This window comes from Cnephaeus nilssonii, assembly GCF_951640355.1.
Source record: "Cnephaeus nilssonii genome assembly, chromosome: 7".
NCBI lineage: Eukaryota > Metazoa > Chordata > Mammalia > Chiroptera > Vespertilionidae > Cnephaeus > Cnephaeus nilssonii.
In genome coordinates, this window is record NC_137078.1 from 97,013,285 (window position 1) to 97,083,766 (window position 70,482).

The following is a 70,482-nucleotide window of genomic DNA, read 5'->3' on the forward strand; positions in this document are numbered from 1 at the left end:
ACTCCTTGAGAGCAGGGTATTTATTTGGCTCACCACTCTATTTCCAGTGCTTAGCACAAGGCCTGGCACACAATGGGATTTCCATGACTATTAGCTGAATGGATTAATTGATTGATGGTGCACATCTTTTAAGGGAAAGATTTCTAAGTAACCCCCCTTTTCCTCTCTCAGAGAGGAAAGTATTCTTGCATCTAAGTTTCAAAGGGAAAATAAGTTGGGTCCCAGGGGTTCTGCTTTTCCATTCATGTACTACACTTACAATTCTAAATATGAGAAACTCCATTTACCTGGGCATTCCCTGATGCACAAGTCCCCGGGGAAACACCTGGATTAGAGGCAGAAGGTAGAGGTGGAAAGGAGGTAACTGTTGGGCGGTTTCCAAACCAATCTTCTCATCACACATACATCTTTAATGCTGTCAGAATTTAATTTGTTCTACAAAGTTGGAAGCGGTAACGTTGTGCGTAAATAGCAAACCATGGGAAGATTATTTTCCGCAAATACGTTTTTTGCCAACCCAGTCTATTTCCACACTCTTGTAAAGAACCGGTCGCTGTCCCGGGTGCTGAATAATAGACTGGGCCGTGTGCCGGGCACCTCTGTCCGAGGTGCTGAAACAGCCCTGCCATAGCTGGGTCACACTGAAATGATAGCTGCTGGAAATTACAAGGCTGAACTATAATTCAATTCTCATTTGGTATCTCTCGAAGCTATTTAGGAGCTGCTGCCACCGCCATCCTATTCTGCTCTAGGGAGAGGCGGGGCTCTGGGATGATGAGCCGTTTTGGCAGCTCTGAGGCGCGTGTCCAGCCTCAGGCATTGTGAACCGCATCAATGATGCCATGAGAAAGGACAGAGGTGCCACAGATCATGAGTCACAGTCAGCACTCGCCATGATACCTGTCAGTCCAGCCTTAGCCTAATGGTCTGTAGTGGTGCCCCTGTCTAAAGAGCCTAGCACCTCAGTTTCCTCATTTGCACGGTGGGCAGGCATGTCCCCAGCTCCCTTAAGGTGCAAAGTAAAGCAAAGCTCTGTGAAGGTCATGGCCCTCGAGAAGTGAGTGACAGATGATGATTTAAGTTTCGGAGTGATGGAGGGACCACTTAAAAATATGTGTTAACATTTCTGAGGTATAACTTATATAAATATACAAATCTGAAATGTATAGCTTAAGTGTGTGTGTGTGTGTGTGTGTGTGTGTGTGTGACCACCATCCAGATAAAAATACATAACATTTTCAGCACCACCTCCTTGTGACACCTCCCACCCAGGGTGACTACTTTTCTGACATCTGTCACCATAGATGAGTTCTTTTTGTTCTTCAACCTCATATAAATGAGATAATTGAGCCCTAACTGGTTTGGCTCAGTGGATAGAGCACCGACCTGTGGACTGAAGGGTCCCAGGTTTGATTCTGGTCAAGGGCATGTACCTTGGTTGTGGGCACATCCCTAGTAAGGGGTGTGCAGGAGGCAGCTGATCGATGTTTCTCTCATCAATGTTTCTAGCTCTCTATCCCTCTCCCTTCCTCTCTGTAAAAAGTCAATAAAATACTGTATATTTACAAATAATAATAATAAATAAGATAATTGAGTCTGAACTGCACTGTGTCTGACTTCTTGCATTCAACATTATGTCTTGAGATTCATCCATGTTGCTGCATATCATTGGTTTATTCTTTTTATTTGCTTTATTATACTCTTTCGTGGGAAACACCACCATTTATTGATCCATTCTACTGTTGATAGGCATTTGGGTTGTTTCCAGTTTGAGGCTCATTTGAATAAAGCTGTGAACCTTCTTGTGCAGGCCTTTTTTAATGGACAAAGCACGTCTTTATGCTGAGTATACGCCCAGGAGTGGAATTGCTGGTCATAATGTACATATGCTGCCAAAGTGGCTGTTTTAAGTTACAGTCATTTTTTTGAGAAAATAAATTAAATTCTTCTCCCTGGTTTTGCCTTTTATGTATTCTCTTGCTCAACAGAGAAGATGTTCTGGGGAAGGCTCTGTTTAATAATGTGGATTTAGCCCTAGCTGGTTTGGCTCAATGGATAGAGCGTCAGCCTGTGAACTGAAGGGTCCCAGGTTTGATTCCGGCCAAGGGCACATGCCTGGGTTGTGGGCTCGATCCCCAGTAGGGGGCATGCAGGAGGCAGCCGATCAATGATTCTCTCTCATCATTGATGTTTCTATCTCTCTCTCTCTCTCTCCCCCTTCCTCTCTAAAATCAATAAAATAAATTTTTTAAAAATAATGTGGATTTAGGGTTTTCCGGAACACTTTATTGATCGATATTGATTAGATGACTATTCCCTGCTAATCTCTTCCTAGAAACCAGAGACATTCTCCCCTCGGACCTTCCCTCTCTTTGGCTATCACCAGGACTGACTCCTGTAATGGAATCTGAATGCAACGATGATCCAGAGTTTAGCATGGATAGCCTCCCCCTCTTTCTCCATACCCTAGGCTGCAACGTGTCTGAGAGAAGAATCCAGCCAAGAAGAGCGAGGAGCATGGTGTTCACCCTAGTGCCATGGAGGAATCTTGGAAGCTGCACACACACGGAGTATTTTTCAGATAGTCCTAAACTGCTACATTTATTTGGAGACCCAGTACCCCCAGTCTGGCTATTCTCTCTGACCTTGGAATCATGAGATTTCCCATTACACCTTTAATCCTCGGTGAAATGTCTCTCTCTCTTTCTTTTCCCCTCCCTCCCACTCTTCTTTTTCAACACAAGGTGTCTGTCACTCTCTTCCCTCCTTTCCTGTGGACCCCTCTTTCTCCCTCTCTCTTTCTCCTCCCACTTTTACTTATCTGGAATACTTTTTGGAGAAAAGACCCCTGGATTCAGAACAGCCATAATGGCCGGTGTAGAATAAGAGGAGGCTCCAATGTTCTCTTGAGATGAAGCGAAAGGTTCTTATAGCCCCTTTAGAGATAGTAATAGAGAGGGTAATGCCTTGTAACTCATGAAATGAAAGCAATCAGACCTATGCCAACAAGAACCAAAGGCCACCTGGCCTGTGTGGCTCAGTGGTTGAGTGTCGACCTATGAACCAGAAGGTCGCAGTTCTATTCCTGGTCAGGGCATGTGCCTGGGTTGCGGGCTCGATTCCCTAGTAGGAAATAGTCAGGAGGTAGTCGATCAATTATTCTCTCTCATCACTAATGTTTGTTTTTTTAAAATATATTTTATTGATTTTCCACAGAGAGGAAAGGAGAGGGATAGAAAGCCAGAAACATCGATGAGAGAGAAACATCGACCAGCTGCCTCTTGCACAGCCCCCACCGGGGATGTGCCCGCAACCAATGCACATGCCCTTGACCGGAATCGAACCCGGGACCCCCCAGTCCACAGACCGAAGCTCTATCCACTGAGCCAAACCAGTTTCGGCTCATCACTAATGTTTTTTTTTTATCTTGCTCTTCCTCTTCCCTCCTCTCTGAAATCAATAAAAATATTTTTTTAAAGAAAGAACCAAAGACCTTCCACCTGCCCCTCTGAGATGGAGTTGGGAAGCTCTGGGCTGAGCTGAGGGTTAAAGGACTCAAAACTTAGGGTGAGGAGGGAGGGAGAGTAGAACACATCTCTGATGTACCTTGGCTTGGATCCCCTTGGCCTGGAGAGTTGGGGAGCAGGTAGGCATGGTGAGATGAGAGAAGGTGAGGGGTTCACCCTGGGGCTCTGGGAATCTTGGAGGGTCACATAGACCCTTCCCATCCCTTCAGGGAGTTCCTGCAGGACTGGGATGGAGACCTCGGCTGCCTCAAGGTGACTGACCTTCCCCATCAGCCATCAGTTCCTGCAGGTCATACAGGAGGTGATCTCCAAATCCGCCCCTGCAGGATTCTCCCCGGCCCGCCCCGCCCCTCCCCTAAGGCCGAAAGATGGTCGCTGTCAGCACTTTCGCTCTCGGTGTAGATCAATAGGGCCCTTGGATACGACCTCAAGTTCAATTATGGCTTCAATTATGGAATAAAGAGACTGTTATTGCACACCTATCTCCTATTAAACACGCTGTGCTGGGGGCTGGCAGAGACTGGACCTGGGGGAAATCATTAGGACACTAATTTGAAATCAATTTAAAGCACATTTGCTTAATGATATGAGCATTGTGAATTATCTATAAATTGCTAATTTAGTTGAATGTCACACCAGATTTTCGTTTTATAAATTGCATTTTTGGGTTGGCAACTGTCTCCCCCCCACCACCCTCGCTTTCCCTCTTTTTCTACAACAAAGCTCGATAATCCCATCTTCTGGGATTCAACCCATAGCAGGAGGTCATGTGCACGCCCACGCATGTCCCAGGAACCCTGACACTGCTTTGTGAAGACGCCTGGTGAGTGACACGTGGCCCTGTGACCTCTGTTCCCCAGCCTGACAGCTTGAAACCCTCGGTTACTCAAACGTTTTCGGTGTTCAGAACAATTAGGGCAGGCAAGATATGCTGCCAGGAGCTTACACCTCTTTGTGTCAGTGACAATTTGGGGAGGAGGATGGTGCAGAGTCGTGCACCTGGGAGAGCTGGCCCGCCTCTGAGCTCACTCTGCCCGGCTCCGTGGAGGTGGCCATACCCTCTTCTCTGCGGTCATTGCCTTGTCTGGACTGGGAGACAGGAGCCTGTGCTCAGGAAGCAGCTGCCAGGAAGAGGGAGCCTGGCCTTCGAGTGGCCTTCCTGTTCTCCACAGCAGCTGCCATAGCAATGAGGCTGTTGGCTCACGTGGCTTCTTCATTGTGGACCGGGGACCGCCCTGACGTGGCACTGGGTGAGCCCTTGCAGGCAGGCGGGGACTCCACACCCAACCAGCTGGAATTCATGAGACTCTCCCTGAACTTCTATTCCATGCCAGGCCCTGGGGCTCAGTGGACGAGGACCGTGCCCTCAGAAATGCCCACTGGGTAGACCATCACTTGCATTTATGGAGCCCTTACTTGTGTCCCGCTCTGTGTAGAGTGCTTTATCTGCACTGCCTGTTGATTCCTTGCCAGAATACTGAGTTGGACATGATCACTGGCCCCTTTCAACAGATGGAGTCACTAAGTGTGGTTGATTGTTTGCGAAAAATGGCCACAATTATTCTCCCTGTATCCCCACAATTTTGCAATATGACTTGGCAGCCCCTGCCTTCCAGGGGTGTGTATATATGCTGGAGGCCCGATGCACGAAATTCACGTAAGGGGCTTGGCCCTCGCAGCCCCGGCTTCGTCCAGAAGGTTGTCCTGATGGTCGTTCTGCTGTTCGGTCTAATTAGCATATTAGCTCTTTATTATATAGGATAGCCTGTTTCCTACCATTTGGGTCTGGGCTGACCCAGACTGACTTTGACAGTAGAATGCAAGGGCGGGGATGCTGAGGTTTTGATGGAGGCCCTAGGAGGCGTCGTCATTTCCTAGGGCTGGCAGAACGAAACACCACAACTGGGGGCTTAGACAACAGACATCCATCATCTCACAGTTCTGGGGGCCAGACACCCAAGATCAAGGTGCCAGCTGGCCCACGCCCCCTCTGAAACCCGTAGGGGCGGGTCCTTCCTGCCGCTCCTGGATCGGCACCGTGCCGACAGCCTGTGGCATGCCGTGGCTTGGGGATGCCGTGTTCCAACCCTCCGTCTTCACGCAGTGCTTTCTTTGTGTGTCTTCACGCCGTCTGCCCTCTGTGCGTGTCCATGTCCAAATGTCCCCTTTCTATAAGAAACCTAAGCTGCCATAAGAAGGAACCACAGAGTGGCCTAAACAGCACAAATTCATTTTCTCAGTTCGGGAGGCTGAAGTCCAAGGTGAAGGTGCCGGCAGGTTGGTTTCTTCTGAGGACTCTCTCCCTGGCTTGTAGATGGCCGCCCTCTTGCTGCCTCGTCACGTGGTCGTCCCTCTGTGTGTCTCTCTGTGCGTCCTCTTCTCACAAGGAAACCACTCAGGTTAGATTAGGACCCACCCTAACAGCCTCATTTTAACGTAATCACCCCGTTCAAGGTCCTATTTCCAAATAAGGCCACATTCTGAGGTACTGAGTTAGGGCTTCAACCTATGACTTTGGGGGAGACACGATTTAACCTATAAAAGGAGGCCTCACGCACGGCCTTCAGAAGCCTTGATTCTGCCTCGTGAACAAGCCTGGCCCGTGACATGTGGCCCTGTTCCCCTTCTCCCCACAGCCTGACAGCCGGCCAAGCCCCCAAAGCAAAACCACTCGGCTAACCTGCCGCTGGGTGCAGACACAAGAGGGAGTCCTCTGGGATCAGAAGATCCATCCAGATGAGCCCAGCTTAGTTTAATTAACTCACAGAATCATGAGCTAAATAAATGGTTGTTTTGAGAAGGGTTGAGAGGCAACAATAAATGATTGATATACTGAGGCTCAGTGTGGCTTGCACAAGGTCACGGAGCTAACGGTGGAACCCAGGCAGCCTGCTGGTCCGATTGCCACACTGTGGGGAAAGGAGGTGTCCCGACAGATCAGACTTGTCAAAGTCTCCTGGTGACAAGGGCCCCAGAGCCTCTGAGTGGGACTCTGGAATTCGGTGATCCAGGCACGACTAGGAGGGGCCTTGCCTCAGCTTCACCATTTGCTGAGAGACCCTGGGAGAAGTCACTTCACCTTACTGAGCCTCAGTTTTCTCCTCTGTAAAATGGGCTGGCAATAAGCCCGACTTACAAAGCTGTGAGGAATCGGCGAGATTCTGAATGTGACAGCCTCTGGTGAATTGCATAGTGCTGTGTGCATCCCAGGGAGTCTTTCTTTTCATGGTATTAACTAGTGGCCCGGTGCACGAATTTGTGCATATTGAAAGGAAATTAACTAGAAGAAATATTTTAATATCATTATTCGCCCTTTCTCTATAATAGAGGTGTCAACGAAATTCACGATCCACAATAACAGATGGAAACACACGCGTGCAGTTGGCACCAGCGAGAGCTTTCTATGTATCAGATGTGTGAGTCAACTTAGCCTCTTATAGATATAGAATAAACTTGCTTAATTAGACCTGTACGGGCGGGTGGGGTGCTGGGTGGGGGGCAGACAGCCGTGGGAGGAAGGCTTTCGTTACAGATCTTTGCACACTTGAGTGTTTGACTGCAGGACTTTTCTAAGCCGGAGAGAGAGGTGGCTTTCAGCGGCTCCTGAGACAGCTCACGGGCTGTGGGAGGACCGTGGAGGCAGGAGAGCCGTGAGGAAGGAGGGAGGGGGCGCACCTCCACCCCAACAAGCCATCAGCAAGCGTCAGCTGAAGTCCTCTGACCCGGCACTGCCAGGAGCTGGTGTGGCCCGTGGCAGTCTCCCTGCAGGCCCGCCTGTGCCTTCTCTGAGCCGAGCCGGGGGACCCTCACCCACCCTCTCCCCACGAGGGCCAATCAGAGCCCTCGGAGTGATCAGGAGCGTGGTGTGGCCCCATGCTGCTCGCTCCCTCCCTCCTTGTGGCAGAGCGGCAGAGGGGACGCTTGGGAGGGGCAGCCAGGGCCACAGGAAGAGCCTGGCGTGGGCTCTGTGGCTGTGCTGATACCACGTCAGAGAAGTCGGGGTTTGCATCCTCATTCTGCTCCCACTAACCGCGACTTTGGGCGGATCGTTGGCTCCATCTTAACCTGTTTGCTCACCCATTCAGTAGAACAATAATACTCATCATGCTTAGTTGTACTTTAAATGAGGTGATACATGTCAAGGGCTTGGCCATGGAGATCCCTGCTAAGTCGTCATCACCGCCATCGTCATTGCTCTAAACCAGACTTCTCCCCGCTCTGGGTCGCGCTTACGTGCTTGGAGCTGCAAAGCGCTTGAGTACACAGGGACTATTCTCTCCTTGACTAGTTTCTCCCCAACGGGGTGGAATGCGCTTTCTTTACCCATTAGGATGGGGGCTAGAGTGAAGCCAGCAGAGTCCTGGGCGGAACTTGCCCTTGGCCTCTGCTTCTCCATGGGAAGAACGTGCCCTGGGGCCCACTGGTTCCAGGAGGCTGAGACCCTGGCCTTGACCCAAGCCCAGCAGGCCCTGCAAGGCACAGGTCACCTGACTCGAGCGCTGCGTTTGGGGGATTGGTTATGTGGCGTTACTGCAGCAATCGATCGCTGGTGGAAGCCTCCTTTGTTGCCCCCAGAATGAAGGTGAAGAGCCTTCTTCCCCAGCCCTCAGAGCCCTGGGGGATCCCACTGACACGTCCCTGCTTTTATCTCAGGCCACTGACTCCTTCACTTCGCACCCCAGGCCTCAGCCAAACCGAACTTCTCTCCGTTCCTGCTCCGAGCAGGGCTGTGTGGCTCCCTGCTGCACCTTCACGGCTCCTCCTTCTCCGTCAGCACTCAGCTTCCTCCAGGAGGCCTTCATGGTGCCCAAGTCCGGTCAGCTGTCTGGGGATGGGGTTCCACAGGGCTTGGTACTTCCTGTGCCCGTATTAGTAATGACCTCCTACCCGTCTGGGTCTCCCCGCGAGGACGTGCCCCGGGAAGACAAAGACCGAGTATCCCAGTTCCCAGCATATAGTCTGTTCACTGTAAGTATCTACTGACTGGATGAACTTCCTGTCCCATCTGCCTCCCTGTAAATGGGAGGTGTCTCATCAGAGCTGGGGCACAGTGGTGCCCTTGCCTTGCTTCACGGGGAAGGAGGGAGGCCTAGCAGGTACCTTTCACTCTCAGGCATCCCTCCGTGCCTTCAGCCTCCTCCCTGCTGCTTCCCAGGGCTGGAGGGGAAGGAGGGGGGTTATCAGCAGAAGATCAAGGGAGCCTTTGTTCTGCACAAGCCCACCCCCTGGGAGGTGCTGCCCGTGTTTATCTGGCTTGGTGGGGGGAAGGGCTTCTGACCAGGCTGTCTGTCACTCGCTCTGCCTGCTGGAGCACCTCAGTGGATACAGCGTTGGCCTGCGGACTGAAGGGTCCCAGGTTCAATTCCAGTCCAGAGCACATGCCCGGTTGCGGGCTCGATCCCCAGTAGGGGGCGGGCAGGAGGCAGCCGATCAACGATTCTCTCTCATTGATGTTTCTACCTCTGCCTCTCCCTTCCTCTTTGAAAGCAATAAAAATATATTTTTTAAAAAGTGAAAGAGAACCTTCCTCAAAGCGGCTCGAGGAAGAAAGGAATGGATCGGCTCGTTTATGAAAAAACCCAGGGGTACATCAGCTTCAGGCATGGCTAGATCCAGGGGCTTAAGAGATGTCACCAGAAATTTGTCTTCCATCCTTGGCTCTGCTTTCCTCTGTGGGCCTCATTCCGGGGCAGGCTCCACGCTTTCCTCCCACAGCCCGGAAATATCGGTCAAAAGAGAGTCACCTTTCCCCGTAACTGCAGCACGCCCCCAGGAGGACACTCATTGGACGACTTGGGTCAGGTGCCCGTCCCTCAACCCATTACCAAGGCCAGGAAGATGGAGTGCACGGATTGGTCAGCACTAGGTCACATGGTTACTCACCTGGGTCGAGGTAGAGTGGCCGCAGCTTCAATGGCACCACAAAATCTGGGTTGGGGTAGGATCCTCAAAATCAAGGTGCAATGACCAGAGAGGGAAGAACAGGCATCTCTGGGGAACGGATTAAAGGCGGGGAGACTAAGAAGGACGCAGTTCAGGAAGAGGAGGAGGGAACTGGAAGAGGCTCCCTCCGGGCTCCTCCCCTGAAGGCCTGGGGTGGGAGCCTGAGCGCCTCCTTGTGGCCAGGAGGCGCACTCCACCAGCTGCTGCGTCCTGGTTCTACAGCCAAGACTGCAGACCCAGTCCGTAAGGCAAATGCAGACAGCCTTAAAGGGCAGGGGCTGGGCCAAGACCAGGCCCCAGGCCAGCCTGAGACCACCAGGTGGTGTGTGGGCAGTGGTGTTTGGAGCCCCCTCCCCCCGCTGCTGGGCCCATTTTTTAAAAAATATATTTTTATTAATTTCAGAGAGGAAGGGGAAGGAGAGAGAGAGAGAGATAGAAACATCAGTGATGAGAGAGAATCATTGCTGGGCCCATATTTTAAGTCCGTCTGGAGCGACGGGCATTTCACAGGACGGCGCTGAGCCCTGAGAGCCAAAGGCAGCGGTGTTTAGCTGGGGAGCGGGTGGGAAGGCCGCTCCGAACCCCTCTGGAGGCCCCGGGAGGAAAAGGAGGCTCGGTTGATCCTGGCAACTCTCTCTGCAGCGACAGTGACGAGGCCCGCCTGAGAATCTCGAGCAGAGGCCACGTCACAAGCCTTCCTTGCCGCTCTCCATTTACTTTGTGGGGTGGGTGTGTGGCTCTGAGTCGGGTAGGCATGCGTGCCAAGCTCCTGAGGCGGCCAGATGCTCTCTCCTGGCTCGTGAGTTGTCCCTTTCCCTGTCCACTGCCCCAAAGGTTCCAGCCTCGCCCCCTCTAACATACGAGTCCCTTCTTTTATGCCTGATGGGGTTCATTCCCCAGAGGCCACAAACTTGTCCTCCTCCTTTAAATCTCAGCACAGAAGCCACTTCCCCAGGGACCCCTCCGCCAGCCAGTCCACATGGTTCTGTGCCCTCACCCCTCGCGTTTCTCCCTCCAAGTCCTCTGGTTTGTGGATATATATTTGAGGAATCCTTTTATTCACGTTCTTTTCCCCGCCTGGACTATAAGGCCTCTGAGGTCAGGGTCTTGTTCCCTCGTATCACTGAGGAAGGAAACAGTGCCTGGCACCAGTCGATGCTCAATAAATAGTGGATGAACAAACAAATGAGTGGACAACCGCTCCAGTGAGCACTCTCCTGCTCCTCGGATGTGAACAATGATGGGAACAAGAGAGACTCAGGAGGGTGGCCCCTGGTGGTGGGCACTGGGGATGGCTTAATTTTAGAATCAAATCCAGCAGCACAGCAGTGGACGGAGTCCGACCCGTGCCCCACTTTCCAGGGGATTTAATCAGTGTCGGTGGCTTAAGGTCACCCAGGCGGGGCTGGAGCTAAGACTCCCAACTCTAGGGCTGGGTCCCTTCCTCTCAGAGGAGCAGGGGGGTGGGGGGGTGACTGTGGTGCGGGGAGGACCCCGGCTGGCCTGCCGCTGGCTGCTTCTGCCAGTCAGATCTCGCCGTGTGCTGGGAGGCTGTAGCGGGGAGAGCACACATTCTCTGAGCTTCAGTTTCCTTAGCGGTGGAATCGGATAAACCCCTCCCTTCTGAGGAATGCTGGCAGGATCCTGAGAGTGCACGCATGGGGCCTGGGCCTGGGCCAGGGGAAGCACTCCAGGACAGCTGGCCCTCGAGATCACTGAAGGGCAGAGGGAAGCAGGGGGCCCAGGGAACCTTTGCCCGGGGGGTGTGGCGGGCAGGGGTCGCTCGGCCCCCTGAATGCCCGCACATTCCAGCAGACCCCGCTGGCTGCTATGCCGAGGTAACCAAGAGCATCTCATTAATGCTCAGTGAAAGCTCATTACGACCATGAGCTGAGCATCCGCAGCAAAGCAAGGCCAAGGTTCTCTTCATGGGAGTGACTGCCCCTGGGACCTGTGGTGCGATATTCACACACACAAAAAAGGGGCGTTTATTTGTAGGCAAGTAGGCAGCCAGCTGTGTGCCCAAAGTTCTCTGGAGTTCCCAAAGCGTCACCCACACCCCAGCCTTGCCGGGACCCTGCCCCTGGGAGGGAGCATTCTCTGCCGGGAGCTGGGCAGAGCCATCACCGCTCAGGGCCTGAGGGCCCAGGACAGGCAGTGTCGATGAGGAGTGAGAATGCCAGTGCAGAGGGTGAGGCTGGCAGGCGGGCGGAGGGGGCGGGGCCCTGCCAGAGGCTGCCTGGTGGTGTGCTGCTTGCACTTGCTGTCCCCTCTTGGGGCCCCGGGAGGCTCCACTGTAAGATGGGCACCCAGCTCCCAGGAAGGTTATGACCTGGGGGTGAGGTGACAGTGACCCCAGGCCTGGCTTCCTCTGCCCTTGACCTGCCGACCTAACAACCCCACAACGCTCTGGGCGAACAGAGACCAAGGGGAAGGAAGAGGACATGGGCTAAGAGAGTTTCCTTACAAATGGGCATTATTAGGAAGGCATGCGAGTGATATGCAAATGGCTCTGCCTCCACATTACAACTAGGTTATTGGGAAGGTCTCCGGACAGGGACTTTACTGGCCAGCCCCTCCTTCACCCCTCCCCTCCCACCTGGCCTCCTCCCACAAGCTTCCTGTTCCTCCCACAGTGGTCACTGGAAGGAGTGGGAAAAGTGTGGGGGGGGGAGCTGTCAATCCCACAGCTGTGCCCCCCCACACATGAGGGGGCTGCCGGAGCCCTGAGTAGGATCAACCCCTCGGGGCTGTGTGGTCCCCAGCACAACCTTGACCCTCAGCCACAGCGCTCTTTGCTGGGCCTCCAAGGGCCGGGTTTATACAAGGTTGGCGGGGAAATGCGTAAGTGTGAAACAGTGCACAAATCCAAGGGTTTCATTCCAAATGTTCTAAGAACGGGCCTCCTGAGGTGAGCACCAACCTGGAACATTCCTGCGGCTGTCACCAGCCTTAATGACTTTCCGGGAGGCTGTCCGCCGAACAGTGAGTGCACCCTCGGCAGGCGGGCTGGGCTCGGTCTGGCCCCACCATCACTCCCCGAGTGACCCAGCCGAGTCCGTGTCTTGGAGCCTTGGTCTCCCGCGTGTGACCTGGGTATGACAGCACCCACTCCTTACGGCTAACTAACGAGCTGACCCATACTCAACCCCCACAGATCTGTCGAACCCTGGTGCCTGTGACTGTGAGCTTACTTGGAAATAGGTCTTTGCTGATGATGGAGTTAAGATGAGGTCACCAGGGGGGCCCCTAATCCAAGCGGACCGGTGTCCTTGTGAGCGGGGTGGTAATGGGAACGGGACAGAAAAGATGGGCCTGAGAAGGCGGAGGCAGAGATGTCTGCACGCCAAGGATGCCTGCAACACCGGAAGCCAGGAGCCGGGCTCGGAACACATCCTCCTCAGAACCTCCAAAGGAACCAGCCCTGCCGACACCTTCCCGTTGGACGGCCAGCCTCCAGGACTGTGCGAGAGTGAGTGTCTGTTGCTATAAGCCACCCAGTTTGTGGCATTTCGTTATGGCAGCTCCAGCCGACTCAGACAAACGCCGGCACAATTCCATCTGTGTGTCACCTTGCACCATTAATTGCTGGTTTGGCGTGTCTCACCGCGGATGGTGGGTCTATAGGTCTGACATTGCCTCCACAGATACCAAGCAGCTCCTCGATGCCAGGTGTGCGCTCGGCAGGGCACATGGCGTTGCCCACGTCCTGTGTCCTCAGCCCCCTTCACGCTCACAGACGGCCAGGTGAGCCGGCCTGGAGGCCTCCCTGACATCTCCCCCACTCTCAGGGCTCAGGCCCAGCTCAGTCTGTCCAGCTTCCCAAAGCCCAGGGGCAATGTCTGCCCCAACGAGAAAGGTCAGTGCCCAGCACAATGCCAGGCACACCCACGGCAGGCAAAGATGTCCAACTGGGGAGCCAGGTGGGCCCCTTGAAGAAAGGGGCACCGAGTGAGCCCCAGAGGCCCCAGCCTTGCCCTGGGCCAGCAGAGCACTCCCTGGCCCTGGGCCCCAGCGGCCCGCACCCTCCTCCCACCTCCTCCTCCTTCCAGGTCAGCCCACCCCTCATGCCAGGTTCTGGGCCGCATGCGGACACTTAGTCATTTCAACTTCAAGAACATGATAGAGCCAGTGGTGCTTAAAATCCTCGTGTTAATGGTGGCGGTCTGCGGTTTCATTTCACTTTAATAGGAACCATCTGCTGTGAGCAGGCAGCGGGCACGGCCAGCTGGCCTCCCAGGGGCTGCCCCTCCCCCAGGTCCCACCCCCAGAGTCAGGTCGGGGAGACGGCGGCTCCGTGAGGAAGGTTGTGCTGGGGCCACAAAGCCCTCGGGGAGGGCCTTAAAAGGGCCCCTTAAGGCCGGGGGCAAGGGTAGGACATGCAGAACCCCAGGCTGGTCCCTACGTCCTCTCTGGCCAGGACCAAAAGGCCTGGGGAGGACCACGGGAGCACCCAGCACTGGCCTAGTAAAGCTGAAGTGGGGGAGCAGGGACAGGGGGATACGAGGCCCCTGCCCTTGAAATCACTGTGCTTGCTCTTCCTGCAGAGTCCCCAAGGGAGGCATGGGGCTCAGGAACTAGCGCTGGCTCTGCCACGGACCCAGCTACAGGTCAGTCACTGCCTCCTGCTGCCTCAGTTTTCACATCTGTAGAATGGGAGCCCTGTAGCACCCACCTCAGAAAGTGGTGAGCACCGAGGCAGCGTGAGAGGGAGACCTCCGTGGTGACCGGGCATGGGAGGAGGGCTGGTTTCTCCTGCTGTCAGGGGGGAACCCAGTGTGGCTGCCAGCAGCCTGGCAGGGCAGGGTGGCAGCCGGCTTCACCACCCAGCTCCGGCTGGCCACTGGGATGAAGGCAGTGTGGGCCTCGCAGGTGGGAACAAAACTAGCTGGAGCCGAGCTGGGGAACAAAGTCCCTCTGGGGTCACAGCACCAGGGTCTCGTCCCCATCCGCTGGACCCAAGTGAGCAAGTCAGGGCCCAGGGCCAGGGCTATAGGGAGGTCCCGTTGGGCAGAGGGATCTTATAGCCGCTCCACAGGAGCAGGAGGCAGGCGCCCAGCCCCAGCGCCCCCGCCAGGAGCACGGCGCCCAGGGCCTTGAGGAAGGAAGTCCTGGTCCGGGTGAAGGAGCCGGGTGCCATGATGCCCAGCAGGGCCGTGCTGACCGTGAGCGTGTAGAGGATGGAGACGCCTGTGTTGAGAGCGACGATCTTGCCGAATTTGGCAAACGGGGCGATGATGCAGAAGAAGAGGGGCACCGTGGCGATGACCGTGGTGAGGGCACTGGACACGATGGCCACGCCCACGTGCCGCACGGCCTCCAGCGTCCGCCACTGGCGCTGCGAGTGGGCGTCCTGGGTGCGGGCGAGAGCAGAAGCTGGGGGCAGGGACCTGACGTGACATGGCGTCCCTCCCTGCCCGGGGCCAGGGTTGGGGGCTTGGATGCTGGGTAAACATGCACCCCTGCCCCAGGCCAGCCCTGCCCCGGGGAGCCCCCGATTCTGCCTCCGTAAGCGGGATAATTGTAGCGGCTACTCCACAGGGTTGGGGTGAAGATGACATGGTTCTCCCACAGCAGCTCCGTGCACAGTGGGGATGCAGTGAGTGCTGCTATGGCAACCAAGATGCTGATGATCTGCATAGTAGGTCCTCATAAATGGGAACCCCAACTGGAACTGATTTCCTTCTTTTGACCCAAAGCAGCTAAATGTATAAGTAATTTACTTATGAATGTTTTCACATCAATACAGTTCCGAACAAGGATAAAACAAAAAGTGTATGACCCAGAGCTGTTTCTGGCACCGAGTCAAGGGCATGTTCTCACGAAGCCACGCAGGGCCAGCTGGTGGCCTCGGGTCATGAACGAGGGCCCAGCCCTGCCCCCAGGCTGCAGGATGAGATGTGGACTCAGGAGCCGAGAAGCAGGAAAGGCCCCTGAATGCTGCCTGGTCCAACCCGTCACGCTCACTTAGGGGGCGGAGGGATGGACCCATCCGGGGCCCACAGCGCTCTCTGGGGGAGCTGCCTGGGAGCTTACGTCCCCTGGGAGATGGGCCCTGGGAGCCACAGCTTCTAGAACACACCTGTTGGGGCTCAGGCACGAGGGTGTCCCTCCGCTGCACTGAGGTGGGAAGGCTTATGGGAAGCCGTAAGGCAGGCGGGCTGCTCACCTCGGCCTGGTGGGGGGGCAGGTTCTCTCCGGCCAGCAGGTAGCCCTCAACCAGGTGGACGCAGTAGTCCACGGAGGAGCCGACGAGGATGGACAGCGAGATGGCTTCCACGGCGCCCATCTCCCAGCCGCTCCAGTACATGATGGTCACCACGAGGCAGACGATGCCTGCGGGGCAGGGACAGCAGGCGGCAGCTCGGACCTGCCCCACCACACAGCCCTGGAGGGCTCGGGGGGGATTCAGAAGGCCCCCGGGGGATGGGGTGAAGTCTCGAGTGGAGCCCCCACCTCTGGTGGCAGGAGGGCCAGGGCCAGAGAGAGCTGGGGGACCCAGGTGACTGGGTGTCTCTGGGCCCAAAGCTATGAACCACCGTCGCCGAGACAGCGCCGAGCAGAGGGGCACTTTGCTGGGGGTCGGGGTGGGCTTGGTCAGGAAGCCATCTCTGGGGAATGTGACAGTTAAGGGCTGAGAGAAAGCTGCCGGTGGGCGGCCACCAGCGGGACCCCGGCCACATACCCAGGATGCTCAGGAGCACCGGCAGCAGGAGCAGCACGTGGGTGGTGAACACGGCCACCGCGGCCACGCAGATGAGCAAGGAGAGGGCCAGGCCGTACAGGGCGCTCTGCACCCCTGCGAGGAGACAGAGGGGGTCCTCAGCCAGGCTGCGTGGTGGGGCACCCACAACCCTCCCTCACCCTCAGGGTTCAGAGGTCACAGGGGTTAAACCGAGGGCACAGTCACAGCTGGCTGTGTCACTCTGGGAAAGTCACTTGACCCCTCGGAGCCTCCATTTCTTCATCTGTAAAATGGGGTAATAACAGTATTTAACCCACAGGCCTCATTTGGAGTTTAAAGAGATAGCACAGCCTGGCTGGTGTAGCTCAGTTGGTTGAGCATCGACCTGTGAACCAGGAGGTCACAGTTCGATTCCTGGTCAGGGCACATGCCCGGGTTGCAGGCTCAATCCCCAGCGTGGGGCATGTAGGAGGCAGCTGATCAATGATTCTCTCATCAATGATGTTTCTATCTCTCTCTCCCTCTCCCTTCCTCTCTGAAATCAATAAAAACATATATATTTTAAAAAGAGATAGCACAGGCCAGGAGCACAGGGCCTGGCACCGAAATGATACCGGGCCGCCGTAATGGCCGCTGCTCTTCCCTTCGAGGTGGCCCAATTCAGGGCCAGAGAATGCGGCCAGATGCCCTGAGCAGGGGGACCAAACTCTGGCTGCTGATCGGTGTTCCTGGCACTGGGTCCTTCCGGTTTTTCTCCAGGGCTCTAGGCCAGGATGGAGGATGACAAGCGTGGCTCAGAACGGCCACGGCCTGCCCTCCCTGCCCGGACACCTCCCTGTCCGCTGCCACCACCCACCCCACCGGGAGCCGGGAGCCGAGAGGCGGGGTGGGGGTGGGGGGGGAGGGCGGCTGCTCGCCTATGATCTCCATGAAGATCTGCTTCCAGTGCTCGCAGGTCTGGAAGCCGCGGCGCAGGGCCGAGCCCTCGGGGAAGGTCTGCAGCTGCTGCTGCAGGAAGCTCTCCCAGCGCAGGTAGTCCGAGTAGGTCTGGAAGGAGGACTTGCCCTTGTACGTGGTCTGTGGGGGACACGAGCCAGTGAGACGGGCGGGTGGCTGTGGCCCCCTCCCCCTTCCCAGGCCACGGCTGGTCTCTTCCGGGGCAGATGCAGCCAGTTCTTGGCCACCTGTGAACAGAGTGTGTTGTCTGTGGGGAGTGAAGGGCAAGCCAATCCAGGATGACCGCCCGCCGGCGTCTGGGGACACGTGTGATTCTTACAGCCGCGGCCGGTTCCAGGGCACCAGAGTCGCTGCCCCGTTCCCACAGCCACCTCAGCGCCCCATGTGTTCTGTGTCCCCCCCTCGGCCTGTAAGCCAACTCCACTCAACCTTCAAGGCTCTCTACATCCTGTCTCCTCCAGGAAGCCTTCCTTGATACCCCAAGATAGGCAACCTCTGCCCTCTCAAGAAACCTATTGAGAGAAACCTAGTATTACTTTGTCAGTGGCCCAATTCAGGGTCGGAGAACGGCCTGATGCCCCCGAGCAGGAGGGGACCCAAACTCTGGTCCGTGAATCATAGTTCTTGTCACTGCCCGGCAACCTGCCCGTCTCCTGGCTGGACTGAGTCCAGGGAGGCAGAGCGTGGCCTGTCTGGCTCACACGGCCCGGCTCTGGGAGCTGCTGGGGGGAGGGGAAGACACGGCACACCCTCTCTGGACCTTTCCCCTGTGTGATCTCACCGGCCAATTCTGCTCCCTGAGAACAGACACATCCAGTGTGTCTGTGCACGTATGTATCTGTGCACACACGTGTGTGTGTGTGTGTGTGTGTGTGTGTGTGTGTGTGTTGGGGGTAGGGTGGGCTTGGACGTGACATCTGTCATGCAGAGAAGCCTGAGCAGGGATCCTCTCCTCTCTGAAACTGTCTGTGGTTTCAGCCTTAAAAAGGAAGGACATACTGCCGGGCCGGCGTGGCTCAGTGGTTGAACGTTGACCTATGAACCAGAAGGTCACGGGTTGATTCTGGTCAAGGGCACATGCCTGGGTTGCAGGCTCGGTCCCCAGTAGGCGGTGTGCAGGAGGCAGCTGATCGACGATTCTCTCTCATCATTGATGTTTCTATCTCTCTCTCTCTCCCTCTTCCTTCCGCTCAATAAAAACATATATTTTTTTTAAAAGAAGGACATTATGACTCGTGCTACAGCATGGACCAACCTGGAGGACATCATGCCAAGTGAGATGAGCCAGACACAAAAAGACCAAGACTGTGCGATCCCACCTATAGGCACCCAGAGGAGTCAGATTCACAGAGGCAGGGAGGAGAGTGGTAGGCGCCAGGGCTGGGGGAGGGGAACGGGAAATTAGTGTTTAATGGGGACAGAGCTTCAGTTTTGTAAGATGGACAGTGAAGAGATAGATGGTGGTGATGGTTGTACAACAAGTGAATATACTTAATATTACTGAACTATACATTCAGGATGGTCAGTTTTCTTATGCATATTTTACCACAGTTAAAACAACTTCCTGGGCTTTGAACCTGCGTCTGCATTAGCCTGGGGCTCACTGAGAGCTGGGAGGGTCCCGGGGCCCCCCTCGCTGGTGGCGGGGGCTTGGTCACCTGTGCAGTGAGTGGCACACGGGGCGGGAAGGAAAGCAGAGGTGGGGACGGAGAACAAGAATCGGCTTCCACTTGTACCCATGTCACTGTCATTCTCAGTCCCCAACGCCCTCACGTGGTGGCCCGGCTGCTTCTCAGGGGCCATCGGAGGGCAGGGATCTGTAACCCTGTTCTCTAGACGAACTTGAGGCCACAGGGGAAGAATTATTTGCTCAGGGACACAGAGCCCACCGGGGTCAGAGCAGGATTGGGCCCAGGTCTCAGCATGGAGGCAGCAGGGCAACTGGGCAAGGCCCGCAGATGCCCAGGGCACGTGTGTGCATGTCTGTACATGTGTGTGCGCGCGCCCATGTGTGCCTCCTGGGGCAGAGCCCAGGAGTGTCGGGGTGAGAGAGGAAGCAGTGAGCTATGGGATGGCCAGTCCCCGGGCTTCCCAGCCCCCGGAGGGGGAGCCCCCCACATGGCAGAGGGGACCATCCTGCTCTTTCCCCAGCCCCCACCCCACCTGCCCCTGCAGCCCAGAGGCTGCCAAACAGCTAGACCCAGGCAGGTGGGGAGGGAGGGTGCAGGGAGCTGCTGGCCGCCTGCATGTAGAAAGGCTGAGCTCTGCCCTGGCTGGTGTGGCTCAGTGGGTAGAGCACCGGCCTGCGGACCAAAGGGTCCTGGGTTCGATTCCAGTCAAGGGCACATGCCTCAGTTGCAGGCTCCTCCCCGGCCTGGGACCTGGTCAGGGCTCACGCAGGAGGCAACCAATCCATGTGTTTCTCTCACATTGATGTTTCTCTCTGTCTTTCCCTCTCTCTCTCACTCTCTCTAAAAACCAATGGGAAAATATCCTTGGGTGAGGATTAAAAAGAAGAAGAAGAAAAAAGAAAGACCGAGCTCTGAGGCTCTGTGGTTTGGCCTCCCCCTGAGCTCACTCCCAGGTGACCTGGACGAGCAGTCTCACCCCCTGGGCCTGTATCCCCTTCTGAAGAGCAACGTCTCTGCTCTGGGACAAGGGCCAGAGGTGACGCACGGGAGGCCACCGGGGCTCACCGACTCGAAGGCCATGGAGATCCACTGCACGCGCCCCTCCTTGACGCCCACGGCCCCGTGCGACAGCTGCCCCGGCAGCAGGTTGGGCTCGGGCAGCTCCTTGCACTCGGGGTGCAGCATCTGCAGGAAGGCGGAGATGCTGTAGCCTGTGGGGTGGAGGAGGGAGGGGAGGCGGTTACCTGGGAGGGCGCCCCACCCCAGGCCGCCCCTCCCACCGTGCACTCGTGCTCACCTGTGTGTGTGCGTGTGGGAGGGGCACCTGCCCTCCCTCTAACCTCCAGGTTCCAAGTGTGTGTAACCATTGGCAACGTCACGGGGAACCCACAACACCCATCTGCCCCCAGGGTGGAGAATGACGTCTTGTGTCCTCTCAGGGAGGCCTGGAGGCACCTGTGTGCCAGCCCGTGCCCCACTTTTGGTAAAGCTCCTCCTGCAGGTGTGCCCACACACACCACACACATCATCACACACAGCACCACACACGGCACCTCTGGGCCAATGCACATTCACACGTGAGCCCGTTCTCTTCTGGGAGACACACAGTGCAGACACTCAAGCACACACGCATGTCTGCAGATGCCCCGGCCCCCCAGTCCCTCCTCCCTCTGAGGGCCTGGCTCCCCACACACCTGAGGGCAGGCACTGGGCCCCGCCCGGCTTCACCAGCTCCAAGTTCCCCGCGATGGCCTTGCAGAGGCGACACAGGTGCCCAATTTCTTTGAAGAGGTCAAAGCCGCTGTCATAGATGACGCTGCCCTTTCCCAAGGAGACACAAGCGGCGCAGGCCGCTCAGTGAGTCGGGAACGCCGTCGTGGGGGATCGTGGGTCCCCAGTACCGTGGGCGCCATCCAGCTGGAGCCCTCTGTGGGTCACCCGTGGTCCCCACCCAAGCCCATCCCCTTACTGCCCACCCCCCACGGCCCTTAGTCTCACCTCCTGGCTTCCACTCACAGCACCCTCCCCCGGCTTCCTGCTTTCCCCCCACTCCCCACAGCCAAACCCCTCACGTCCTCCCTGGCAGGCGGCCTCTTCTCCTCCCAGCCTCCTCTGAACACCGCGACTCTCGGGCTGGCCTGAGCAGACAGAGCTCCGGCACCCCCTGGCTCCCAAAGTACTTCCTGTCTGACCCGGACTCGCAGGTGCAGACTGCTCCAGGCAGCGGTCGGATCGTGCCGCGTCCAGTCCTTCCTCCCACACGCCCGCTCCCACTGCGTGCCAGGAACACACCTCGCCACAGCCCACCAGCTTCCGCCCTTCAAATGCCCGAGAGCCCAGCACAGAACACGGACGCGTACAAGGGGAGAGGGGCCCCACAGGGCGGGAACCCCTGCAGCCGAAGGACAGGCAGCTTTGCACGTGTGTTATCTTCACCTCCATCCCCGATGGTGCGGGACAGCCAACTCAGACCCCCATGTATTCAGATTCCTGGCTGATTCTGAGACCTCAACGCTGCTCAGTCCTCAAAAGAAATGATAGCCAGGGGCTGTGGGGGTCCTGTCCGCCTGGGGAGGGCGTGTGGAGGGCTGGGGGGTGGCCTCTGGGCTGCTACTCGTTGGCACCTGGTCCACGTACCGGGTCTCCGATGACATGGTTGTCCACCTGTCGAGTGCGGTTGATGCCAAGGATGCCGAAGACCACGAAGACCATGGCCCCCGTGTCCACCAGCGGCCGCACCGCCGGCTTCCCGCAGCCCGTGTTCACGCAGGGGTTGAAGCCGAAGGTGGCCGAGAGGCGGGCCCTGGGCCCTGAGGGGAGTCACAGTTGTACCGGAGGCGGCCCAGCCCCCTAGGCCCCCGTGGTCTCCCCGCCAGTACCTTTCTCACTGGGCACATAGAAGAAGCCTTTGGTGGGCCCGTCGGGGCTGGAGCTGAGCAGGCAGCCGGGAGGTGTCGCGCACACGCGTCCGTGGAAAGGCGGCCTGTGGTACTGCGCAAAGTACAGCTTCCTGTGGAGGCAAGGAGGCCGGGCTGAGGCCAGGGAGGCTGGGAGGACTTGGGGAGGCCAGACTGAGGCCAGGGAGGCTGGGAGGACTCGGGGAGGCCGGGCTGAGGCCAGGGAGGCTGGGAGGACTTGGGGAGGCCGGGCTGAGGCCAGGGAGGCTGGGAGGACTCGGGGAGGCCGGGTTGAGGCCGGGGAGGCTGGGAGGACTCGGGGAGGCTGGGCTGAGGCCGGGGAGGCTGGGAGGACTCGGGGAGGCCGGACTGAGGCCAGGGAGGCTGGGAGGACTCGGGGAGGCCGGACTGAGGCCAGGGAGGCTGGGAGGACTCGGGGAGGCCGGACTGAGGCCAGAGAGGCTGGGAGGACTCGGGGAGGCCGGACTGAGGCCAGAGAGGCTGGGAGGACTCGGGGAGGCGAGGCAAGTGTGGTCATGTGCGGGCTGGAAGAATGCAGGGGATGGATGGGGGCTCCCCCAGCACAGGGATTTGGTCTCCAGTTGGGGGCTGGGGATTGGAGGCCAGTTCTAGTCCAGCCCCGGCCAAAGCCCACTGTATGGGCCTATTCAAGGCCCTTCCCCAACATGAGTGTCTCCCCACCTGTGGCCTGAGGGGTGGAGGAGACCAACCGTTTCCCAACTGCCCTCTAGGGGGTGCAAGAGTTCACAGAGGGGTCCAGGGCCAGCCTGAGGGTCCCTGCTCAGAAGCTCCCTGTACCTCCTCACCTCAACCTCAACAGTTAAGGGGACTCAAGATTCTGTCTTGAAGAAAGGGTTCTATGGTCAGCTTGCTGGCCACTGGACCTGAGGTAGCTCAAGGTTCTTTCTAGAATGTGCTAAGCTCGTCCAGAAAGCCTGCCCCCAGTCGCTGTTGTGTACATGCAGAGTGAGCCCAGCCCTGGGCTCGGGGGAGGGTGGGCAGAGGGACCCCCATCTCTGAGCCAAGGTGCCCGGAGGAAGGGCCAGCAAGCCCTCCTGGTCATCCCCTGCCTCCCGCCTCACCCCTCTGTCCCAGGAGGACCTCAGCCTTGTGAGGGGGCTGGATGTCCTTGGGCCAGGCCACCAGAGACCACAGCCCCGGGTGTCCCCCGTGCAGGGCCCGCACCGCTCTCTAGACCAGGGCAGCCTGGCTCCTTCTGTCGGGGCTCGTGTCATAATTTGTAATGACATCGAGGTTGACTTGTTAGCGGCTGCCTCCCGCTAGTAGGCCCGAGGGCAGCGGGCAGCTGTCTTGTTCACCACTGCATCCCCTGTACCCCAGCACCTGCACGGTGCTGGCACGGCGGTGCGCAGTGTTTGCTAAATGAATGGACGGAGAAAAGCAGAGACCCTCTGCTGCTACAGCTCAACGGACAAGTGCATGCGGGGCCCTGGCCCAGAACTCGGGAGGGAACCTGGGAAAAGACACCCCCAGCTGGCTCCAGACGCCCCCAGCTGCCTCGGGATGCCCCCAGCTCCCTCAGGATGCCCAAGGCACAGAATGCAGTGAAGCATTTGGGGCACTTAGATCAAGCAGGCATAGGCAGGGCCTGAGCGTACAGCGGCCTGGGGAGGGACATTAAATATTTCCTGAGTTAGTTCTATACTGAGAGTGCTGAAGTGCCTGGGAGAGGAAGTGCAGAGTGGATTCACTCAGCAGCCAGCTACCAAGTGTTTGTGGAGCACCTGCTAGGTGCTGACACGGGGCGCTGGGGGCACAGCCTGGACCAACAGTGCCCACTGCCGGTGCGCCGGGCTCCTGAGGGGAGGCAGGCAACTCGCCAGCAGATCAGTGAGATCCCAGGTGGCGATGGGGCCAGAGAGCGAGGAGAGACCAGGTGTGGGAGGGAGCGGTGGTCTTGGACAGCCGCTCCCAGGGGGCGTCTTGGCAGAGGCCTGATCTTCAGAAGAAGTCGGCCCCACGGGGAGCTGGGGTACGGCACTGTAGGCAGAGGGAACTGCCTGTCCTGCCGAGGAACAGCCAGGAGGCCATCGCGGCCCATCGAGAGGGAGAGAGGCAGATGGGGGGCAGGCCACGCTGCCATCTTTGCCGGTGTCCCCGCACCCCTGTCCTGGGCAGAGACATATCTGAACAGGTGTGTGGAAGGGGACATGGGTTTCTTAAAGGGACAGAGAGAGCGGGGGAGAGAGGGGGAGAGAGGGAGAGAAGGGGGCTAGGCCCGCGGAAGCAGGCTTCTCTGCAAGGCCGTTACCGGGTGTGCTGCTGCTCCTTGGCGGCCACGTAGAAGCTGAAGTCGAACTTCCAGCCCCGCCTGGCGTCGCAGGCCAAGGTCGTCACCATCCACTTGCGGGAGGGGCTCGCCGCCTGGAGCTGCCCTACTGTAGACATACAAGCGGTCAGCTTCCTGGTGAAGTTACCAAAAGGCGCTCTATATACCTAAGCAGTGGATCGACAGAGACAAGACACGTGACTCGGGGAGGCTGCCTCGGCCTGCGCCCAGCCTCAGGCTCCGGCCCTCCCTCCTCTGCTGGTCCCACCCGGTCCCGCCCCCAGAGTGGACGAGAGCGCTCTGGGCAGAAACACAGGAGGCCTGGGTTCGAGTCGGAAGGCCGGGAAAATCCTCCCTTCCCTCTCTGGGCCTCAGTCTTTCCTTCAGCTGGGCATCTATTCCATGCCAGGCCCTGAGCTGGCCCTGAGAATACAGTGAGCAAGATGGGCGTGGTCCCTGCCCTCACGGCCTGCCGATCACCGTAGCTTTAGATTCTCTGAAGGGCCAGGAATTAAACAATCGTGACGATAAGACAGGATAAATGGGCAGGGGAAGAGGAGGGCAAGCCAAGAAGGACGGCCAGCACAGGGCTCCATGGGCAGCTGATGCTTATGCGGAGCCTGAGTGAGGCTGGAAGGAGAGCTTTCTAGCTTCCTAGTGGGAACAGCAATGCAAAGGCTCAGAGTCAGGAAATGCCTCCGTCACCTCGCCTTTCAAATGGACAAACGTGCTGACACGTGCTAAGTGGCGCTTTGGAGGGTGTAACATGTTAAAGAAACACAAATGCTTCCTCGAAGGGAAAACGAGGCCTGGGCTGGCCTTTGGGGGCTCTTTTCAGAGCAGCTGCCCCGAACAGCCATCTAACTAGTGGCTACCATTCACTGAGCACTTACTAGGCTCCAGATGGCACGCAATGCACAGGCCTTACCTCACGCACCTCCAGCAACCCTGGCTGCTACTTTTCATATGCCCATTTCGCAGATGAGAAAACTGAGGCTCAGAGAGACTAAGTCATCAGCCCAAAGACACACAGAGTGTACATGGCAGAGCCAAGACTCGAACCCAGGACTGGCTGACTCGGCAGCCCATGCTCTCGCCACTCTGCGGGTCCCTGGCTACTGGCGGGAGAGAATCCTCATGTGCCTGCAGTAGCTCCGGCCTCACAGACCCGGCCTCCCCGCCCCCTGCGTGGCCAGTGCCCATCCGTGCAGCACTGAGGGCCCCTCCCCTGGTGGTGGTGGCTCAGTTCATGATGGCCCGGGCTTACCTGGAAGGAGGGCACCTCCCCGTCCCCGGGGGACACGATCTGCCAGGGGGCAGGCAGGCTGGCGTTGAGGGAGAACCTGTAGACAGCCGGGCGGCCTTTACTCTTCACCTTGGACACGTACACGGTGCCTGGGGCGTCTAGGGGACAAAGCAGGGTGGAGGGGGTGGAGTTACCGGGACTGGCTCCCCGGTCCCTGGAGCAGTCCTCCCTCTGCTGCCTGAGGAGCCCAGCCCTGACCTTGGTGGTGGCCACCAGGATGAGGTGGCTGCACGGACAGCGGGGGACGAGGTGGCGGTCAGCGGGTTTCGGGTGGAGGCATGGGCGGAGGGAGTGGCAGCGATGGGAAGTTGTTGGTGGAGATGTGTCGGCATGGACTAGTGCCGTGGTCGGCAAACTCATTAGTCAACAGAGCCAAATATCAACAGTACAACGATTGAAATTTCTTCTGAGAGCCAAATTTTTTAAACTTAAACTTCTTCTAACGCCACTTCTTCAAAATAGGCTCGCCCAGGCCGTGGTATTTTGTGGAAGAGCCACACTCAAGGGGCCAAAGAGCCGCATGTGGCTCGCGAGCCGCGGTTTGCCAACCACTGGACTACGGGAGTGAGTGACGCCAGTGATGGAAGCAGTGTGAACGGGGAGCTGGGGCTGATAGGACAATGGTGGGCACAGATGGGGTGACCACGGTCACACAGAACTGCCCTGTGGGGCACTTAATTCCGACGCGTGTCCTAGCACCCCGGCCCTGATGGAGACCCCAGCGTCGGGACGCCCCCGCCCTCCCCCACTCGGGATGGGTTTGGTGCACAGGGCAGGTTCATGGGGCACCCCAGGCTGGGCTGGAGCGGTGGCAGGAGGGGAGCCCACAGTCTGGTGGGACAGCTGGTGGGACAGTGACGGGGGGCCCGGTTCACCTGAGTCCACCTGCCACCCAACCCCTCCACAGCGACCCAAGAACACAGGCTCTTGTCCCACAGCCTTCTCTCCTCACAGGCTCCCACGCCCTCGCACCGGCAGGGTCTCCCGACACCCCCACCCCAGGCAGACCCCACGCCCACTGACCCTGCGGGGTGACCTCCGGCCGGCTGGCCCACAGGACCCCGGAGCCCCGCTTCTTCTTCTCCAGGGACGTCCGGATGTTGTTCTGCAGGCTGTGGGGCTTCTCCTGGAACAGACCTACCCCCACCCCCGAGCTGGGTCAGGGGCAGCAGGGCAGGGCCGCCCTGGCTGGGCCCGGCGGAGGCGGGCAGAGGCGGGGATCGGTGACAACCCCATGGACGTGGAGCCCAGGGCCCTCAGCTTGGGGAGAGGGAGTGTCAGGGGTCTGGAAGAAATTAAGTGGAACTAAAAAAATTAAAAGACATCAAATATTAAATGTACAGGAATCTTAAGGCAAGAGAAAGGACCCGCCAGCCAGAGCCACCGGAAGCTTCCCCCTCCTCCTCGCCGGCCTCACTCCCTTCCTGTCAAATGGGTGACAGGGGACCTCCAGAGGGGGCTGAGGACCACGTGGGACGCCGCTTCTCATGCTCTCGGCCGGTGATAGACGCTCAGTGAGAGCACGTACCAGGAGCAGCTAGAAATGGAACGCTCCCGGCTCGCGGGCATTGTAGATGGGTTTTGTTTTTTAATGAGAGAAACGTCACACCTCCAGAAATGTAATCCTCACAATACTCCTAGGAGGTCGCTGTTGTTAACCCCACTGGACAGGGAAGAAAGCAGAGGGTCAGGGAGGTTGCGGGACCTGCAGAGGAGCTGAGAGGCTGAGGGCCCAGTAAGGTGCGGGCTTGTCTGCCCCTAAAGCCAAAGCTCTTTTTGCTACGATCAGGAGGGGTCCTTTTAAGAGGCAGTCCGGAGAGCGAAGAGACAGAAGAGGCTGGGGGCTGGACTCTGACTGGGGTCCTGGTCCTTCTCCAGATGCTCCCGGGAACGTCGGGGTCACCCTGGGGTTTTTGTCCCTCTGTGACATGGCAGTGGACGCGGCTCGTGGCCTCCTGGCCCTGAGGGGTTGCAGGAGCCCCTGGAGCAGCGGTGATCAGGGAGCTGAGTTTGTGTGCCCAGGCGGCGGGAGAGGAGCCGGGGATAGGGCCCGGGCTGGCTCCAATCTAGGAGGGGCTCTTCGGGCACCTCTCTGAGCTGCAGTCAATTATCATGCGTTTGGCTGATGCCATTACTGAGGGGAGGCCAAGTCAATCCGAGCACCGCCCTAATTAGATGAAGGCAATTACAGCGGCCAGTGATCTCCTCCCAGGAGCCGGGTGCCAGTCGCCCAAGCATCTTCTCATCTGGTTTCCAACGGCCCAGGCAAAGCTGGGTGACCTTGGGTCGACTTCCCCTGCCCTAACCCCGACGTCAGGCCTCCCTCTGTGAAATGAGGGCCTGGCCCAGGTACCTCTGAGGCAAGGAGACATGTTTGTCTCACCACCTTGCTCACCCCGGACATGCACTGTCACGAAGTCCCATGGCTTTCACTCCCTCAATGTCTCCTGACTCCACGGCCACCATCAGCATGCTGGCCACAGCCCCTCACCGGCTCCCCCTTCCAGCCTGGCTAACCCCTTCCCATTCTTCCAGTCTCAGCTTAGAGGCTGCCTCTTCCAGGAAGCCTTCCATGATGCTGAGCTCCACAGTCGCCCTGTTCTTCCTCCATCACAGCTCAGGTCTACTATGACCATGGCTGGCCGCTAGCAGTGGGACGAACTCCCTGAGCTTAGGAAGCCGGTCCTACCTGTTGCGGCCTCCCCAGCGCCAGGCAGCCGACACCCAGCACACATTTGTTTAATGAAATGCGGAAACAGGGAGCGCGGGTCTCACATCTTTCAGGCTAACACTCTTTGAGACCCCGCCGGGGACCCCCAGATGGAAACCCTCACCTGAACAGGTGATGCAGGAGATGCCCTCAGCGCTCAGGTTGTACTTGAGGTCCAGAAGCACCTGGATGTTGGTATCGGGCCGGAAGAGCAGGGGGGCCCGGCTGGCAGGGCGGAGCCGGCTGGCGAACACCAGGGACAGGATGAGGATGGAGACAAAGAGGCCTGCGAGGGAAGGACGCCACACTAGGCGGGGCTGGGGCTCCGGCGAGGCCTCCAGAGCCTTGGCAAAGCGCTGCTCCCTTCATGGGGGTGGGGAGAGCAGGGGACAGAGTCTCCCACGGAGTGGGCAGACCCCAGCATGCCAGCCTGTGGGTGGAGCTTGCTAGGGATCAGTCCTCCAGGGGTGGGGGCTGCTTGTTATGCGTCCCTTGGGAATCAGATATAAGCTGCAAGCTCACACTCCTGGACAAGCAGTCACCACCTCAGAGCATTTAGTTTACAAAGAGCTGGCTCGTCCAGTGCTGGCACATCACCCTAAACACCGTCCCTGGCGATGAGGGTGATAATAATGGCACCTGGCGTTTATGGAGCACTTACTGCACGCCCTGCACTGGGCCTTACATGCACTGTGCCGTTCCTTCCACGTCCCTGAGGAGACAGACCCTATCATCATCTTCAGTCACGGGCCAGGAACCTGAGGCGCAGACGGGTGGACACGGCCAAGGTCGCACAGCTGGCACGTGGTACCATGAGGAGTCCGACTCAGCCAAGTCGGTCTAACTTCAGTGCCCAAGCACTGAGTGCTCTGCTGTACTGCCCAACACGATGGCTGGCGCATAGTAGGTGCTCAGTAAACAAAAGCTGTTGAGGACCAGCTTCATTGGACACAGGAAGGAGGAGAGGCTCAGAGCGAGTGTGGATGCCAACCCAGGTCTCTGACTTCTCGCTCAATTGCAGGATGGGGTGGGATCCCAATGCCTACATGTCCTTTGGGGGAGTCTGCTCCCCACACTCTGATAGAGGGGAAGGAGGGTGGGAGTCCACTTACCCACAATCACCCAGCGGCTCTTGACGGCTGACCACAGGACCCAGTGGTGCAGCAGCTCCTGCAGCTGAGCGATGAGCTGCCCCCGGCTGCCCCTGTCAGGGGCGGGCTGCAGGCCCGTGGGGGGCACAGACACCAAAGACACGTCCCCCAGCTCCAGAGACACTGCCAGGCAGAGCGGTGGCCTGTGAGAGGCCTGGCCCAGACCCGCGTCGAAGCCCGCCCCGTCTCCACCCGCTCCGGGGAAGCCCAAATGCTCGATGGGGAGCCCCCAGACCACTGGTCCAGCCCCCCTGTCTCAGGGGCAGCCCTTCCTCAAACCATCTTGCCCAGAGCCACTCCCCTGGCAGCGGCAGCCCCAGGTCTCACCGGGGTAGGGCCTGCGCCACGTCTTACCTGGCTCCTCCTCCACATTCAGCAAGGGGATGTCATCGTCCAGGTAGGGCAGGGGGCCCTGGGCGGGGCCGCCCCCGGCCCGCTCGGGCGTGGCAAACACGTCCCCGGGGAAGTGCAGGGAGCTCTTGCGGCCACACTTCTGGTGGCAGCTACGGAGAGAGTGGGGAGAGGGGTGAGCCCCGAGGGTCTGGGTGTCCATCCGGGGAGGCTGGGGCAGGGTCCTGGCGACCCCAGGAACCCAGGTCTCACACCGCCGCTGACATCTCACCCAGCATGTTCACCATGGACTCCAGAAACCTGCCCTGACTGCCTTCCATCACCCAGCGATTCCTCTGAGGGACAAAGAGCGACAGCAGCCATTACCCAGGGAGAGGGGATGGCAACATGCAGACCCCACCCTTCCAGGTGACCGAAGCAAGGGTCATGCTGTGCTGGCCATACCCCGGGGCCCTGAGCCCGGGAGGAGAAGGAAGTGGGGAGGGCTGAGCGTGTGGCCACGGCCTTGATGGAGAGAATGTGGGGGGGACGAGGCTCACCCTAGGAACACGACTAATGCGCCCGGCAAACATAAAGAGTGCTCCGTGCCAGGCAGCGGCTATAAGCCCCAGGTGAATTCTCTCACTGAATCCTCACAGGAATCCTACCCAGGATTTACACTCGTTTTACCAAAACAAACAAGCAAACTGAGACACAGGGAGGTTGAGTACTACGCCCAAGGTCCCAGCTGCTGAGCAAAGAGGCTGAGGCTGGAGCCCAGGGCTGGGAGACTGCCCACTGCGTCCACTGTGTCCCCGGCCCCAACCTGGGGGTTGGGGGTGAAGATGGAGATGGGGGCGGGCATATTTGGTATCTCTGTAGAGATTAGAAAAACGCATCCTTCCCCAAGACATTTTCCTCTGTCCTAAACTGTCATAGAAATAGTCAAATGAGGCCCAGCTGGTGTGGCTCAGTGGTTAAACGTGGACCATGAACCAAGAGGTTACTGGTTCGATTCCCAGTCAGGGCACATGCCCAGGTTGTGGGCTTGATCCCCAGTAGGGGGCGTGCAGGAGGCAGCCAATCGATGTTTCTCTCTCATCGGATGTTTCTATCTATCCTTCTCCATTCCATTCCTCTCTCTCTAAAATCAATAAAAACATTAAAAAAAAGAAATAGTCAAATGTGAATGCCCACAGTGCACGGCAGTGCCTCAGCTGGAGTGGCGTTGGGCAGTGCCCAGCCCGCACCACCACCCAAGAGCTGAAAGTCTGAACCCCATGCTGGGCTTCCAACCCTTCCCTACCACCCCTGGCTCACACGGTCAGGTGGACATGGCACAGACCCCGACGTTCCTGCCTTTGTGTGCCCTGCCCCCAGGCCAGAGACCCTCCCTCATTCCTCAGTACCCAAGCCTAGGCAGACACGGGGCCAGACTCCATTCCCTTTCTCCCCTCCCTCCCTCTTTCCCTTCCTTCCCCGGCCACCCTGCCTGCGAGATCCTGAGCCCTCAACTTCCCTCAGCAACTCTGGACTCACCTGTTTGACTTTGCACACGGTGCATGTGTCTACATATTGTTTTTCCACCAAAACCAGAGCCTTGAGGGCATTTAACATGGTGACTAAGAGCCTGGATCCAGGGTCAGATTTTCTTGGGTTTATTCGGCTCTGCTGCCTACTGAATGGGTGAGCTGGAGAAACTTGCTTAACTTCCCCAAACCCTTGTTTCCTCATCTGTAAAATGGGCAGCATGAGGGGAACCAGCTCCCTGGGGGGCCGTGGGGGGGTATCAATATGATCAGTACCAAAGCGCTTTGCCCACTTCCTGGCACACAGCAGGTGGTCACAAGGGGGAACCACCCGACAGGGTTCTCTTCTCCTTCCTTGTCCCCTGGGCAGCATAGCATTGGGCATACAAAAGATGCTCAAAAACGAATCAAAAGGGACTGTTAAGGATATTCAGGGAGAGGACAGGCCCTCCACCCCACCTGCTTGGCTCACCTGGTCTGGCAGGCGCCCTCTAGTGGTGCCATGTAAAGACTCCAGATGCCCAGGGCAGCAGGCATGGTGAAGAGCACAGCCAGCCAGCAGCAGGACACGATGAGGGACATGAACAGGCCAAAGTCATGGACGGCTGGGATCTGGCGATGGAGAGGTAGAAGAGATGAGGAGGTAGAAGGATGCGGGACTGGTCAGGCCTGGAGCCCAGGAGCCTGCGGACTCTACAGCCAAAGGCACTCAGGACCCCAGACCAACGCCCTAAGGCAGGACGAGGAGGCCCTGGCTGCTGGGATGGCAGCCACTGGCCCAGGAGGACATCGGAAGGCAAGGACTGGTGCCAGGGGACACAACAGGGGAGGGCGAGAAGGCTGTTGTCTGTACTGCGGCCCGCTGCCTAGAACAGTGCCTGGCATAGAGCATGTGCTTGATAACCGTCATCACATGAATGACTGGGAGCCAGACACACCCCGTCAGACCAGCCCACGTGTTAGTGAGTGGGAAGGGAGAGAATGCTGCCACGTGACAGGACTAGGGAGCCCGGGGCCTCGGAGCAATGGGTGTGCTCCAGAATGGTTACAGGAACCGGCACAGAAGAAAACCGGAGTCAACAAGCAGACAAGCCTTCCCTGCTTGTGAAACACTTTCACAGCCATCTCATTTCAGTCCCCGCCTAATCCACACAGGAGGAAAGTGAGGCTCAGAGAGGTTAACAACCTGCCTAAGGTCACACAGCCATACACGGCAGAGGTGGGCTTTGGACTCAGCTCTGCCTGTTTCCGGGATGTGGTTCCCTAGGAAGGCCTGGATGATCCCAAAGCATCTAGTGGTTTCTAAATGGGATACTCAGCCCAGGTGATGAAACCCCTCCAAAACTCGAGCAGGCTCACTGCCTTTCAGGTTCTATCCGCACCAACAGCCCGGCCCAAATGCAGAGCCTTCTCCTGAGCCCAACTCAGAGCCCAGAGGGGCACGGGACCAGCCAAAGGACGGCCAGGGTGAGCGACGACAACGCAGTGTCAAGCCCACGGGTGGGAAGAGCTCCGTGGTCAGGAGACGTGGGCAGGCTCACCAGTTACCAGCTGTGTGACCTTGGAGAAGTCACGTGACCTCTCTGGGCCTCAGTTTATCTATTAGGAAAATAGGGATGTAATGATACCTTTGCCATAAGTATATCACGAGGACTTAATGCAAAGGAGCTTTGGAAACTGCCAAATGCGTTTCAGGGCAGATGCTGGATTACTATTAATGAGCATCAATAATACATTTTATTTGTATTATTACAATCTTCTCATTTGTTAAGTTCTGTTAATCGTGATAAGTAACAAAAATGGATTCTGCAGACATGGCAAGAGCCTGAGAAAAAGGCTGTGTGGCCACAAGAGAAGGGGCCGTGGAAAGAGCAGAGAACGGGGCCGGGGATGTATGGGAGATGGGGAGGCGGGGGCAGGGGCAGAGGGCGGTCCCCCACCTGGGAGAAGACGTTGGCTGCGTAGGCGGCGGCCGTGGTCAGGGAGGTGAAGAAGGTGGCCTTGCCTGCCGTCTGGATGGTGTGGATCATCCGGAGCTGAGGGTCTTCCAGGTGGGTGGCCTGGCGGTAGGTGTTGATGAACACAAAGACGTCGTCCACACCTGCCGGAGGGAGCCCCGGGCCAGCGGGGCAGGCTCAGGGTCACTGCTGTCTCCAGGACCAGACCCAGGCTGGGCCGAGACCAATCCGGAGAGGACCCCTGAGGGGTCAGGCTCCAGGGAAATCCTGCTTCTCAGGTTGGAGTTTGGAAAGACCCACCTGACCTTTGGGTCCACCCACCAAGAGTCCAAGCCCCATCCTCCATGCTCTTTGGCCACACCCCATTCCCACAACTAGGTTCCTTCTTCCAAATCTTTGCCTCCTTCCCACCTTTGCTAGACTTCCCCCACCATTCTTAACCTCTACCCAGCATACTCGCCTGCTCCTTCCACCCTTGGGGGTTCCACCACCATATGCCCGGGCTCTGCTCGTCACCCATATTCTACCTCCTACCACACATCTCACTCCGAGGCTTCAAGGTCTGAGAGGCACTTTCTGGAGACTCCACAGAAGCCACGCTTTGCAGCCAGGAATAAGGCCCTTCCTGGGGCAGCGTTCTCAAGTGGGAAGCCCATTGCTATGGCAATGGAGGCAACTCACCAATGCCCACTATCACGAAGGCAGCCACGCCGTTGAGGATGCCCAAGTACTGAACACCAAAGACCACGTGGTACAGGAAGAGTGCCACCAGACAGCTGAGGCCAATGCTGGCGATCCCGAAGAAGGACAGGAACACTGGGTGGGGCAAGGGGACAGGGAATACAGTGGGGGGACCCCATGGAACACACACCCTCTTTAGTGTCCCTGACCGTGGCTGGTCCTGCCTCACGCCTGCCCCCCACCATGGAGTACTCTTCAGCACCCCCTCCATGCCCAGCATAGCTCTCCATACCCAGAGAAGGGTCTGAACCAGAGACCTGAGTGCCAGAGGAAGCCATCTCTGAGTAAGGCAGTTTGCTCAAGGGCCCTCATCTCTGCAGAACTTATCTCAAGGGCCAGTAGGAAATTGCAAACATTACATATTTGTTTTGTGGCTGCCATCCCAGTAGGCAAAGGCCCCGTGGGGATAGGCAGTGTGTCTGTGATGTTTACCACTGGATCCCTGAAACCTTAGAGCATCAGGCACATAGTTGGTGCCCAGTGAATATTTGTTATATGGACGAATGAATGTCTTTTTCATTTTCATTTGGGCAATAGAGAGTTCCTACTGTATACATAGTATGAAGAACTAGGGTATATGGGAAGGTAGCATTGGAAAAGTACACCGGGGGACAGAAATGTGGCTGATTTGGGACTAAAACAGTGTGCAGAATAATCCATAATAAGGTTCCAATACCCCAGACTCCCCCAAACAAGGTTACCAGCAAGAACATAATGGTCAAAGGGCAAAAGGTTAAACTGTGTGAGGTCCCGGGAGTGGGGGCCCTTGGGTAAGGCCCACCTGCCTCTGGACCTCAGCCTACCTGCCTGGGACTGGAAAGTGATTTCTAATCACCCTTCCCCACCAGCTCTGACATGGTGGATAGAAGACTATTTCTGGCATTCTTGAGAAGGAAGGCTTTGTCCAGATAGGAGCACACTGGGAAGAGACAAGACCTTCAGAGAAGCCCTACCTGAGCAGGAGGTGAGGATGTAAACCAGGGCGGCGATGCAGCTGCTGCTGATAAAGGCCAGGAGCATGTCGTTGTTGAAGGTTCTGCGCACCTCATAATCAAAGAGGTCTGTCCCCCCATAAAGAACCTGGACTTTGCTGGGGGAAGGAAGGAATATGGAGAGAGAAAGATGGAAGTGGATTAGAGATGGCTGTTAACACTTGAGGAGAACTAGGAGTTATCCACATAAATGGCAGATTAGATACAACAGAAGACAGGTCAGTGAACTGGAATATCTAAACCAAAAGAAAAAAAGAAACTAGAGAAGAGCATTTGAAACTCAGTGAAAAGAGCTAAGATTCATGTAATTAGAATCCTAAAAGGAAAAGAAACAGAAAGTGAGTCAGAGGCAATATTTGAAGAGACAATAGCCAGGAAATTCCTAAAACTGATTCCAGTTATCAACCCATGGATTCAAAAAGCTCTGTGCATCCCAAGCAGAACAAAGAAAACCACACCAACATAAATCATACTAAGACTGGTGAAACCAAAGACAAAGAGAAATCTTAAAAGCAGCCATGGGAAAAAGGACAATCATTCAAAGGGCAACAAAAAGATGGACAGCTGACTTTTCCCCAGAAATGATGGAAGTCAGGACACAATGGATCTACATCTTTAAAGTAATAAAATAACTGCCAATTTATAATTCTAAACCAGCAGAAATATACTTTAAAAATAAAAGTAAAACAAAGACGTTTCCTTGGCAAACAAAGAAGAATTTGTCACCAGAAAACCTGTACTAAAAAACATACTAAAGAGAGTTCTTCAGATATAAGGAAAATTATCCCAGAGGGAAACATAAAATTGTAGAAAGTAATGAAGAGCAACAGAAAAGTTAAATATGTGAGTAAATATAAATGAAAACTGACTCAGTAAAATAATACTGTAATGTCTTATGAGGTTTAAAATGTATATAGAATTAAAATGCATGCAACCAAAATGCAAAAGTCTGAAGGGTTATAAATGCAGTGAACTGTGTTCTAAGATTCTAATATTATCCTGGAAGTAGTAAAAGTGACAATTTGTATTATTCTGTAATAAATCAAGGTGCACCATCTCTTCGGTAACCAATAATAGAATAATAAAAAAGATTTTATTAATCAAAGGAAGGTGCTAAGTCAAGTCTACAAGGGTCCTGCTTGTCACTACTCCCATGAAGCTCTGGGAGGACAGGAAGGGGGAGAGAGGCGTTTTACCCAGAGCAGGGGTGTTGCCTCAGCAGCTGAATGCATCAGGCATAGGTGTTGGTATCTGAAACCCTGAAGTTCCTTCTACAGCCAGCCCCTCCCAGCTTCCCAACCCAGACAAGTACCTTTCCCCGGGGCTTCTTCCTCCTTCTTTCCTCCCCGAGACAAATCCCTGCTAAGGTGTTCCTGGCACTGTGCAAGAGGCTAAGCCTAGAGAAATGAGCCAGGAACAGTCCCAGAACTCAACAAACTCACACTCTATTGAGACATAATTAAGCCAGAACTTCCTCAAACTTTAATGTGCAAACAAGTCACCTGGAAATCCTGTAGGTGTAGGAAAGGCCTGGAGACTCTGAGATTCTGCATTTCTAACAAGCCCCAGGGGCTGCGGGGGCTGCTGATTTGAGGACTGCACCTTGAGTGACAAGGACTTAAAACGACTAAAATACAGATGGGCAAGGGCTATGATGAAATTGTAGCTCAGAGAGGTGAAATAACTCTCCGAAACTCCCACAGCTAAGTGGAGTACCTGGGATCTGACTGCAGATATATCAGACTCCAAAGCCTGTGTATGCTCTCTATTGCCTCCCTTAGGGAGAAGGAGGGGCACTGTGGCAGGGGGTAGAAGGGCTTTTAATCCATGCCTCAGGGAAGAATCTTCCCAGGCTGGATCTTAGAGGATGCACAGAGGTCTGCCTGACAAAGAAGCAGGGCTGGGAGGAGCTCCTAATGCGGCAGCTGGCATAGAAAACACAAGGGTGGGGGCTCTGAATGAGAAAGCCTGGGTTTTAACCCCATCCCACCTCTTATGGCTTTGTAATTTTGGACAACTTACTTAACGGTGGTGTGCCTCAGTTTCCTCAATGGCAAAACAGAGATAATCGTAATAGCACCTACCTCACGGGGTTGGTGTGAGAATTAAATGAGATGCTGTGCATAAAGGGTTTAGAACAATGTGTGGCAGAGAGCAAGCGCTGAGTAAATGTTAGCTCTGGTGATGACAGTAGCTGCTCAGTACAATGTGTGAGTCATGGAAGGAAGGCGCCCAGGGCTAACTTGGCAGGGCAGGGGACTGCACGAGGCATTGCAGTTACTGCCCAGCAGGACCGACAGATGAACTGTCTAATGCCCTTTGCTGGTGGGGAAGGGCCCAGCTGTAGTCCCAGACACACATCCCAAGACTTGGAGGACAACCAAAGCATCCACCACCCAAAGTACCCACCAATCTCTTAGCTCATCTCCTCCTGACTCCAGAAGGGTAGCAGAACGCATCATCCCCATTACACAAGTAGGAAAACTGAGGCCCAGAAGTGAAGTGACTTGTCAACTAGCTCCCTGGATATAGAGGAAGAAAGGAACTCCTCAACCCCTGGTTAATACTCTTTTCAGAAACGCCTCAAGCACCGTTGCAGGGAAGAAGAAAAAAAATCAATACCCAAGACCTCCAGGGCAAGAGTTCTGGGATTTCCTACCTCCTCCAGAGCTGTCATGCTCACTAACCATCAGTGATGATCAGGAAGAGGAGCCTGTGACCTGTCAGGGGGATAGCGAGGATATTTCTGGCTCTGCCCCTGATTTGGAAGGACTTCCTAAGGAAAAGGTTGCAGGGAAGGGGATCTGGGGCTTATGAGAAAGAGGCACCTGGGAACCAATTCTCTATCCTCATATAGCCCTTCCCGGGTGTACGCATGGGCAGGCACACACGGGTGTGGCCGGACCGCCTACCTAGTAGACTGCTTGGCCAGCATGGCCACGTAGGTGACCACGAAGCTCTGGAACTTGGCCCGCTGCTCCTCCCAGCGATCGTCCACCGAGTAGTAGTTGGGCAGGGGCGCTCCAAACAGGATCTCACTGCGCAGGAGGGAGCTCTTGAGGTTTTCTGCAGACAGGCCCTCGTCCACGTACCAGTAGAACTCGGGGTGAGTCATGGCCAGCTCTAGGGAACCTGCAGGTGCAGGGGGCGGGGGAGGGGTAAAGAGCTCAGCAGGTCAACTCCCACCAGCCCTGCATCAGGGTCATCCTCCCCTCAACACCTCACCCCTTCGAAGGAAATGGGAAACTGCCCCTCAAGCAGCCTCAAACTTCCTAATGGGACAGAGGGATAGTTTAAGGGGGGCGTGGGCAGGTTCTAGGCAGATGAAGGCAGGACTGCAGACTGAGCCTACCCCCCAGGTGGCTCCTACTTAGTTGACATTTTCATTTTTGTTTGAAGCTCAGCTAATCCAAGGCTCATAGACTAACTCCCAATCCCCCTCAATCCAGGCATGTGCCCAAACCTCCTTCCTTGCCTGGCCTGGATCTCATCTCCCACCCAACCCTGCTACCAACCCTTTCTCACATGGCGATCAGCCCCAGCCTGACTCAGCCTCACAGCCAAGCCCCTCTCCATCCTCCTTCCAGCCCCTGAAGTTCTGAACCAAGAGTCAACCCTTCCAATCAACCTCTCCAAACCCTGTCCCCGGTCTCATTCAGGCCCCATTCCTTACAAGGCCCACCCTGAGGCTGCTTCAAACCCTGCCCCTTACAGACCCCACCTCTCACCACTCCCTGCCCTGCTCACCCCGGATGTCCGCCAGGTCCTGGCCCATGCCATCGTAGTAGATCTTGCCGCCCCTCTCCGTGGGGAAGAAGTAGGTCATGAGCGAGCTGGGCGGGGAGCAGTAGGAGTAGGAGCCGAGCGGCAGGTCCTTGAGCACTTCGTGGGGCTTCCAGCAGAACTCCCTGAAGCCCGGATGGTCCATGATCTTGCGCTCAATCTCGTGGATTGTGACCAGGCGCTCGCTGGTGAAAATGTTGCGTTCCGCGTCGCCCCGGGCCAGGAAGATGAGCTCGATGCGCCAGTGTGCGTGGGTCTGAGTGTTGGTGCTCACGTAGGAGCGAGAATAGTCCCACCGCGAGGCGCCCCGGCGGGCACGGCTCTGATTGGCCAGCGTGGGCGGGGTACCCAGCTGGCCCCGCCCATTCTTGTCCAGCCCCTGGTTCTTCGGGCCTTCACTCTGGTTGGCTGCCAGGTCTGCCAGGGTCGGTGCGTCTTGGAGACACCCACTCTGATTGGCTGCTGGCTTCCGGGCGGTGGAGGTGTCCCGCCCCGGGTCTGGGCCACACCCTGGGACCGCAGGGACCGCGCGCGGGGCCCTGGCCGCCCTCTGCGAGCGGTTGCCGAGATGCAGCTGCTGCAGCTGCTCGGAGATGAGGCGCTGGAGCGTCTCGGAGGTGAAGTCCGCCAAGTCGCGCCGGTTTCGCCCCCAGGAGCCAAACTGGGACTTCAGAGCCAGAGCTAGAGCGTCGAAACGCTGGGAGGCCTCGTGGTTTCGGATCTCAAAGGCGTTGTAGGAGATGTCGATGTCCAGCGGCGGGTAGTAGAGGAACATGAAGGCCGACAGGGCCATGGGGATGCTGCAGCCCAGGAAGAGCACCAGCCCCGCGCAGCACGGGTTGGTGAAGGCCCAGCCCAAGGTGCTCCAGAAGCCGGAGGCTGGGGGCCGGGAGGGCAAGGTCCAGCTGCGCCAGCAACACTGTCCCTCTGCCCCAGCGTGCGGCCCCGGCCTCTGGGCTCTCCTAAAGGCCTCACCCGTTGCTTCCTCGTCTTCCTGCTCCTCCTCTGGCCACACATCCTGCAACAACGGGTCATCCTCTGAGTCCATAGCCTACGGAGGAGGAAGAGGGTCAGCGGGCTGGAGAGAGGGGGAGGAGGATGCCCCCGCTGCAGTCGCCCAGGCCTGGGCATTAACCCTGCCCAATCATAGCCAAGAACAAATACGGCAATGGAATTGCACCAAGCAGTTCAGTTCCATGGAACTGAACTCAACCACATGTGCACAAAACATATATTGAGCAACGAGAAGTGTAAAGGTAGAGGGAAAGAACTTGATCTTTGGAACAAGATGGAGCCCGGTTTGGGTCCTGGTAGTGTGAACATTGGCAAGACAGTGAACCTCAGAGTCTTCGTAAAAGAGAGGTGGCCATTCCTGCCTCACACGATTGGGGGTGGGGCAGGGTGGAAGCGTCCGCAGCCTGTGTAGTACTTTAGTTCTTTTCTGTCACATAAACAGATTTTTTTGCTCCCCCTTGGGGAGCGTAAGGTGCCCGGCCATTGCCCATGCAGCTGTGCCGGGGCTAGATGCGGGTCATGGCTCTCCTCAAGAACTCCTCTCAACACCTCCCTGTCCGTCTGTGGGACGCTGCAGCTGCAGCCACTGTTTGTCAGGCTCCGACCACTTAACATGCAGCTCCAGCAACGCAAACCTCTGGGCACGGGCAGGGGCCAGGCATCTGTCTCCCTCTGACTTGGGAACAAGCAGCAGGGGGGCGGGAGGGGGGGGGGCTGACAGGAGAGGGCAGGGTCGGGCAGCTCGAGGACTCCAGCAGGGTGGCCTGAAGGCAAGGAGGCCTCCTGGCATCCCTGGGTAGGGCCTGTCCCCCTTGTCCTGCCTGCCCTCTGTTTGGATGGAGAGAGACTCATTATCCGGTTAGATGTCAGGCAGTGAGAGAAGGAAGCTAATTATGCCAGAGCTGGCTAATTAATGCTGTCTTTCCTATTAACATTCTCTGGAGTGCTTCATTTCAATTAGACAGTCTGTCCGGGTAGAGATGGGGGCTGCCTTTAGCCCAGAGAAAGTGGGAAACAGAGGGTGAGGGGAGGAAGGAAACAGAGACAAAGAGACTAGGACAGGGGAGAGATCAGAGAGGAGAGAGGAACTGGGGGTGGGAGATAGAGATGCAAATAGGAAAACAAAGATGGACAGAGTGAGCCGGGGGTTGTGACAGTGGGTGGGAGAGGAACTGGGAAAGCGGAAGACTTGCAAGGGAGAGAGGCCTGGAGGGGCGGGACTGCCCCTGTAATCCGCACGCTTCCTCTCAATGAAATAATTAAACTTCCCCTCTGCGGGGCCCTAAAGCGAGCCTGACGAAGACATACCAACCGCAGAGGCGTGATTTGTATTAGCAGAGACTCCTGAGTGTGAGCCAGAGGTGGCTCCGACTCTCTCCAGAGCAAAGCCCCGTCTGCACGTGGAGGGGGGAGGGGCCAGTGGGGCCTGGGTCCCATCCCCAGCCTTCAAAGGAAGCTGGTGGTGACCGAGTGGAGAGGGGCAGGGGCCACGGTGGCACCTCTTCTGGGGACTAAGTCCATTCCCCATCCCCAGTCTCAGCCTCCTTTCAGGGTACAGGTTTACAATGCGTTTGTCTATTAGGATGTCAAAGGCCAGGATTCTGGGTCTGTCGCAGCAGCACTCCTTGGGTGATTTGGGGGCCCCTCTATCCCGCTGCTGCTCCAAATCTAAAGCACCTTTAAAGGCCTTACTCAAGTGTCACCTCTGCCAAGGAGCCTTCTCAGATCTGAACACACTCCCCCTGCCCCCCAGTGCTGGCGGGTAAAGGTTACTTAGGAATGGAGAGGAAGACTCCCTCCCAAGGGGGGCCCGGCTGGTGGGCGGGGTCTGACTCTGATGCCTCAGCCGACAACCCCCCTCCCCCAGGCCCCTCCACAGGATGGGATGCAAATCTCGAATTTGTCTTCCTTTCTCAAATGACAGAAATTGATTAGATTAGCAAGGAGCTCCAGCTGCTGCACGGTGCCTGGTGCCTGTCGTTGGCTCGGACAAAGAGCCCGAAGTAGGACTGATCACAAGGGACCGTGATCATGCCTCACGCTCTCCCGTTGGGTGGGCCCTTGGCGTAGGCTCCTGCTCAGTGACCGCCCTTGCTGTCTGTCCCTCCCTCTGCCTCTGTCACACACACACACACACACACACACACACACACACACACTCAGAAGTGGTCAAAATTAAACGCTGGGCCTCCCAGGGACCCACGTACCGAGGTGGACACTCATCCACATAACAAGGTCCCCTCCTCTTGGGAAAAGCCAGTGGCGAAGTCGCCTAAGAGGCAGCAGCAGACCCTCAGAAGGAAGAACCTGGCCCAGTTCCCAGGGCCAGGCGTGGTCACCTCGAAAGTCACATTTGCAACCTAATCCCAACTTTATAACAGAAAAAAACTAAATCCACAAATATATGCATTTAAGAAAACCCATTAACAGTGGTTCTCACTTGGTGGTTTTTATGTTCTCTTTCATACTTGTCTGTTTCCACCTTTTCTGCTCTGAGCAGGTACAGTCTTACTTTTAGAATCAGAAATAAATGTTATTTAAAAATAGAATGTGTGTGCATGTGTGTGGAAGAGGTTTTGCGAACGGCCTTCAACTCTTTGAGGAGTTCCTCTAACAGGAGAGAAACAAGCCAAGCTGGCTCAGGTGGCAGCAGGGAGGTCCCGGTGGGAAAGCAGGACCTGGGGAGAGAGTTGGCAAAGGCCCAGTGGGTGAAGGAGCGTGTAGCCTCCTGCTCCCCTGATGGAGAGCGGGCTCTTTAAAATGAGCAGGGCGCAGATCAGGGCCCACGGGACCCAGAGGAGACATCCGAGCACAGCCAGTCCAGCTCCTTCATTTACACGTGGGGAAATCGCGGCCCTGCAAGGAGAAGGGACTTGCCCAAGGTCATATTTCAGTGGCAGAGCCAGGACTCTTGGCTCGAAGGAGTGAGCAATCTGCTCCATCACCAGATTCTGGGAGGAGCTTTTGGCAACCCCGGGAGAAGGTGACATCTGGACCCAAAGAGCCAAAATTGGGGAGCTATTTTTTAAATTTTCTTTTAAAAATTTTTACTGTATTGGCATGACTCTGGTTAATAAAATTACATAGGTTGCAGGTGTACAATTTATAACATCATCTGTGCATTGTATTGTGTGTTCACCACCCCAAGGGAAGCTATGTGGAGGTCTAAGGAAGAAGGCATTCTTCAAGTCACAAGCCAGATGGACTTGCCCATCTAGACACAGTGGGGCTTTGGTGGGAGGCAGTGTCGCCTCAAAGACACCCCCAGCTTCCCTCCTGGCCTGGCTGTTTCCAGAGCAGCTTCCCCACCTCCTCCCCCCACCCCCACGGGGATGTGGCCTCACCCCACAGCCTGCCTGCAGCCCTGTTGACAACTTCCCTCCTGCCAAAGGGTAACGGAACCCTCCCAGCCAGATGATGAAAATGTAATCCAAAAAATCACATTAGACATGCAGATTCGACTTAAAATACCTATATGTATCTATAATTTAATGGCAATTAGGAGCTCATCAGCTTTTTCTTCCTGTCTCGGGGTGTTTTGCCTCCCTGGTTCAGCTCTGCTCCTGGGAAAACATCTTGGGGCCTTTGATCCTTGGGCTGAGAGATTGAGCGGAAGTTCAAAATGAGATATTGTGAGTTGAGCAGCTCCATGTGCCCCTGAATGCTGAAGTGTGTCCTTGTCTGCTTCCTGGGTACGGGTCTGCCCTGTGCTTCTGGTGATCCAGCTCATCTGAGTAAGAGAAGGCAGGAATGGGAAGAGGAGGGTTCTGTCCCTCTTAGGCATCTTAGTCCTAGTGCCCTCTTTTCCCAGGGTCTGCCGCCACTCAGATGCCCTGGCCAAGTTCTTCTTGGAAGCCCGGGCACACCCTCTCAGGCTGGGAGGCTGCAGAAGCATTGAGGAAATGGAGGTCAAATTGGGGCCAAATCACACGGATGGGGTGAAGCCAAAAGCTCGGCTAGCTCCATGCAGAAACTCAGGCACCCTTTAAGAGAATCGTAACATAATAATGAGTTGTGCGCCCACCGTGTGCAAGTCGTCTGTCCACCCTCTCTCATACTCACATCAGCCCTGCAAGGGAGCATTATGAGTATTCCACAGAGTAAGAAACAATCAGAGAGGTGAGGTGACTCCCTTATGGTCACACAGCTAATAGAGGTGGAACTAGTTAATAGAAGTGGAACTAGCTAATAGAGGTGGAACTAGCGTTTGAACCTCAGACTTACCCTTCCCAAAGCCCACGCTCTTTGCACCATTCCCAGCAGCGCTTGAGTTCCCTGAGAGCTGAGATGTCAGAAACCCACTGCCCTTTAGCAAGCCCACACCATCCTCATAGGACGGGAAATCATTCAGGCCTCGGCATTTCTTCTTACAGTAGGAGACAGCTCAGGGAATGGTGCAAAGGAAGTCTACCAGTTTCAGAAGCCTAGCTTCCCTTCGGTGGGAGCCTGGATGTGATGGTTAATTTTTTGTGTCGGCTGGACTGGGCCAAGGGGGCCCAGACATCTGACCGAACACGATTCTGGGTGTGCAGACGGAGTAAAGCAGCTTGTCCTCCTTTGTGTGGGTGGCCCCGTCCAATCAGTTGAAGACCTGACTAGGATAGAGCGGCTGAGTGAGAGGGAACTCTGCTGACTGCTGGGGCTGGGCCATCGGTGTTTCCAGCCTTCAGACTCGGACTGAAGCGTCGGCTGCTCCTGGTCCTTGCTGGCTTCCAACAGGAACTCGCAGCATCAGCTCTCCTGATGGTCAGGACCCCGAGCACAGACATAACTGCACCATGGCTTGTCCTGGGGCTCCAACTTGCCAGCTGCAGAAACGACGTCTCAGCCTCCACAATCATGTGAACAAATTCCTTGTTATCCATCCTTCCATCCATCCAGCCATCCATCCATCCAGCCATCCACCCATCCATCCATCCATCCATCCATCCATCCATCCATCCTTCCTTCCTTCCATCCATCCATCCATCCATCCATCCACCCACCCACCCATCCATCCATCCATCCATCCACCCACCCACCCACCCACCCACCCACCCACCCACCCTTCCTTCCTTCCATCCATCCATCCTTCCATCCATCCATCCATCCATCCATCCATCCATCCATCCATCCATCCTTCCTTCCATCCATCCATCCATCCATCCATCCATCCATCCATCCATCCATCCTTCCTTCCTTCCATCCATCCATCCATCCATCCATCCATCCATCCATCCATCCACCCACCCACCCACCCATCCATCTTTCTACATTCTATTGGCCATCTGTCCTTTAAACGTTTCTATGGAGAATCCTGACTAATACAAAGAGACATAAAGCATCCCAGAGGGAAAGTGGGGGTGAAGCAGGGAGCCCTCCTAGCAGCTGGATCCTAGGACCCTCCTAAAGTTTTCCTAAATCTACCACCCCTCTCCTCTCCCCAGCCCTGAGAACACCTGCTTTGTGGTTGCAGCTGAGGCAGGTACATGCACCTTCTCCCATCAGACCTGTCCCCCTCCCCCCAAGGAATCCATACCATTCTTGGGGGCTACATTGGCCAGCAGAGGGTGGGGAATTCAGAGGAATGCTCCTCCCCCAAACAAAATCTGGGCTTATTTACTGGGAGCCCAGGTGGGGGTAAGAGGGGAGAGAGCCGGGCAAGGGCTCTGTGGTGGTCCTGCCCTGGACCCTCATTTCTCAGAGGAGGGCAGACCGTGGGGATAAAGCGTTTAAAGGACAGATGGCCGCCCGGGCTGACAGCTGGTGAGGAAGCTGTGGGCACTGACTCGTAAGCCCAACAGCTCCATATATATCAGGCAAACAAGCTTTGCTCCCGCCAATACATCACCCGGGGAACCAGTCGGCACCAGAGGAACGAACATTAATGGTCACAACAGCCACTGTGACTGTCCCTGTTCCATGTGTTCTCTGGCTAGCGGGCTCAGGGGACCAGAACTGGTCCCCCAACTCTCAGAGGATATACCAGGTGCCCAGAGCACCAGGGCCTGATTTTTCAGGGGGAGGAGGGAGCTAACATGGATTTTGTAGTCAGAGGGACCTGGGTTCACACCTGGCTCTCCCACTAGCTGGGTGCCTCGGGCAAGTCTCAGTTTCCTCGTCTGCGAAATGGGGATGGTGGTACCCCACCTGCTGAGTCACACGGTATGATCACTGTGAGCTTCGCAGTTGGGGAGAGGCCCGAATCTGGCCCCGGCTCAGGGCAGGGCTGCGAGTTGGCCAGAGCTGACTCTCACTCTCTACCGCATCGGCCCTCGGACTGGAATGGGGACCAGTCACTGGTGCAAATGCAAACGCCTGGGCCAGACACCAGATCTAGCCAACCAGACTCGGGGGACGGGGCATCCCTTTACACCATCTCCCCAGGTGATTCTGTTGCAGGTGGTCCAGGACCATTCTCCTCCGTTCCCAGTCTCCCCCCAGCATGATCTAGTCTTTGCCCTTCCCCCCACCAGGGCTCACATTGGTTGCCCCCTGGCACTGGGAGTGGACTCAGCCTCCTGGATCTGTGCCCAGGACTCATGCCTTGAGGTGCCTCTTCTTCCAACCATAGGGGTGGCGTGGGGCGGGGGGGGAAGTGAGGGTGAGAAATGATGACATTTGGACCAGGAGCAGGACTATGTTCCCGGGTGGGTGGGGCACACAAACAGGCACCCAAATCTGCCAACCAGCTCCTCCTGGTGGGGCCAGGCAGTGAAAGAAAATAGAAGCCCACGGCTCCCTGCCTGCCAGGCCCCATGCGAGGAGCTTGGGCGGGGAGCTGCCCACCCATTGAGCACTCTGTGTGCCCACTCAGCACTGGGCACTTTACTTAATGTCACTTCTGTTCCAGCTTCAGCTCCATGAGGCAGCTTGGGGGGCTGGGACCTGAGCCTCTGCAGGCCGGTCAGAGCCCATCCGGCAGCCACTGCTCTGACAGAGGAATTCCACCCCAGCTGGCCCACTCGTGCCCTCCCTTCCCACCCCTTTCTGCCTACACAGCTCAGACCTCACATCCCAGACCTATCGGCAGCCTTGCATCTCTGAGGAAAAGGCAATAAAAGCTTAATAAAACCGGCAACATACAGAACCGTGAGTTACAGCCAACTCCTCAAACACCCCTTGTCTGCAGGGTCAGAAGGTTCCTGAAAACCTTCACTGCCTGCCTTGGCCAATCTGTCCAGGCCACCTCCTCCCACCCCCTCACCCCCACCCCTAGCTCCGAGTCCCGGCCGCTGCCTGGAGTTCCGAGTGAGCCCACAGGACCCTCTGGGCCCAGCAGCCAGTCAGCTCCCCAGCCCCCAGATCGTTGCGTTAATAACAAATAAAAAGATCCCTGCAAAATAAGACCAATAACCACGGCCATAAAAGCCAAATTGGATTCCTTCCTGGCTGATGAGCTCGGGGCCCTTCTCTCTCTCCGAGACCCGATTAACAAATATGTAAAACAATTCCCTGGGCATCTCTGCATCTAAGCTCCTGCCAGCCCTTCCTGGGAACTCAGGCTCAGAGGCAGGGAGGAGAGGAAGCAGGGATGGGTGCGTGGGGCAGCCCAGGGGGCCTCCTGAGGCTAGAGTAGGGACCTACCCTGCCACCAGCCTGCTGGGTGACCCAGAGCAAGTCCCTTCACACCTCTGGATGATGGTCCCCCATCTAGAGAGAGATGCTCTCTAAAGTGGGCTCCCCTTCATCCCTAATCAGAAGCGATTGTCTAACTGGGGAGCACACAGGGTGGGTCCTGCTGTATCATCACTCCGCGTGTCAGGTCCGCTGACCAGTTCACGCCGGATGCCATGGGCTTCGCCGGGACACGGCAGGTGGCCGCCTGCCAGTTCTTAGCTCAGGGGGAGCTTCGGAGGCCTCTCTCCTGCTCCCCGCAGCACACCCAGGCACATCTGGGGGTCCAGGAGGTTGCAAGACTCTCCTGGGTCTCACCACCAAAGAGAAGCTTGAGGGTAAACTGGAAGCTCAGATAAAAAGGCACTTAATGCAAAGCGATCAAGCCCCCCAAGGGGCCACCAGGACTGGTTTGGGTGGCGATCTGAGAAGGGACTGTACCCCCAGCCTCACTGCCTAGAAAGGGAGAAGCCTTAGGGCAAATCTCCCCCTCTGAGAACTCGGGGCTCCCCCCGGCCCTGCTGCGTGGGCTTGTGGAGGGTCGAGGAGGCCAGCACTGATGAAAGGAGCACCGCGAGGAGATGCTGGAGGCTGCTCAGGCCCCCGGGTCCCCGAGACAGAGCCGCTTCCCTGTCCCTGATCCCCTCAGCCTGGGGGACTGAAGGCTATTGCATCGGCGCGGCACTGCAGATCATGCTCCTATAGGGTTCCCAGTCTTAAGGATTATTTCCAATTTGCAAACAAGAAAACTGAAGCTAAGAAAAGGGATTTCTTTGAACCTGATTTCTGATAAGCTGATTCCTCTTCTCAGTGTATTAGGTTTTATTAGAACCTTACATGTTTGAAAACTCCCAGAATTCTAGAGCCAGCCCTCTCAATCCTTGCTGGCCTGCACACATGCACAATCATGCGTATACTCGGCGTGCGCACGTACACACACACACACACACACACGCACACACACGCACGCACGCACTCAGTGCCTGCCCCTGGAGTCATTCTGGCCACAGTCTGGGTACAGCCCAGGCTGTGGGGCAGCTTCCAGGGAAAGGGGGCGAGAAGAATATCAGGCACTGACACCCAACTTCACCATCTTCACGGAAACGCACCTTCTGTGCGCGCACAGGTCAGTGGCTCAGGAAAAGGGCTTCTGGCTCCCCTGTTGATTGACAGGGAGAGAGGATGTCCAAGTCCATCAGCCTCTTCGCACCCAGGGTCAGCACAGAGGCCCCTGCCAGGGTGGGGTGTCTAACACTGGCCTCAGCCTCAGCCCACCCTCCACGATGGTGCCGCTGCCTAGAGACAGGGGTCAGGGCTGGAGCTGAGCAGCCGCAACAGGATGCCCAGGATGGAGGGCAGATCCCCAAGGACCATCCGCCAACTCTGCCGCCTTTCCCACAAAGTGCTTGGGAAGTTAAGGACCCCAGAAACTAAGAACCACTGACCCTGGCCCCAGAGGCCAGGAGTGACCCAAGGAAGCTCCCTGGGCCCAAGAATCCCAGGCCCCTTCTGTCCCTGCTCAGTGACGCGGCGCTATCCTATCTGGTGGGAACTTCCTTAGTCCTTCCACAGCAATGGGTTCTGTCTCCCATTTGCTTGTGACCTTGGGCAAGTCTTTCCTTCTCCCTGCGGCCTCAGTTTGCCTGTCTGTCAAGTGGGAGAGCTGGATCCAATGAGCTTTCAGGTACCTCCCAGTTCCGTCATTTGGAGGTCCCAAAGGGCCAGACACAGAAGTGTGACAAGAGAGGAGGGGGACAGGCCTGGGGGAGCAGCTGGGAAGGTGAAGAGGGTTGCAGATTTCTCGGGGTGTGGAAACTGCAGCCTCCATCAGCTTTGCAGCCACCTGGGGCTCCAGCCTTGCCATGGCCAGGAGCCAGAGGAGCCCCGTGACCGGAGGTCCTGCAGAACAGGATGGGGGGTGCGGTGCACAGTAAGATGGCAAGGTTCAGGGGTTCATCCTGTTTCTCCCTGACCCTGAGCTGAAGGGGATCCCAGGGGACAAGAACAGGACCCTTCCCTTTGTCAATACTGAGAACCAGGTCAGGCCCCACCCAATCCAGGCCCTGGCTGTCCAGTCCATCAGCCCCATTCACCAATTCATACATTTACCAGTTCATTCATTCCCTTAGTCTTTCATAGTCATAATTCCTTCACTGGTTGGTGCTTGCTTTATAAAATAAGGACTTTCTGTTAAATTTTCATGATCTTAACTTGCAATGTCTTGAAATCCTTTCCTCCCCAAGGCTCTGGGAACCTTCTCACCCCAGATCTATTCTCATGCTCATTAATGCCCGAGAATGCCTCTCCGCCGTCATGTCTCTTTTCATCACCAATTCCTGCTGTTACTCGGGGACCATCTGCTCAAAGCCTCCGGAGGACGGGGTCGGAAAGTCAGGAACTCTCTCAGGGAACATGCAGCGGCTACTCGCCGGCATGCCCTTCACCAGCCAGCCTCGCCCCAGCGTCCCGGGCTGAGAAGGGAAGGAGGGTTTTCTCCTTTACCTGCTGCCACTTCCCTGGAGCCGGTTTTCCTCTAGCTTAGCCCGGTCTCTCAGGCCGGGGTCGCAGAGAGGAACAACGCCACCATCCTGCCTCTGTGAAGTCACTAGGTGATGCTTTAAAACCAGCAAATAGTCCTGGCTCATGTGGCTCAGTCAGTTGGAGCATCACCCTGTACACCGAAAGGTGGTGGGTTCATTCCCAGTCAGCACACACACTTGGGTTGCAGGTTTGATCCCCGATCGGGGCACGGGTGAGAGGCAACCGAACAGTGTTTCTTTCTCATATCAATGTTTCTTTCTCTCTCCCTTCCTTCCTCCCTCTTTCTAAAAATCAATCCTATATGATAAAAGGCTAATATGCAAATCGACCAAACGGTGGAATGACCAGTCACTATGACATGCACTGACCACCAGGGGGCAGGTGCTCAATGCAGGAGCTGCCCCCTGGTAGTCAGTGCACTCCCACAGGGGGAGCGCCTCGCGGCTGGCGAGCACAGCAGTGGTGGCGGGAGGCTCTCCCACCTCCACGTCAGACAGACATCCCCCGAGGGCTCCTGGACTGTGAGCAGGTGCAAGCTGGGCTGAGGAACCCCCTCCCCCAGTGCACAAATTTTGTGCACCTGGCCTCTAGTATTAAAATAAAATTAAACCAGCAAGTGCTTTCAACCAGGAATTTCCCACATGGAAGCATATCCGGAGGGATGCAAGTCCCAGCTGTGTCTGCATGGAATGAAAAGGGGAAGCATCTGGATGACCGCCAGAAAAGTCCTGCCAGTCTGCCAGATGTTGCCCACATCTGGACATCTGAAAAGGGATCTGCTTGGTTGCTTGGCAGTCAAGAGGCAAATGGTCAACCCACGTCACCCAGTCAACAGGGATGTAGCTCAAATCCTTATGTACAAATTACCCAGATTACTGAAGGATCCAAAAGGTATTTTGGTTTCAATCACGCTCATCTTTAAATACTCAAATCAAGTTAATATAAAGGTCAGAGTGTGAGCTTCCATTGTCTTGTGGTGGCTGTGGTTATGGCATTCCCGGGGGCCAGCTTGCCTGGGGTTTGACTCCTATCTCGATTGCTCACTAGCAAGCTGCTCAGTCTCTCTATGCTTCTCATTTCTCATCCTTAAAATGAAATAATAATGGTGACTCTGCATAGGGCTGGGATGAAGATGGGATGAGAATACCTATAAAGCTCTAAGCCCAGTGCCTGGCAGATAGTAAACATTCAAAATATGTTGGCCATTATTATCATCATCGTTATCTCCGGGCAATCACCCTGCAGAACTCTCCTGGCTAAGAACATGAGAAACCCTCCAGGAAGTGCAGAGGCCAACACGGGAGGGAAGCACGCAACACTCCTCCCCAAACATCGCGGGAACACGTTAGCCACAGCGGCCCCAACTCCAAGCCCCTTTGAGCTGCTTCCCGGGAGACAAGCAGATCACCACGTTCTCCTTCAGGACAGGAGTGGCTTCCAGCTGGCAGGCATGTCCCCTTTATTAACACGATCTGGCAAAGGACGCGTGGTCCAGGTGCCAGTATGTGTGCCGGAGGCTTCGGGCAGATGGCTGGATAGTCGTGAGTCTTCCCTGCTGCACCCCCTCCCACCAAGACATCAAACCGGGGCGGGGGGTGGGGAGACACTCGGGTGTACTGCAGGCACCACTGTGGGAAACGTCCCTCCTGACCCTGGAATGACCACATGCCTGGGTCATGTCCTCTGAGCCCCAGGGGACACATGGGTCCCTCATCTACTTTTGGTGGGGGACCTGGGTGAGCCATCACTTCTCATCCCTCACCTCCGCTGGGGCAGGAGGTACCAGGGGCGGGGATGCGAGACTGGTGAGCTCTACAGAGACAGAGGCAGGCTTCCCCACTTCCGCATGTCTAGTGCCTGGCGCACAGTGGGGCTGCTAGGCAGGCACTTGGGATGGGGATTAAGGAGAAGGCCTTTTAAACCTCTGGGCACTGTCTCCTGGGACATCACTTCTGGGTTCCAAAGAGCGCCCCCTGTAAGAGACCTGCACGGCTCCCACTGGCATCTAAATCCAAGTCAGTCCTTCCTCTTGTCCCCACCGCCTCCTCGCTCCCAATGGTCAAGCTCACGGCAGACAGCAAGACCCTAATTTGCCACCCAATGGCCCTCTCCAAATTGCCCAGGTCCCCACACTGGGTCCCTCAAGGGAGGAAGCCGATGTCAGAGTCAAGCGCATGCCTGAGGTTCTGAATGCCTAGTTCGGTCTCTCCCCTGAGTTCAGGGAGAAATACCCAGACCCTACGTCCCCCAGGGACTGGCCCCAGGACCCCGCACCGGGCTTCTTCCTTCCAGGATTTGGCAGGGACACCGCTTCTGCCGGCACAAATGCCAGCAAGCAACGGCAGGGCAGGCAGTGTCGTATAAACAGCCTGCTGCTGTCCGTCTGCTCCCCTCCCTTGGCGTTGCTTCCAAACCTCCTTCTTCACCCCCAGAGTGAACCTGCTCGTGGGGGCCCTGCGGGGCACACCTGCCTCTTTTTTAAAAAAATATATTTTATTGATTTTTTACAGAGAGGAAGGGAGAGGAAGAGGGATAGTTAGAAACATTGATGAGAGAGAAACACTTATTCAGCTGCCTCCTGCACACTCCCCACTGGGGATGTGCCCACAACCAAGGTACATGCCCTTGACTGGAATCGAACCTGGGACCCCTCAGTCTGCAGGCTGACGCTCTATCCACTGAGCCAAACCGGTTTTGGCCCACCTGCCTCTTTACTAGCTGTGTGACCTTAGGCAGGGAAGCCAACCTCTCTAGCCGCTGGTCCTTCCATTGTGAAGTGGAACACACTGGCTGTTGTGGGGATCACACCCATTAACATATGAAAAGCATGGAGCACGGTGCCTGGCACATGGCACATGTTCTGTATTTGCTAGTGTTCCTGATGATGAATAGTTGGGGACCTGGGACAGGCCACCAGGGTCAGGCTCGATGCTGAGGGGATGCAGAGGAGAGGCCCTGGGCAGTGGGAGCCAGCTGCATTTCCCCTCAGGGCATGGCATGCCCATCCGGGACTCTGAGACTCAGGCTCTGCGGCCAACGTGCTGTGTGATGCTGGGCAGCTCACCTGCCTCCCTGAAACAACTTCCCCGCCTGCAGCCCCGGCCTCTTATGAGTTAAATGATCTTTTCTAGTCCAAGCCTCACAGTGGGACTCCTGCCTGAGCCCAGCCCCAGGCAAACGGATTACAGCTCTCATAGCTGGGGACAGAGCCGAGATGCAAAGGTGAGGCAGCCAGTTCCGGCCCTAGCTCAGAAGTCTGGAGTCCCCGCCTTGGGCCGATGAGAGAGGGCCAGAGCTGGACTCAGGTGACAGTACTGCCCTTCACCTCTGACTCAGGAAGCAGAGGAATTTACATTCACAAAAAAATATTTATTGAATGAATGAATGAATGAATGAACGAATGAACGAATACCAGAAATAATGCAGAGCCCTGGACAGGTGGCTCCGCTGCTTGGCGCGTCATCCCGTACACCAAATGATTGCGGGTTCGATTTCCAGTCAGGGCACATACCTAGGCTGTGGGTTCAATCCCTGGTCCGGGTGCATATGGGAGTCAACCAATCCATGTTTCTCCCTCCACTTCCTCTAAACATACCCTCGGGTGAGGATTAAATCTAACTAAATAAAATAATGTAGAGCACTGGGCAAAACAGGGGCTCTTCCTTCATTCAGATCAAAATCTGATCCCAACTTGGCCTCTTCTAGCGGGGCCGCCTTGGGCAACCTCTGGACTCCTCTGACCCTTGGTCTTCCCATGTACTAAATGGGGATAACAGTCCACACACCATGAGATGGTTGCAAGGTTAAGTGAGATAGGACGTGTAAATGTTTAGCACGTGGCACATAGTAGGTACTCAACAAATGCAGCTGTTATTTTCAGGATGGTTATTACCAGCCTGCTGCTCCCATTGGACGGCAGTGGACCCAAGGCCCTCAGCCTTGTCTGGTGCCCATTTCCAAAGAGCTGCCACACGGACACGGACACGTAGTCACGGAAATTCTCCCACCCCGTACCTTCCAGCTGGTGAGGAGCGGGGGGGCGCGGCCACCTGGCTTTCCGGTGGCCAAGCGGGGAGCTCGCTCTCTGGGGAGGCTCTGCCACCCTCGCTGGCCTGGTCCCAGAAGCATCCATGCCTCCCGTCTTTGTGGAGCAGCCGGAGCATGAGCCCCACTGTTTGCCCGTGAAATGTGACTTTTGGAAAACATGCATATTTGTAAGTCTATTTCGGGCCAACACTGCTCTTTATTTATTTTCCCTGGGCCTTTCATGTGGAACCCAGGGAGGAAGGGTGTTTGACAGACTTTGACACTGGTCCTCGGGCAGAGATGCACACGGGTGGGGGAGGGTGGGCAGGAGGAGGAGGAGGAGGTCAAATGACAAGCCCTCTTTCTCAGCTGAGACTAACCGACAAGCAGTCACCCCTGTCTCACTGTCCCAGCCCCCAGTTTCTCCATATTTGGGCGCGGGGGGGGGGGAGTATAAGAGGTTCACATGGGGAGACAATTTCAAAGAGGAGAGAGGGAACCAAAGAGGCCAATCACTGAACTTCCAATCATGATGATGCTACCATCATTATCAACACCGACAGTGCTATTATCAGCCACGGCCGCCGTCCCTCCACCACCTCCATGTGTGGGTGCCTATTTTTATGACTGACCGTGGGCTGGCTGTTTGCCCTTAGGGAAACCACCTCCTCTCCCAGCATCTCAGTTTGCTCCTCTGTAAAGGTGATTTCTGCAGCTCATGGGGCTGTGGGTAGTGGCTGCTTAGCCAAATGGTAGTGATGTCTGTCTTCTCTCCCAGCCTCAGACCCTGGCCAGCTGCCCAGGCACAGCCTACTTTCGAGTCTTAGGGACTCGGGGCTGATTGCCAAGGCCGTACCCACCAGCAGGCCCTCTACAGCTGCTCTCAGCTAGTCCCTTCTCCGTGGTCATTTACAATCAGAGTTGGCCTTGGGGAGAAAGAGTCTTAGACAACTTCATCTGCCTTTGCATGACCAGGCAAGTGGGAGGGAAAAGGGGGGGGGGGGGGACAAGGGAAACTTGCCTAACTATAGAGAAAAGGGCTTAAACCATGATCCCAAAGCTCTGGGGATCAGGAGATCCAGGTTTAAGTTTCCACTCATTCGTTCGTTCATTCATTCATTCATTCATTCGTTTGTTTGTTCATTTATTCACTAAGCATCCACCAGCCAGAAAGAGTGGTTCATACAGAGGCTACACAAGCAGTGGAATCACTGCCTGCCCCAATGGAGGTTGCATTTCAGCTGTGTGATCTCAAGAAAATTACTTGACATCTCTGGTCCTATAAAGGAAATCATCTGAACATCCCTCGTTCAGGGGACAGGATGACTCCACTAGTGGTGGGTGCTCTGAGGAAGGAGAAAGGTACAATAAGCTCTGGGGTTAGAACCGAAAATTTCATTCCCACCCACACTCAAGAGGCTCATGGGACAGTCAATGTCCCACATTACTAGGGCCAACAAGAGACCCAGAAGCTCACCTCAGCCTGCCCTGTTCTTGTCCAGACAGGAAGCCTGAGGCTCAGAGAAAGGAATTCACTGAAGGGCACAGTTGATCGGTGGCCAAGCTGAGACTAGGTCCCAGGCCTCCCCACTTGCACCCAGAGCTCCTTCCTCCACATCACGCTGGAGCCTAGTTTCTGGATATTAAGGGCAACAGCAGGAGCAGCATCAAAGGGCATGGGTACCAGGTCCGTCACAAAGTCAGGTCCCCAGGGAAATAGAGATGGAGCTACATGCTGTGCAATCCTGGCCCCTTGGAGAGACTGTGGGGACTCGGGTGCATCTAGCCCTGGACATTTTCCTGGGGAGGGGGCAAAAGCTGCTGAGGCATGGGTGAAAAGGGGTGTGTGTGTGTGTCAGATTCCCAAAGAGGGGAGTAGGGGTGCAGAATCTGCCAGGAGAATAGGGTCACTTCCCCCTAGGAGCCAGCTGTACCCACAAGGGAGTGGGCTGACTGAAGAAAGTTGGGGAGAGAGTAAAGGTGGCTGGGAAGGAGGCTTTGGAAAAGGCAAAAGAAAGAGGGGGGGATGTGTGTGAAAGAGAAACGCAGAGGAGGAGAACAGAGCAGGGAAACACAGAAAGTGCAAGTGGAGAACGATGCAGAGAGAGGGGCACAGACCCTGGTTGTAGAAGGAGGCTTGTCTGGGGTAAGGTCTGAAGAAGCGGGGCTCGGCAAAATGCACCCTGAGCCTAAAACCAAGATTTGGGAAGGCTGGGTTTCTGCCCGCAGCTTCCACTGGGCCGGAAGCTCCTCCCTCCATTTGGCAAAGGCCCGGGTTCCTGCCGGGGTCTGCACTGGGGTGCGGGGAGGGTTTGCTCTGCTTCCCTGGCAGGAGCGGGACTGGTGCGTGCGTGTGTGTGTGTGTGTGTGTGTGTGTGTGTGTGTGTTGAGGGCTCGGAGTCCTGGGTATCCCTGTGAGGACTCAGCAGTGAGCTCTGGAGTTGGGCTTATTCGGGGTCCCGAGACAACAGGACCTGGAATGAAGATGCTGCCGGGCTGCGGGGCTCCTGGGAAGATCCGAGCTTGTCCACGTGCGTGTGGATGGACCTTCCCCCGGTGTGTGGACTGTGTGGACTGCGGGTGGATATGTGTTTGCGTGAATGGACTGTGAATCTGTGTGGGGACTGTTTGCGGGTGGTCTGTAGATCTGTGTGAGTGTGCAAGTGGGTTCCTTGGGTTTGAGGCTACGCTCCCCCGCGAGGCGCTGTCCGCGGTGCTGACCCAGAGCATGGAGGGGAGGGGATCTTCGCCACGCCTCCGGAGGGACTGCAGGGATCTGGCGTTGGCTTCCGCGGCAGAGGGGGGCCCCGGGAAGGAAGCCTCCACGGAGGCGCCTTCCTAGCCTAGCTGCACCCACCCCCACCCCCGGGAGTTGGGAAAAAGTTCCCCCAGAGGCGGGGTTGACTCACGGGACTCAGCACCACTCGCGCCAGAAATCAGCGCGCCACTGCCCCGCTGCCCACCGCACCTCCACGGTCACTCGCGCTCGGCTTGCCTCGCCCGCCCGCTCTGGCCAAGGGCTCCCGCGCGCCCAGCCGGACCTGCAGCCAGGTTAACTGGGCCCCAGTACCCGGGAAATGTCCCGCTGAGAGCCTAAGTGCGCTGAGGCGGCGAATAGGTGGAGTGGTGGTCACCAACCTTTTTCTGACCCCTCCCTCCGCTCTAGCCCGGCCCAGAGCCCAATTCGGGGCAGGTTCGGGCTGACAACTTTTATGGACTCAGTCAACCACCCGCCGCGACGAGCAAGGGGCCAGAGGTCGGAAGCCTCCCCGCAGGTTGGATGCCTCGTGCTTTCTGGACATCAAACTGGCCCGTGCAGAACCGAGGCTGCTTGGGTCCGCTGGGAGTTGGTGCGGAGCTGGAGAACGGCCGCGGGGGACAAGCTCTGGGTTCTCCCGGGGTGGTGGGTTCCGAGGCCCGCATCCCGGGCTGGCTGGGGAGCGGGAGAACTTCACACACCGCCCCGCGCAGGCCGGGGTAGGGGCGGCGCGGAAGACCTGCCCCGCTCCTCGCAGCAATGCATCCCCCAGCCCACACCCCGATGGCGCCCAGCGGCCGTCGCACTCACCTCGGCTGGCCAAGCTGAGCGGGCTCAGCCGCGGGCGCGGGAGGGAGGCGCGCCGGAGAGGCCAGGGACTGCAGCCACCCAGCGGTGCGGACTGGTCTCCTCGCGGAAGTCGCAGGGAAAAGCTCTTCGGAGCTGCGGGAGGCCGGGGTTCCCCGTCCCGCTCCAGAGCGCACAGACCGCGCACAGCCCGGTGCGGAATCTGGTCCCCAACGCGCAACCCCGAGCTCTCCGCGCCGCCGCCTTTTATTCGCCGCCCGCCTTTGTTTGGGTCTCGGCTTCTACCACGGGATGTGGGGGTGTCCAGGGCAGGCTCTGAAGCTGGGTCCCACCCCCAGCCATTGGCGCCTCCGGCCTCGGAACCGCCGGGCCTTGCGTCAGTGGCAGGAGAGAGCCCTGCGCTCCATCACGCACTGCTGTCTCCCGAGCCCGCCGCCAGGCGCCACGGTGGCCGCCGCTCCCCCTGCGGGAGCCGTGCGGTGGTACAACCGGGCTCCCACTGCCAGCGGCTGGGGCTGCGAGCGGCGCAGCGACCCCTGGGGGTCAGTTCTCGCTTCTGCAAATGGCTCAGGCCGGGGCCTCCTTCCCTTCCCCAGGAGTTTCTTAGGTTCCTCTCCCAGTCCACCCAGCCTTGGCAGGTCACCAGCCTCCTTGACATTCGAGGGCATCCCTGGGTCTCCCCAGAGGGAGATGCCAAGTCCAGGCTCCTGGCACCGTCCCTTCCTCCCTCCTTCTCCATTCACCTCTCTGGCACCAGAGCCCAGAGTCATGCCAACTCCTGGCACCCGGCATCCCTCCAGCTCTAGCACACCTTTGGCCTGATACCCCTGGCCCGAGGGCCACAGGAGAAGAAGCTGGGGAGCGGTGGCCAGTGTCTGGCCCATTTCTCTCCATCCGTGCTCAGAGGGCATTGCCATTGGTCTCACCCAGGGAGATCCAACGGGGATGCCCCTGAAGAGGACCAGCTGCCAGTCCCCAGCTGTAGGACCGAGGGAAGCCAGGAAGAAGGGAGGCCATTGCCACTGTTGTGTGAGGGGTGAGCCGGGAGCCTGTCATACATCCACGGAGTGTGTGCTGAGGGAGGAACAGGGAAGACTGGTGAGCACATCTGTGCAGAAGCAAATGGCCTGAGGCAGTGTCCCTGCCCCAGCACTCCCTCCCTGTGTGCTCAGGGTCACCAGGGGGAGCCATTGCCAGGCTGCCAGGTCCGTAGGGGATTCCAGAAGCTCCAGGTGGCCCGGCAAACAGTGTCGGGAGGAGCTCCAGGCATGAAGGGTGCCGCCCTGAGCTGTGAGGGCGGACAGAGAGAGACCGGAGACCTCACCCAAGAGGTGGAGAGTGTATGTGTTGCTGACCCGACATCAGAGGCCAAAGCTGACATCTGAGTACAGAGGACAGACCCAGCACCTCCAGCAAACTCCCAGCCCCTCCTGGCACATCCCAGAGCGGAGGCCGAGAATGTGCAGCCCTGGGAGAGGGTGGGAGGAAGAACAGGAAAAGACTGGCTTTTAAGGGAGCAATAGGGAGACAGACTGTGTTCCCAAGCCCAGCTGAGAGCAAAGCGTTTTGTTTGCTGCGTGAATGGCTTACTCTTTTCAGCTGGTGTGAAGGCTGCTGCCAGGAGCCTCCTCAAAGTTCCCCAACGCTCCTGCACTGACAAACCCGCTCAGCCCGACAAACCCTCAGGGAGTGCCAGTGATGTGCCCCGTGGTGCCCGGACACCCTCCGCCCTCCGCTCCTTTGTGAACTGTAGTTAGTGGGCTGGGGTCCCAGCTTCATGTTGCCCAGCTGGCCACAGCTGTGGCCACCTTCTCCACACCCTCCCAGGAGCCCTCTCTGGCCTCCCGGGACCTCCGGATGATCCCGGATGGGGGCTGGACTTGCTCTGCCCTTGATTGGGGGGCCTTCTGGGAACGGAGGGCGTAGAGACGGAGGCCCAGTGGAATGGGGGAGGAGGTGAGGAGTGTGGTACCCAGGAACACTGGAAAAATACAATTTTCCCAGGCCATCAGCGAGGTTTTAAAAATGCAAATGGAACCGGGCCTTTGAAATATGCCTGCCATAAAGTGGAGCCGGTGGTGGTGCTTGCGGGAGCTGGCGCGGGCAGGGAAAGTCATGAGAATCCTCCTCCTGGGGCCTCATCGTCCAACTCCCTTCCCTCTGCTCCAACTCTGCCTGTAGGACGTCTGTTTATGGAGGCCTGGGGATGCTGGACTCAGAGATCCCTGTCCAACCTGAGGGCACCCCTGTAGCCTCCTTACCTCCTTACCTCCAGATGTTAATTAAAGATGGCTCCAGTGGCCAAATGACCGGTCCAACGGGAAGGCTGCAGAGTATACGATTCTGTCTCTTCCTCCCTCCCCCCGCACCTCCCCCCTCCACCCCGCCACTCCAGAGCTGTCTGGTGGAAGCTCTTCCCAGGTCTGATTTACATGCCTCTTGGCGCCTATAGGCGGCTTCCCCTTGACTCTGTCTTCACCACTAATTGAAAAGCCTTCTTTTGTAAGGGGTTTGAGCCATAAAGGGCGGCTTTGTCCTGAGCTCCCATCCCTTTATTTCTATTCCTGTTTTCTCTCCGACTGTGTTTGAAGTGGAGCCTCTGAGCTCAGCACGGATTCCAGCACTCCCAGCGAAGCCATACATCCGTTCCATCCCTTACCAGCCGTGTGACCTTGGGAAAGTCACTGCACCTCGCTGAGCCCCAGTCATCTCATCTACAAAATGGGGATCGGAAAAGCACCTGCCTCATAGCAGTGGTTACAAAGATATACTGTATTACATGAGATAAACTTAGTGCAAAAAATAGCTGTTAGCACAGGGCATGGCATAAACCAAGCTCTAAATAAATACTAGTTCCTCCTCCTCCTCCTCCTTCTCCTCCTCCTCCTCCTCCTCCTCCTCCTCCTCCTCCTCCTCCTCTTCCTCCTCCTCCTCCTCCTTCTTCTCCTCCTCCTCCTCTTTTGTTTCTTCTTCTTACCTGCTGGGTAAGAGATGACCTAGTGGTGACCATCACACCTCTCACTTCTTAGGCCCAGCCCTGGTGAGGGGGACTGTATACGAATCAAGTCCACCCACCAGCTGAGGGGAAGAGTATATGGGGAAGGTTGGGTGTTTATCTTTTAAAACACCATAGACTGCCGAAACCAGTTTGGCTCAGTGGATAGAGCGTCGGCCTGCAGACTGAAAGGTCCCAGGTTCGATTCCGGTCAAGGGCATGTACCTTGGTTTCGGGCACATCCCCAGTAGGGGGTGTGCAGGAGGCAGCTAATCATTGTTTCTCTCTCGATATTTCTAACTCTCTATCCCTCTCTCTTCCTCTCTGTAAAAAATCAATAAAATATATTAAAATCTCACACACACACACACACACACACACACACACACACACACACAACAAAAAAACCACACCGTAGACTAAGACAGTTTCTCCATTGTCCCAGCATCAGGGAATAGAGTGACCACATGTATAAGTAACCCTCCTTCGACTGGCCATACCCTGACGTGGAGCTCTTGGCCAGCGAGTAGAGGCAAGTGCACTGAGGTGTGCTGGAAAGGGCTTCAGATTTACAAAACTGGGTTTGAGTTTTCTCTGTGTCTTTTACTAATGGCATGACCTTGGGTGAGTCGTTTCATTTCTCTGAGGCTCAGGTTCCCCAACTGCAAAATGGGAGTCTAATGACCTCTGCTTATAATATGCCTGCGATGACCTTTTCAGCTGAGGTGGAGAACAGATTTATAGGTGATAATTAGTCACATACATATAGTGATGTAGTTATAGTTACAGAGTTAGAGAGATTATGATAGAATGACCGGTCCTTGTTTCCGTGACTTTCAGGGTTGATTGCACTTCATGGGATATAATAGATGCAAAAGAGCTCAGAAAACGCGCCCAAGTTCCTGGTGAACGAATTTCCAGCTGAAGGTCATGCAGCAAGTTAGGGGAAGAGCTTGAGTTGGCCCCAGGCCTCCCAGGTTTCAATCCTCAGCTTTTCCCAAGTCACCATCTCTCCTCTACCCAGCCCCGTTCTTCCTGGCACTCTGTTCATGGGGGCAAGTGTGAGTTTAAGGGGGAAGAAGATGGGAAGGGAGGCAATAATTCAAGAGAGGAGAAAGAGGTCGGGGAGAGGTGATAGGGCCAGGCTGGGGTGGGGGACGCTGAGCAGATGGCAGCCCTTCACTCCCGCCTCCTCCAGAATCCTGCAAACAGCCGGCCTAGCACTCCTTTCCCAGCCTTGCCTGCCTCCTCCAAGGAAGCCGGCAGCCTGCGCCAGTGTGAACACAATCCAAGTTATTAATTGCCTGCAACAATTAGCCCCAGCGCCTGGGCCTGCAGAAGCCCTGGCTCTGGAAGAGGGAGCCAATTACAGCTTCATCAATATTCACGCTGCCACATAATGCTCTCCCAACAAGATGACCCCCGCATCTCCCACCCATGTTTTCGGGGGCCTTGCTCTGACCCCAACATCTGGAGAAGACCAGCTATTGCTGAGGCCTTCAAGAGTGGAAGTCAATAAGGGGTTAGGACCCCAGGATGTTTGCACATCGTAGGGCCAACGTGCTGGCAGGGGAGAGCAGGACCCTGTCAACGTTCTGGACAGTGCGGCATCAGCCCAAGACTATCCCATCGTGTGGGAGAGACTATAACCTCCAGGTTAAGGGCTTTAAAGTAGACTCCCCGAGGGTCTTCTTAATAGGACTGGATTGAAAGGCAGAGGTCGGAAATAGCCAATAAGTTCTGGTTAAAAAAAAAAAAGTTCTGGTTTTAATCTCAGCTCTGTCGCACACTAGCTGAGCAGCTTTGAGAAAACCCCTTCATGTCTCTGAGCTCATTTCCTTCCCTGTAAGTTGGGGTCAGTGATCACACCTCCCTGAGGAGGGAGACGCTATGCAGAAGCACAGAGCATGGCACGCAGTGGAAATAGATGGTAGCTATTATGTTCTCTATGGAAAGAGCCCTGGGAGGAGATTCCATGCTGCCTGGCAGGGCGGGGGGGAGGGGGGGGGTGGGGGGTGGTGGTGGCAGTGGGGGGGTCCCCATTTCCCTTGACAGGGGAGTGGACATGTGGGGTAATGAGGAGTGAGGTAGATGGGCAGTCAGGAGACCTAGATGATGGCCCAGGTTTGCTCTAACTTACACTGTGGTCTTGGTGTCCTGCCCACTCTGGCCCGTGTTGACCTGACAAATGACGACATGAGGCTAGAGATCTAACCATGATCTCCCAGGAGTGTATGGGAAGAGGGAATGAGTTTAGAATGGGTGGGAAGCCATGGGGAATATGGACTTCCCAATTTTTCAAAGGGATGAATGGCAGCAGAGGTAAATGTTATGGGATATCAAAGGAACATGAAACCAGTTACATAACTAGTTAGGCCTAACATCGAGAATTTGTTAGCTCTGTATTAATAAAAGGGATCACAGATCTTGGAGATAAAGCCATCGCCTGGTTCAGAACTCCGAGGAGAGGCTGGGTAGAAGTACCCCCGGGGCAGTCCTTGTTGGTGGGGCATTTCAGAACCACGGACAGTGGCTAATTATTTTGATCCACAGTTGAGGTGAGGGCTAAGGGAGGAGACGCTAGAGTTGGCCACTGAGTTGAATCCTTGGAGGTGGGGTGATGCTCATTGTGAGTAATGGCTGAGGTTCAAGAATAACTCAGTTACTCCTGGTGGAGGTCTCTGAGTGCCCGATGGGACTGCCCAGGCATTGGAGAGTAGGGTGATATATAGGGCCTGACCCCCAGCCCCTCCTCAGGAACACCTAGGGCTCCTGGTGTACCTGCGTTTGTGTGAGCTCATTCATGACTCAGCACAGAATCTCAGCCCCATCTTCTCACCGAGCCCTGCTGTTTGTCCCTCTGGCCTCAGCTTCCTGGCACAAGCTGGCCAGCACCTTGCCCTGCCCCAGTCAGTCTGGCTGGCCCACTGGCGCCAGAGCCAGGCCAGCTTTAACCCTGACCACCAGGTTCCATCTGGGCCTCTGCAGTGACAGCAAGAAAGAGCTTTTCTGGCACTTTCCCAGTTAGGAATCTGTGCAGCTCTGATGGGCTGCCCCACTGCCAGCTCCTATTCTGGCATATTCCGTGTGGGCAGGGTGGGGGATGTTCTGTGCCAGAGGACTCTGTGGCCCGGGCCTCTGAGCTGGAATGAAGGGCTGGATGACAGATCATCAGTGCCAGGCGGATAGAATACCTTTTAGGCAGCAAGGGATGCTACTAAGAGCATCAGCATCAATAATAATGAATGGCCAGCCTTTATTGAGTGCCAGTTCCTGAATACATGCATTATTTACTTCATTTAAACTCACAGCCACCGCATGAGGTGTCCTCTTACCGTCCTTATTTCCAGGTGGGAAAAACGGGCTCAGAGAGCAAGTTTCAGCTCACACAGCAGGTAAATACGGAGGACTCAACCCAAGGCACTTTGAGTCTATAGTCCAAGTTCTTTACCACACTGTTATTCCCATTTTACAGATGGAAAATGGAAGGTCAGAGAGGTTAAGGGACTTCGTTAGGGTTACAGAAAGAGTCGGCAATGAAAAGAATTTGAAGCAATGTTTGCCTGATGTCAAATTTACCACATTTATCTGCTCCACTGTACTGCTCCTGCTGAACTAGGTCCCTGTTGGGTGCCCACCCTCAGAGCCCCCTACTGTGGTACCAGGTCTCATCTTATGTCTAAAACACAGCTAAGCTAGTTTTCCAATTCATCATCAGGGAAGTCACTTCCTCTCTCTGAGCCCAAATCTGCAAAGGGAAGCGTTCTCGACAGAGCCCACATTCCAACTCGAGAATTGGTTTGTCTGATGAGATTCGCCCATGAACACTGGAAAGACCACACTGCAAAATGGCGGGACATTCCCAGGACCCAGGAGGGCAGGGTTGTAGCCACACCTTCCAGGACAAGACGCAGGGGCCCAGGCCACTGGCTGTGAACACACCACGGGATTGGCACACAGAATGCCAGGTCATCTCCTGACTTCTCACTTACCGATGGGGAGACGGAGGCCCGGGTAGGTGACTGCAGGGGTGTGGTTGCCTCCTAACGGCACTGCCCTTTTGGGCATCCCTCCAAGGCCTCTCTCTGTGTCCTTCACGACACTTCTGGGTCCTCATTTTGCAGCTGGGCACGTCGGGGGACAGCTGTTCTCCCTGGCATCCAGGGCTCTGCCTAGCAGATGTGGCAGCAGGATGCAGGAGGAATGCATGAGTAGTGACATGTGGGGGAGCATCCTGGGCCAGGCCAGCACAGCTGGCTGTGCTGGGGAGCTGGGCTGGTGGTATGTCTCCTTACCTTCCTCTTCCTGCTCCTCCTCCTCTTCCTCCTCTCCTCCCCACTCCTCCTCTTCTTGTTTTCTATCCTGCTTCTTTCCCCAAATTCCTCAATTCCCCACCTTCCCTCCTTTATACAGATCCCTTTCCTTCATAATGACCACAGTAAACATTTATGGAGCACTTATTGTGTGACAAGCCCCGTATAAACATTTACATACACCACCCTCTTTAATCTCACAACAGCCCCTGGAGAATAACCATCTCCCTTTTATGAAGGAGCAAAGCATGGCTCAGGGGGGTCAGGGTTTGTAAGGCCCAGCTGACCTCAGAGCCCACACTCTCCTGTCCCCGTGCTCTGCTGGGGCCAACAGCACCTCGTCACCTGTGGGTGACAGGGCCCACGGCGGTGCGACCAGTCTCTTTGGCGCTGGGGTGGATTGTGGGGTGGATGCTTGCTTTCTTTTGCTTTTTCTTTAAAACTCCAAGCTGATTTCGCCTGGAATGCTCTGTTCTCTGTGCCTTCCAACCCTTCCCCTCCCCGTGAGTGTAGAGGCTGCCTGGAGTCAGCCAACACTCATCGCGTTTGCTAAGTCAGGAAAATGGAACCAGACCAGCACACATGGGACCCAGCATTACTGGACCAAGAGCGGAGGACGTCCGCTAATCCCCGGAGGATTTTGTGATCATTATCACTTTAATCCACGAATAACTGAGGGGCCTGCAGGGCAGGCGGTTAATAGAATGGAGTTTGGAGTCCGACAGACTTGAGTCCATTTATAGCTGCGTCACTTACTGGCCAGGTGGTATTGCTTCAACTCTGCGAGTCTCAGTTTTCTTACCTTACAAGGGAGACAAGACTCGCCTCGAGGGTTGGTTGTGAGGATGGCATAGGCAGTGTGACTGGCGTGCAGCAGTCCTTGGGCAAGGTCATTGTCCTGCTCTGTCTCATTTGGGGTCAAGGGAATTTAGAGGATCTTCTCCCCAGCCTGTGGGGGGCTCCCTGCAACGCGTCTCCCAGGAATTGTTTGTTCTCCCAAATAGTTTTGGTAGGATTAGATAACAAGGGAATGAATATCCAGCATTTTTTGTATGTGTCCTATGTGTGAATTGTTCATGTCATCTCAGATACAGCACACGGGTTCAGGGCACAAGCCCTGGAGCCAGACAACCTGGGTTCAAATCCCGGCTCTGCCACTTCTTAGCTGTGTGACTTTGGGGAATTCATACAACCTCTCTGTTCTTCAGGTTTCTCATCTGTAAAGGGCACCTACTTCCTAAGGCTGTCCTGAGGAGTTGGGTGTGCAAGGGATGTACTGTGATCAGACTCTACACATGATAAGGGCTTACTAAATGCCAACTGCTATTATTTCATCTCCACAAAAAATTTCAGAAAGTAGATAGTATAGTCCCTGCTTTACAAAAGAGGGAACAGAGAGAGGTTAAGTCACCCGCCTGAGGTCACACAGCTAGTAAATGGCAGAGTGAAGATTTGAACCCAGGTCTGACTGACAGCTGGACCTAGGGGTTCCCCACTGCAACCATAGGTCTGTGGTGTAAGAGGATGGGGTTTGTGGCCCCACCTGAGGCTCAGTCAGCCCCCTCGATGCTGTGACCCAGAGGAGCTCACCTCCCCGCCCTCTTCCTTCCGCTTGTCTTAGCTGGAAGCCCACTGCTTCCCACTCGGTCATCTATTTCAGGTGGACTCCTCTTCAACTCCATCAGAGTCCCTGCATCTTCCGCTCCCAAACCTGCGCACTTTGCAGGGCTCCCAGGCCTTGCTCTCTCCTGGGGATAGTACAAGGGGCTGGGGAAGCTGGGAGAGCGCCCGGGCCATCCAGGAAGCCCCAATGACGCCCGCTGTTCCCTGCAGGAGGGTCTGCCGCTCCAAGCGCTCCCTGCCCACCCCCTCCCCGCTGCCCACAGGACACAGCCCCAGCCTTTTCCCCCTCGAAGGCCTTTCTCCACCCTCATCAAACGGCAGCCCCCACCCCACCCCCAACAGCCCTGACTCAGCCCTTAGCTGCAACGCTGCCATCATCGCTCCAACACACCGGGCTCCGTCATGCCTCCGCCTTTCCTCACGTCACTCCATCTGCCTGAAATGCTTTCTCTCCTTGTGCACCAGCTGAAGCATTACTCATCCTTAAGGCCCAACTCCTCGCTCCTATGACGAAGCCACCCCCACTCTCTCCCCCAAAGTCTTCAACTCTGTCTCCTCTTTGCTCCCAGAACAACTTCGCACATCTATTTCTGCACCTATCACAGTCTCACTTGTTTTCTATATAGAGTCTGTTGCGTGAGGGTGCACAGAGTGTGGGGGTGCATGAAGGTTCTTTAGGGGGGCCACTTCCCAGGCAAGAGCTGGGGGCCAGGGGATGAGCAGGTCACGAGCAGCAGCAGGGCCTGGACTTCTGGGACCATCTGCTCCAGGACCTGGCTACTGAGGTTAGCAGTCAGGGTCAGACACTGTTCTCCTCATTTTAGAAGTGGGACAGTCAAGGCTCATTAAAGGGATGACCACCCCATGATCACATGGCACTTTGGGGGAAGATGCCAGAACCTGGGCTCCCACCTCCTGACTTGGTGGGGTCCCCAAAACCCCAGTTTTAGGGCTGATCCCACACTCTCTTGGTCAGCCAGAGCCTCGGATATCTCCTTGCTACCTCCATCAGCCAGCTACTGCCACAGTAATGCTGCATAATGAACCACTTCAAAATCTCAGCTGCATTCGACAGTAATACGTACATTTTGCTCACGGTCTAGACGCTGAGCCGAGAGCTCTGCTTCAGGTGTGGCCAGCTCATGCCTGCTCCCTGTGTCATGTAAGGGACTGTGCTACCTGGTTGAGTTCTTTTTCTGGCTTTGGCAGAAGTGCTAGAGGGCAAACACACCCCCATAACACCTTTCACACCTCTTCTCTCATTATATCTGCTACCATCCCATTGGCCAGACCAAGTCACCTGGCCAAGCCCAAAGCCAAGCAGACTTGCCTCACCATGCAGCCGCGGCAAGGGTATGAATGTAAAGTACTACTCCAATAGAACGAAGAATTGGGATCAATAATTCAATCTTCTGTGCTGTGTTTATACCTCCACCTTCCCTCCTACAGATTCAAACTGACAGCTGACTGTCCCCCCAAAGCCACTCATTGCAACATAACAACAGAGAAGAAATGTGAAGAGACTACTTGGGCTCCGAGAGTTCAATGTAGAGGAAAAGTAAAGGGACACAGAGTTGAACTCTGGGAGAGTGGAGAGTGGGGGAGACTTAGCTTCCCCCCTCCTCTGGCACCACCCATGGTCCCAAATCTGAGAGGTGAGCTTTAGGGATTCCTCCAAACCTCGAGTCAAGTCTCATAGCATCACTCATTGATAACAGGCCCAGAGCCTCAGTGTGGGGATACTTTTTATTTTTGCTTCCTGAATCTGTATGCCATTCTTTTGAGAGCAACTCACTAATTTTCAATAGAGAATCACTATTCCCCTTCAATTCATGTGATTTGGATGGGGGAGAGCGGTGTACATGTGACTCAGGCCTAAGCCAATCAGAGTATCCCATTGCCCCCTGGGCTCCCGTGATTGGTTCAGGGATAGGCTCAGGGCAAATCCGGACCAGTAAGAATTCCATCCTGGACTTTTTATCAGATTGTTGGGCCTGATATGAGGAGTTAGAGGAAGCCAGGAAGAGACTCTATTTGTCCTGCAGGACTTGAAACCAAGAGGATAGAAAGGTTACCAGTAGCCATCATGTCTATTCCAAGCATAAAGTGTGCCAACCTCGCCATGAGCGGAGGGACAGAGATAGACTAGACATGAGCTCCTGGACCACGCTATGCCTGGAGTCCTAGTCTGCGTTTGGACTTTTCAGCTTTGAGACCAGGTGGACCAGGCTTTCTGTCGGTTGCACCTGAGAGTCTTGATTAAATAAAACGGGAACCCTGTAATCATAGAATTTTGGACACCGAGAGCCAAGGATGCTTAGAATTATAAATGTGTTGAATCTCATGGGGAGGGGCCCAAAGCCATGGATGTAGAGGAGGGGAGAGACCAAGATGCTTTTACACACCCCGATGAAGCCTGCACATTCGCCCTCTACCCAGGAGCTCCTGCGGCAGCGGACACCAGACTGTAGACTGGCCTGGGTGAGCGGGGTACAAGGAGGTACAGATTCCCAGCTTTCTGGTCTCAGCAATGGCACCAGCCTGTAGCCCTTCACGTTTGTGTTTCTCTAATAGAATCTTCACAACAGAAATATGAGGCAGGTACCATTACTACCCCCACTTTGTTGTTGTTGTTGTTAATTCTCACCAGAGGGTATTTTTCCCATTGATTTTTAGGGAGAGTGGAAGAGGGAGGGGAGAGAGAGACATCGATGGGAGAGAGATACATCCATGTTGCTGGGAGAGGCTGCTGCAAATGAGGGTTTGGGAAGCACAAGGGAGGCTCTGAGGGAGGTGGACGGTGCAGATGCCCCCTCACAAGGCTGCACCTGGCTGACAGAGAAGGCTGCCCCAGGCTGGACTCCTCTGAGCCCGGTGCCTGGCCCACTGTGCCAACTCCCACTGTTGCTGGCTGACCTTTCTGAGCAGATACTTCAGGAAAGGAGAGGAAGGCTCAGACCTCACCCTGGCTTCCCTACCTGCTAAGACAATCCTCAAATGTGCCGATGGCTGACCTGGCTCCTGGGCCACTTCCCTCTGCCAGTTGCTGGGGCGCCACTGGCTGTGTTCCTCTCAGGCACCGGGCCTGCTGCCTGTCCACAGCTCCTGCATCCAGCTCCCCTTCCGGGCTGGCCACTCTTCCTTGGAAGGCAAATGGCTCTCTTGCCCTGAATGGACGTTCCCGAGTGTAATAGACTCGGGTTCTAGTTCAGCTTTCCCCAGTGCCTTACTGCTTGCATATCTTGTCCTCAGTTTATCTACCGGCAAACTGGAGGCCTCCCCGGTGATGACAAGCCCCACTGCACTCTTATGAAACAGGCCGTTCTATAGTGTTTACTTAACAGATACTGGTGGAGCACTGTCTACCTGCCAGGTACTGTACCAGGCCCCACGGACACCAAGGAGACTAAGATGGGATCCCAACCCATAAACGTCTCAGTCGGGGTGAGTAACAGACTTGTTCAAGGTCACCGAGCAAACTGCCATCCCCTTTGCACACAGTAGGTGTTCAACCAGTGCATGAATTAGCCGAAATACCTTGTGGGCAACTGGCAAGGAGGAATCAGAGGCAAAAAGACAGCGGGACACACAGGATGCAACAGGAGAGAGGGCGATGTCAATGTCCAGCCTCGAGGCTGGGTTTGCAAACAAAATAATCTACCGTATCTGACGCCGTTTGCGAAAGACCAGGATGGAGACGAAGCAAGTGAGTGGCGGCGGATGGTGTGCTTGGCTCCCCCCTGACAACGCAGCGTGAGGCCTGCAGGGGCTGCACTCGCCATGAGTTCTGGAGTGGTCCCCGGATCCCCCATGCCCCCAGCCAGGACTGCAGAGAGGCGGGAACAGTGCAGTCAGGATGGCGTGCTGCTAACACTGGTAACAGGGAGGGAGGGCTGGCCAACCTGAGGGTGAACCCTCACCTGCCTACGTAAAGCATCGTGAAGGATGCCCAGGCTCGGGTGAGAACAGCAGGTTCTCTTTCTCTCTGGATCTTGCTTCTCAGAGTATGGTCCGGGGACCAGTAGCATTGGCATCGCCTGGGCATTTGTTTAAAAGGCAGACTCTCCGTCTCTTCCCGGACCTACTGAGTGTGAATCTGCGTTTTCAACAAGGTCTCCCACGGTTTCTCAAGGCTGGCCCCACGTGAGAATCATCGGGGAGGTTTGGAAAACACTGAAGCCTGGACCTACCCCAGAGATTCTGAGTTCATTGGTCTGGGCCAGTGGTCGGCAAACTCACTAGTCAACAGAGCCAAATATCAACAGTACAACGATTGAAATTTCTTTTGAGAGCCAAATTTTTAAACTTAAACTATATAGGTATTAACTTAATTAGGGTCCTCCTAAGCTGGCCTTGGC

General features: G+C 56.1%; 1 protein-coding gene across 1 annotated transcript; it reads right to left on the reverse strand.

Annotated features, from left to right (window-relative positions):
• Positions 1 to 14,460: 14,460 nt before the first annotated feature.
• Positions 14,461 to 39,499, reverse strand: DISP3 (dispatched RND transporter family member 3; the record flags this gene model as incomplete). The annotated part of the gene is made up of 20 exons (XM_079776572.1): positions 14,461 to 14,823; positions 15,640 to 15,806; positions 16,156 to 16,269; positions 17,073 to 17,232; positions 19,809 to 19,954; positions 20,438 to 20,564; positions 21,381 to 21,553; positions 21,623 to 21,753; positions 23,934 to 24,118; positions 25,219 to 25,355; positions 26,281 to 26,394; positions 28,092 to 28,253; positions 29,080 to 29,241; positions 29,473 to 29,621; positions 31,450 to 31,589; positions 32,918 to 33,078; positions 33,617 to 33,751; positions 34,630 to 34,766; positions 37,581 to 37,800; positions 38,416 to 39,499. 20 exons carry the CDS (start codon positions 39,497 to 39,499, stop codon positions 14,461 to 14,463), a joined length of 4,167 nt encoding a protein of 1,388 aa, XP_079632698.1.
• Positions 39,500 to 70,482: the final 30,983 nt, after the last annotated feature.